This window comes from Chrysemys picta, unplaced genomic scaffold, assembly GCF_011386835.1.
Source record: "Chrysemys picta bellii isolate R12L10 unplaced genomic scaffold, ASM1138683v2 scaf244, whole genome shotgun sequence".
Lineage (NCBI taxonomy): Eukaryota > Metazoa > Chordata > Testudines > Emydidae > Chrysemys > Chrysemys picta.
This window is the reverse complement of record NW_027052951.1, coordinates 13289-83134: the sequence shown is the minus strand read 5'-3', so window position 1 is coordinate 83134 and position 69846 is coordinate 13289. Positions and strand designations below refer to the sequence as shown.

At 52.6% G+C, this 69846-nt stretch overlaps 3 protein-coding genes and 2 long non-coding RNA genes across 5 annotated transcripts in view; all 5 read right to left on the bottom strand.

The window, feature by feature from the left end:
- LOC135978405 (uncharacterized) overlaps positions 1-8774 on the bottom strand; it is an 11103-nt gene extending 2329 nt beyond the window's left edge. Inside the window, exons 1-2 of the mRNA XM_065579348.1 lie at positions 4618-8774; positions 1-2991 (exon numbers count right to left, since the gene is read on the bottom strand). The exon at positions 1-2991 is cut by the window's left edge and continues 2329 nt beyond it. Of these exons, the coding sequence (XP_065435420.1) occupies positions 1-2991; positions 4618-8436 (6810 nt within the window). The 5' untranslated portion in view covers positions 8437-8774. The remainder of the gene's footprint in view (positions 2992-4617) is intronic.
- Positions 8775-32260: 23486 nt separating this feature from the next.
- LOC135978403 (uncharacterized) lies at positions 32261-35937 on the bottom strand. Its single transcript, XR_010595799.1, has 4 exons — positions 35854-35937; positions 32912-32968; positions 32502-32588; positions 32261-32382 (listed from the first exon to the last, which is right to left on the bottom strand). It is a non-coding gene; the product is annotated as an uncharacterized LOC135978403 (long non-coding RNA).
- A 1056-nt stretch (positions 35938-36993) lies between these two features.
- On the bottom strand, positions 36994-38369 carry LOC135978404 (RING finger protein 112-like). Its single transcript, XM_065579347.1, has 2 exons — positions 37546-38369; positions 36994-37251 (listed from the first exon to the last, which is right to left on the bottom strand). The coding sequence occupies exons 1-2, from the start codon at positions 37792-37794 to the stop codon at positions 36994-36996; spliced, it is 507 nt and encodes a 168-aa protein (XP_065435419.1). The 5' UTR covers positions 37795-38369.
- Positions 38370-45299: 6930 nt separating this feature from the next.
- On the bottom strand, positions 45300-47387 carry LOC135978406 (uncharacterized). The gene is made up of 3 exons (XR_010595801.1): positions 46325-47387; positions 45678-45849; positions 45300-45524 (listed from the first exon to the last, which is right to left on the bottom strand). It is a non-coding gene; the product is annotated as an uncharacterized LOC135978406 (long non-coding RNA).
- Positions 47388-49004: 1617 nt separating this feature from the next.
- On the bottom strand, positions 49005-51084 carry LOC135978407 (formin-2-like). The gene is made up of 3 exons (XM_065579349.1): positions 50995-51084; positions 50696-50848; positions 49005-49781 (listed from the first exon to the last, which is right to left on the bottom strand). The coding sequence occupies exons 2-3, from the start codon at positions 50783-50785 to the stop codon at positions 49293-49295; spliced, it is 579 nt and encodes a 192-aa protein (XP_065435421.1). The 5' UTR covers positions 50786-50848; positions 50995-51084; the 3' UTR covers positions 49005-49292.
- Positions 51085-69846: the final 18762 nt, after the last annotated feature.

The window sequence follows — 69846 nt, the reverse complement described above, 5'->3', positions numbered from 1 at the left end:
GTGTGCAAACTTTGGAACAAATCGTCTGTAATAGCTCATGAAACCTAGAGCCTGCCGCACTTGCTTGGCATTCTTGGGGACCGGCCAATTTTCCAGCGCCCTGGTCTTCTCTTCATCTACCTGGATTCCATCCTTTGAAATCACATGGCCCAAGAATTTGACTTTTTCACGTAGGAGGCAGCACTTACTTGGCTTCAGCTTCAATCCATGTTCCTTCAATCGTGTGAAAACCAAGTCCAATTTTTCCATATGACTCTCAAAATCCTTGGAAAACACAATAACATCGTCCAGGTATATCAGCAAAGTGTCTAAGATATAGTCTCCTAACACCCCCTCCATTAGTCTCTGGAACGTAGCAGGTGCATTACACAAGCCGAATGGCATACGTGTCCATTCAAACAGCCCAAACGGAGTCGTCACTGCTGTCTTTTCCCGGTCTCGTTCTTCCACTGCAACCTGGAAATAACCAGAAGTTAAATCGAGGGTTGAAAACACTCTTGCACTTCCTAATGCATCCAGTGACTCTTCCACCCGGGGTAGCGGGTAGGCGTCCTTGTGCGTTACCTCATTCAGTTTCCTGTAGTCACAGCAAAATCGCACCCCACCATCTTTTTTTATTACAATCACTGCGGGTGATGCCCACGGACTGTGGCTTTCTTTAAGGACACCTTGAGTCACTAGGTCCAGAATGTGTTTTTTTACCTCCTGGAACACTCGTGGTGAGATCCGCCGGTGTCTCTGTTTTATCGGGACAGCATCTCCAGTGGCTATTTGGTGTGTCACTGTGGTGGTGTAACCAAAGTCCCGCTCATCCCTGGAAAAGACCTCTTGATGTTTCTCCAGTAGCGCCCGCAAACGGCCAACCTGTGTAGGGGTTAGCTGTTGGAGGTCCACTTGGACTGGAATGGGTAGCTCTCCATCAGGTGCCGCTTGCGATGTGGTAACCTGTGTGCCTTTTTTTACTTCTATCACCCGCAGCTCATCCCCATTTTCTTCCAAGGCCACCCCCAATGGGGGCACCACTCCTTCAGGACGGTGTACCTCTGCCACTCTGGTTCGGGGGTACAATTTTATGGCCTTCTTACTTGAGTTTAACAGCCTGACTGGCACTTTTCCTTTGCTGGCATTAGCAAGTACATTTGCAACCAGGAGCCCATTAGGGAGACTGGCCCCAGGTGTTGGCTCGACAAGCACTCTGTATCCGTCAAAGTCGCTTGGCACCCGGCAGCGCCCATCAATAATCTTCTCACTCCAGGGAGGTATAACCACCTTCTGTCTCCCTGCCACCTTAACATAGCCAATTTGTCCCGTTGGACCCGGGAAACGTCCATGTCTCTCCACTTGGGCTAGTACCCGCTTCAGTGTAGCGTCCTTCCTAGGCTGCCCGTGACGGTTCATCTCCAGGGTTCCTTCTCCTACCAACAGTAATTCTTTCAGCTCTCTTATAATATTCATCCCGAGAATTCCCGGTACTCTGTTCTCCATTAAAGTCTTTCCTGAAGCTGTGTCCTTTAGGATAAAAATGCATTTCCCAGGGATTGTTCGACCCATGTACCCTACATCAGCTTCAAGACACCCCACCACAGGGATGGCAAGTCCATTAGCTGCCGTTAGCTGTACAAATCGGGTATTATGCATGGTCAGATCTCTCTCTTTTAAGTAGTTTCGGAAATATGATTCAGAAATAGTGGTGACTTCTGAGCCAGTGTCTATCAAACAGCGGGTTCTCACCCCTGCTATGGTTATATCCACTGTCAAGCAGTCCCCGAAAGCTCGGCCACAGAAGTCGTTGAATACACTAACATCATCAGGGTCCTTTTCCTTGCTGCTGACACACTGCCCTTTTCCTAGGGACAGCCGTAGAAACCCTTCAGTCCCCACTTGGCCTTCTGATGGTTGGCTGCTTGCTCCCGGTGCCTTTTGAATTTCAGGCGCCTGGGACTCCAGTCTCCTTCTCAGTGTACAATCTCGGCTAGTATGTCCTGGCCTTTCGCAAGTATAACAAATGTATCTTCCCAGCTCGTCCTTCAGTGGAGATCTTCGGGATCCTGGGGCCCTTGGATATCTTGGCATATTAGTGGGAGGTTTTCCTTTCATCACCTCAGTCATCACTTTCAGCATCTCCCCCTGCTGGACCGCCAGTTTTTGGACAGCTTCACTCAAGCTTTCCAATGTTAGCTGTGTTTGGGGCAGGGCCTTTTCCCCAGCAGCTGCATTCACAAGGCCGCCACTTCGTGTACGGGGGTTAGTCTTTGCTGTCTCTGCCACAGGAACTTCCTCTTCTTCTGACCACATAATAGCAGCCTGCATGAGTTCATGGAACTTCTTACTGGGCTCTTCCTTAAACCTCCTTTTCATTTCACGGCGGAGGGAATCATCCTGGAGCCCCAGCACTAACTGCTCTTTCAGAACCGTATCTGGGTCTGGAACTCGCTGAGGGTCTCGCCGCTCCACTCTGCTCATTTTCTCCTGGAGGTCATATGCATATGCCCGGATAGTTTCACCGGGCTCCTGCTTTCTCTCAAAGAACTCCTTTAGTCGGGTTCCAATAGGTACCTTGTCCCCATACACTTCTAGGAGGAGTTCAAATATCTTTTCCACATTTTTTTTGTCTGCCACTGCCATGAACTTTACTGTGGCCTTGGCCTGGCCCTTGAGGTGCTCCTCTATGAAGTCCACATGATCTTCTTCAGGTACTCTTAGCACACGCAGAGCCGCCTTCACAGACTTGACCCACTCCTCTACTGTAATGTCTCCTGGTCTAGTCGGGAAGCCACCAAACTCCGTGACCTTCCGCTCCCGTGGGACATAAATAGTAGGGGGTTTCTTAGCTTCTGCTGTCTGTTGCTCTATTACTGCCTTGGCCAGCGATAAGGCTTCTCTCTGTTCAGTTCTAGCTTGCTGTAATGCCTCCGCTTGGTCTGATAATCTGCGCTGAAGTTTAGCAAACTGGGTTCGTAGTTCTTCAATTCCAGCCATGGTAGGGTGCTCAACTAGGCCCGGACCATGCTACTAGAACTTAACCAGAAAACCAATGGGATGGACCCTGTGGATAGGATCCTGTTCGTGACGCCAATTATGTAAGCGGGGGAATGGTCCCGCTATTGTGGGGAAATTTCCTGACTTCTGCACTACCCCGGTGAGGTGGGCAAGCGAAAGGATCTGAGTCCCCGCTCCCACTTCCTTTACCCAGAGGCCTCCCTGCCCTTGAGGGCTCCCCTTCCACTCTCCTGTCTGGCTGAGTCCTCGTAACCCCAACAAGGCTGGGCCCAGGATTCCTGGGGGGTTCGACCCCCAACCCTGCTGTGGTCACCTAGGACAGGGGCTAGGGTGTCCCCACTCCGGGGTACTCTCGTTACACTGGGCACCTCCCTGACCCACTGATTATTCCATACAATTTAAAGCAAATACAAGTTGTTTAATTAACAATTAATCTAAAGAAAAGAACAAGGAAAAATGGGAAAGGTTAAAGGAAAACACATCACCCTGCTCTGTGGCAGGGAACATCACAACCAGTGTCTCTGGAATGTCAGGGCAGGTCACAGTCTGCTTCTTGTAGGTCCCAGGCCTCCTTCTCAGGCCCAGGCCGTGCTGCAGAGACGCTGCGGGTTGGACACTTGCAATGGTGGTGGCCACACACCTCCGGGCTTTGAGTGGTGGGACCCTTCTTCCCAGCGTCAGCCCCCCGTAGGGTTAAGGTCCCCCTCCCGGTCTTGCCTGCAAGGGCCCTTGTCTGGGGGTGTCTTTCTGTGCTGGGCCCTTTGACCAGGTTCCCCCTTGGCTGGCCCCACTTGCTCACCACACCTGGCTCTGCGGCTGCAGCTCTGCTCCCAGCACAGGATCTGCTCTCCCTGGGCTGCGTCTCTGGCTCTGTGGCTGCAGCTCCACTCCCAGCACAGGATCTACTCTCCCTGGGCTGCGTCTCTGGCTCTGCGGCTGCACCTCTGCTCCCAGCACAGGATCTGCTCTCCCCGGGCTGCGTCTCTGGCTCTGTGGCTGCAGCTCCACTCCCAGCACAGGATCTGCTCTCCCTGGGCTGCGTCTCTGGCTCTGCGGCTGCACCTCTGCTCCCAGCACAGGATCTGCTCTCCCTGGGCTGCGTCTCTGGCTCTGGATCTGGCACGGTTCTGCTCTCCAGCTCAGCTTGGGCCCCTGCTCTCTCCTTAGCTCGGCCCCACTCAGTCTGACTCAGGCCATTCCAGTTCACACGGAGGACGGGACCCCCTCTGGCCTCCTGACTCCCTGATTAGCCTGCCCGCCCTGTCAATCAGGCTGATCTGGAGCATTGGCCTCTCCCCATGGTTCCTGGGGACTGTCAGTCTCAGGCTCCTGATTTGCCCTCGACCCTTCCCCTTTTAGTGCTGGGAGCTAGCCAACCAAAACACCCCCACTGAATGTTAATAAGGGGGCAACAGTCCCCTTACATTCCCCCTTGCTAAAATACTGCCACATCCACAATATTCACACCGGTACATCCGGGCCCCATGGTAACAACATAACCCATGTCATTGTATATCAACAACCCATTAACAATTATCAAAAGAACATTTAACATATTTAACATTCCACATCTACTTCTTAATACCATACATAACAATATTCATTAAAACACTACATAGAACCAATAACATAATTATCTCTAAGTCTAACAGGAAGTACACCCTTATTAGCCCTCTGGGACCTTCTTAAGACTGGTGGTTCGTTACCCATATTTTCTATTTCCCTATCCTCGGGTAATACTGGGTCAGTTTGAAGGATCTGGCCATTCTCGTTAGGGTTTGGGTTTGCCCCACTCGGTCCCTCTCTATATTCGGTTTGTGGGACTAGAACCATTTCCCAATTGGTTTCAGCCTCCTCGGGGCGTACTGATCTACGCCTCCTATGGTCCCTGTCTGGACTAAGAGTGCAATGTTTCAACTGGTCCCTATGTACTACTCTCTCAGGACCTCCTCGTTCAGGCCGGATGGTGTAAACTGGTAGCTCAGGATTGTTGTGAGCGACTACAATGTGGGGATTTGACTCCCATTTGTCCTGTATTTTATTACGCCCCCGGTGTCTATGGTTACGAACTAGTACACAGTCACCAGGCCTGATGAGAGCCCCACTGGACTTGCGATCATAAGTCCTTTTCCTACTCCGGGCTGTGTCTTTAGTTGTATTGAGAGCAACGTCACAGGCTATCTTCAGCCTGTCATGGTGACCTTTGACCCAGTCATCCAAATTGGTCACCTCATCCTCCTCAGGGCCCTCTCTGTCCAGAATATCCAATGGCAACCTGGGATCCCTCCCAAACATGAGATAAAAAGGAGCGTAACCTGTCGACGAATGGACATGGCTGTTATAGGCCAACACCAGCTCAGGAAGATGTTCCTGCCAGGCTCGCTTCTTTTCTGGCGGGAGCGTTCTTAGCATGTCATGCATTGTCCGGTTAAATCTCTCGCACTGAGCATTTCCTTGCGGGTGATAGGGTGTTGTTCGGCTTTTGGCTATGCCATACAATTTACACAATTCAGATATCACCTCTGATTCAAAATTCCTCCCCTGATCCGAGTGTAACCGTGCCGGACAACCATAGTACACAAACCAGTGTTTTATGAGGGCTTCAGCCGTTGTCCGCGCTGTCTGGTTTCTAGTTGGAACTGCAACAGTGAATCGGGTGAACATGTCCGTGAGAACCAGTATGTTCTCATACCCCTCTGAAGATCTCTCTAGCCGTGTGTAATCCATCGCTAGGACCTCCATTGGGGCAGTCACATTAGTACAGGTCAAAGGGGCTCGGTTGGGAGGAAACACATCCTTGGCTAAGGCACACCGTTTGCACTGACGGATCCACACTTGCACGTCGCTACCCATCGTGGGCCAGTAATAGTTTCTCCTCATTACCTCCAGAGTGCTCCTGTCTCCAAAATGCCCCCCATGATCATGCCTGGCTTCATAAACTTGACGGCGGAGTGACACAGGCACCACTAACTGCCACACTTCTTCACCATCTCGGGGATGATATGTTACCCGGAACAGCACTCCACGATGTAATCTAAGTCGTTCCCACTGTCTGGCTAGCTTCTTAGACTGGGGGTATCTGGCCCCAAATCTCCGGTCTGGCCTCGTTTGGCTCATGACTGCCACTAAGACAGGTCCAACATCACCTTCTCGTTGCAGAGTTTGAATCTCCTCCCATGAGTACCCCGAGATTATTGCGCTCTCTCCTCTTACCAGGTTTTGTACTGCATCCTTTACCGTCACTTCGTCCTCGGGCTTTGGATTCTCTAGCCACAAACACGTACGCACAACATCTGCAGGAATGACTAGGAAGTCTTTCTCCAGATCCTCGCCCTCTTCTGACTCCTCCTCCAGAGGCAATCTAGACAGGGTGTCAGCATTGATGTTCTGCCTTCCAGGTTTATACTGTACTTCAAAAGTGAACTCAGCGAGTTGGGCCACCCAGCGGTGTTCAATTGCACCTAAGTTAGCCGTTGCCAGGTATCGGAGTGGATTGTGGTCTGAGATTACCGTGAATTTAGAGTACACTAAATAATCCTTAAATTTTTCAGTGATAGCCCACTTCAAGGCCAACAGTTCTAGTTTAAAAGCACTGTAGTTTTTGTCATTTCTTTCTGACCTCCTCAGCCCTCGGCTCGCATATGCGATCACACGCTCGGCCCCCTCTTGCTTCTGGCTGAGCACCGCACCTAGGCCGTGCAGGCTCCCGTCTGTTGTCACTATAAATGGCAGGCTAAAGTCAGGATATGCAAGCACAGGTGGTGACATCAGCCGATGTCTTAATTTGTCAAAAGCTGTCTGACAGGCATCATCCCACACAAAACATTGATCCCTTCCCTTCCTTTGGGCAGGCTGGCCCACTAGTCCATATAGTGGTGCAGCAATGTGTGCAAACTTTGGAACAAATCGTCTGTAATAGCTCATGAAACCTAGAGCCTGCCGCACTTGCTTGGCATTCTTGGGGACCGGCCAATTTTCCAGCGCCCTGGTCTTCTCTTCATCTACCTGGATTCCATCCTTTGAAATCACATGGCCCAAGAATTTGACTTTTTCACGTAGGAGGCAGCACTTACTTGGCTTCAGCTTCAATCCATGTTCCTTCAATCGTGTGAAAACCAAGTCCAATTTTTCCATATGACTCTCAAAATCCTTGGAAAACACAATAACATCGTCCAGGTATATCAGCAAAGTGTCTAAGATATAGTCTCCTAACACCCCCTCCATTAGTCTCTGGAACGTAGCAGGTGCATTACACAAGCCGAATGGCATACGTGTCCATTCAAACAGCCCAAACGGAGTCGTCACTGCTGTCTTTTCCCGGTCTCGTTCTTCCACTGCAACCTGGAAATAACCAGAAGTTAAATCGAGGGTTGAAAACACTCTTGCACTTCCTAATGCATCCAGTGACTCTTCCACCCGGGGTAGCGGGTAGGCATCCTTGTGCGTTACCTCATTCAGTTTCCTGTAGTCACAGCAAAATCGCACCCCACCATCTTTTTTTATTACAATCACTGCGGGTGATGCCCACGGACTGTGGCTTTCTTTAAGGATACCTTGAGTCACTAGGTCCAGAATGTGTTTTTTTACCTCCTGGAACACTCGTGGTGAGATCCGCCGGTGTCTCTGTTTTATCGGGACAGCATCTCCAGTGGCTATTTGGTGTGTCACTGTGGTGGTGTAACCAAAGTCCCGCTCATCCCTGGAAAAGACCTCTTGATGTTTCTCCAGTAGCGCCCGCAAACGGCCAACCTGTGTAGGGGTTAGCTGTTGGAGGTCCACTTGGACTGGAATGGGTAGCTCTCCATCAGGTGCCGCTTGCGATGTGGTAACCTGTGTGCCTTTTTTTACTTCTATCACCCGCAGCTCATCCCCATTTTCTTCCAAGGCCACCCCCAATGGGGGCACCACTCCTTCAGGACGGTGTACCTCTGCCACTCTGGTTCGGGGGTACAATTTTATGGCCTTCTTACTTGAGTTTAACAGCCTGACTGGCACTTTTCCTTTGCTGGCATTAGCAAGTACATTTGCAACCAGGAGCCCATTAGGGAGACTGGCCCCAGGTGTTGGCTCGACAAGCACTCTGTATCCGTCAAAGTCGCTTGGCACCCGGCAGCGCCCATCAATAATCTTCTCACTCCAGGGAGGTATAACCACCTTCTGTCTCCCTGCCACCTTAACATAGCCAATTTGTCCCGTTGGACCCGGGAAACGTCCATGTCTCTCCACTTGGGCTAGTACCCGCTTCAGTGTAGCGTCCTTCCTAGGCTGCCCGTGACGGTTCATCTCCAGGGTTCCTTCTCCTACCAACAGTAATTCTTTCAGCTCTCTTATAATATTCATCCCGAGAATTCCCGGTACTCTGTTCTCCATTAAAGTCTTTCCTGAAGCTGTGTCCTTTAGGATAAAAATGCATTTCCCAGGGATTGTTCGACCCATGTGTGACAATGCGGTTCTGGCGGAACCCAACTGAGAGTGCCAACTCAGGACAAATTGCTCAAATAGGGCAGTTACAGCCCAAGGCTGGGGTTTTTTCCACCTCTAAGGCAAACCACCAGCCAGACTAAGAGGACTCCAGTCTCACCCCACTGGCTAACTGCAAGTCTCACAAGCAATCTCCTTAGATACTCCAGTTTCCCAGTATTACCACCAGTACCACTCGTTATGGGGACAAATGGTTATGAAAACCAATACCCCAGTAAAAGAAAAAGGTTCTCCTGATCCCAAAGGACCAAGCCCCAGACCCAGGTCAATATACAAATCAGATCTTACCCACAAATCACGCTGTTGCCAATCCTTTAGAATCTAAAATCTAAAGGTTTATTCATAAAAGGAAAAAGATAGAGATGAGAGTTAGAATTGGTTAAATGGAATCAATTACATACAGTAATGGCAAAGTTCTTGGTTCAGGCTTGCAGCAGCGATGGAATAAACTGCAGGTTCAAATCAAGTCTCTGGAATACATCCCCCGCTGGGATGGGTCCTCAGTCCTTTGTTCAAAGCTTCAGCTTGTAGCAAAGTTCCTCCAGAGGTAAGAAGCAGGATTGAAGACCAGATGGAGATCAGGCATCAGCCTTATATAGTCTTTTCCAGGTGTAAGATCACCTCTTTGTTCTTACTGTGGAAGATTACAGCAACATGGAGTCTGGAGTCACATGGGCCAGTCCCTGCATACTTTGCTGAGGTACAAGGCGTATCTGCCTTCTCTCAATGGGTCCATTGTATAGCTGATGGTCCTTAATGGGCCATCAAGCAGGCTAGGCAGAGCTAATCTCAGCTTGTCTGGGATGTCATCCAGAAGCATAGCATAAGTTTGCCATACAGACAGTATAGAGCCAATATTCATAACTTCAACTACAAAACTGATACACACATCTAGACAGCATAATCATAACCAGTAAACCATAACCTTGTCCTAGACACCCCATTTGACCCCCTTTATACAAGATTTGGGTGCCACTACAGGACCTTGGTTGCAACAATGATCTATACGGTCCCAGTTTATGTCAATAACATCACACCCCCAACGCAAAATTGATGCAGGAAGGGATGACACAAACATCACTGACTGCATCCCAAGAGCTCCCCATCCTGGGTTCTGTCTCACTACAGCTAGTATTGGGTTAGAAGCCATACCAGTGTATAACAGAAATGGTTCATCAAAGTCATGTTCAATAACATGATTGAACCTCTTTACAAACTCAAGGTAACACTTAGTTAGAACAATAGTGGATTGGATCTGCTCTGGCAGCATGGTTCCTGTATGTGCCATGTGATCTTGCCAAGAGCTAAAGAAAACTGCTACTTTATCCATACAAGCTCGGGCCAATGTTTGGAACCCAATTAACATCGAATAAATGCAGATATTAATGTTCTTCATAGTCCAGGAATCTTGGCATTTAGCCATGAAAGCAATATGGTAGTGTGCCTCAGTCTTCCTTTTCATACAGCACATTAGGTCTGGAATGTCCTCTCCCCTGTGAAAAGTTCCCATATTGTTTATATGCATTGCCTGTGAAACCCCAGTGTAACAAGGCCTTTTAACATAACGTGTGTTTTCATGTATTCCTTTTAACATGTTCAATGAATTCTCCAAAAGATTAGGCACATTGTATATTTTTACCGTTTGTGGCAATAGCAACACATTAATTACAAAATTTAGCAATAACAACAAGTTCATTGCAAGTGTCCATCTACAGTCATGTTTGTCATGCCACCCCTTTGGCTCAATACCATTGGAGTTTGGGCATTTTAGGGTTAACCTGTGGCTTCCCTTTGCAAAATTCAGTTTTCTCTTTCCTCCTTGTCCTGCAGGATCAAACCCTGATTTCTCTTGCTTAACAGAATTCACTGGCTGATGGGGTGGGCCCTCTGTGCTAACAGCTATTAGCAAGTCCTTCCTTTCCCAGCCAGGCAAGTAATTTGCACTACCCCAGACCAGAGCCAGTCCACCAGTTTTCATATTCGTAACTGCTATCATCTCCAAGGCTGGACTCTGTCTTAAAGAGATACCACACAAATCCAAAAAGTCTGCGGGTGAGAGTTTGCTTCCTCTCCCCCGCATCCTCAAGCATTTAGCCATAAAACTGCTCTGCTCTGACACATCAGTAACCAAATCTGTCCTCAAACCCTGAAGCACAAACTGCTCATTTAAAGAATCAGAAAGGAGACATTCCTGTTCCAACACCATTGTCTCCCCAACAAGTTGGCCCCACACAGCCACTTGGTTATAGGGATGCCTCAATCCCTTAACAACTTTTACTTCCTCTGAGACCTTCTCAAAGCTACCCACACTGGATCTTTTACAAGGAAAGTTAGTGGATCCCTTCACAACAGACAATTTTTGGCTGCTAGGAACTGAAACTTCCTTGATTAAATCACTCTCACACCCTTCAATTGCAGGGAACTGCTTGCACCGAGTACCATGAGGATTCCTTTCTCCAGGAGCTTTTCTAAGCAGCAATTCACCCCTCACAGAAATTCTGCCCTTACCCTCTTCACCTAGGGCTTGCTCTAAAGGCACACTTTCCTGAGCAACAACAGACTCTGTCTGGGTCTTACTTACATTCAGGATCACCTTTGGCCCATCAGGCAGATCTCTACACAATCCCCTTTCAGGCGAACCCATAGACTTCCTAGATAAAAGGTTAGAAATACTTCCCTTCTCTTTGCCACACACAAGCTTAGGAATTTTTTCCTTTTTGCTACAAGTTGTTAAACTGTCCGTAGGTAACACAACCAAATTACCTTTCTGCTCTCCTTGTGCCCTGGCTAGGGTATCACCCTGATCAGACAGAGTTGTTACACCCTTCTCCAACCACACATGAGCAACAGGCAAAATACAAGCACCAGAACTGTTTGGTCTCTGGGATTTTGCTAAGCCACTAACTGGATGCAACCTAGTTACGGGGCCATTCTCCCCAGCAGATGCAAACTTAGGACCATTCCCTTCCTGGGCTTTGGTTGAATCCAGAACCAACTCTGAGACAACTAAATTACTCTCAACCATCACAGGCCGAAAGGCACCTTCTGTCTGCTCCACAGACAAAAAAGAGTTGGAGACGCATTTTCCTTTACTAGACATACTGTTTGGGATTTCATTTCCCTTGTCCCAGCACACCGGGCTGTTCACAGACAACTGCTTGGAGACTGGGGTAGCTTCCTCCATAGGCAAGTCAACACCCCTGACAGACACAGGCACATTTCCTTCATTGTCACTGTTCTTCGCACAGGAAACAGATAAGGTATAGGGGCACTCATCTTCCACTCTCCTTGCCTTCCCAAACTGCTGACTAGATAAAGCCATCAGCTCACAAGACTGCCTAGGCTCATCCAAAATCTCCTTGTTCTCCTCTCCCTTCGCTTGATCTAATTCCAGATTTACTTCTGAGACATTAGATAGACATTCAGAAACTTCATTCACAGCCAAACAGCTACTTTCCAAAGACAAACTTTTGGAGAAACCCTCCATAGGCACAACCTTAGGATCAATCCTCTCTTGTGCCTGGTTTGTATTAACTTGACTGACCATAGCTTTAATATCATTTCCAATCATAATATCCTTAGGGATTATGTCTTTTACTCCCACAACCATGGTGCCCTCCAATCCCTACCATTTCAGGTGGATTTTAGCCAAAGGCACCCTGACAAAATACTTAGATAAGGCTACAACAGTTACATCTTCGCCTGGCAAATAATCTTCCTTCCTGACAAGACTTGCTTTAACCAGAGTAATATCTGCTGCGGTGTCCCTCCATGCCATACACCTCACTCCATTCACTTCTGCACTGCTAATAAACTCTGCATTATTTCCCCCATATTTAGCTTTAATGTGAGTTTTAAGGTCAAATCCTTCAGAGACAACAGAAACAGCATTTGCACACAGGGCACCAATGCTGGGCTCTGTGTGGCTTGCCTGTGAGTTTACAACAACAGGGTTAGCATTGGCCGTGGCATTTGGGGTTGCTGGTTTTGGGCTGCCCTTCAGTGTCGGGCAGTCTGGTCTCATGTGGCCCAGCATACCACAGCGATAGCATGTAACCTGCTGGGGATGCGAGTTCCTACCCTCCGGGCCCCCTTGAACTCCTTTAGAAGAGTCAGGTTTATTTTTAAATCCTTCCCTCCTCTTGAACTGGGGAGACTGGTGATCAGTTTTCCCCGGGGTTTTACACCCTTCTCGAGCCCTGTTTTGGGTATGGGCATCGGCAATCTCTGCTGCCCGTAGGACTGACTCAGGGTCCCTGTCACACACAGCTGCTCTCACATTGTCAGGCACAATGTCTAAGAACTGTTCCAAAGTTATTAAATCCAGCAGTTTTTCAAAACTCCCATGAACCTTGGCTCCCATAACCCACTTTTTAACAAAACCCATCAGCTTATGAGCACATTCTACAAAAGTACAATCCTTAGGCATTTTAAACTCTCTAAACTTAACTCTGTAAGATTCAGGAGTAACCTTGAATCGCCTTAACACAGAATCCTTAAACCGCTCATAATTTAACGCTTCTTGTTCCCCCAAGTCATTAAACACCTCCCTGGCTTTTCCAGTCAGTCTGGTTAGCAGGACAGGCATTCGCTGACCCTCAGGGATCTGGTACAGATTGCAGAGGCGTTCAAAGGTAGACAAAAACTCCTCTATATCCTCAGTATCATTGTAAATGGGACACATCCTTTCCCAGTTTTTCTCATGGCGGGGGGGAAGTGGAGTACCAGGTGGGGATGACTTTCTCCGCTCTTCCATTACTTGGAGCTGAAGTCTGGCCGTCTCCTGTTCCATCTTGTGAGTCTCCTGTTCCATCCTGTGAGTCTCCTGCTCAGCAGCGAGCAGCTCTAGACGCCCCTTACGGGCTCTCTCTTCAGCCTCCTTCTTTCTTTGATCAGCCTCTTTCTCTCTCTCAGCAGCCTCTTTCTCTCTCTCAGCAGCCTCTTTCTCTCTCTCTCTTTCTAACTCTGCTATTTTGTGCTTCTCCAGCAATCGAAGATCTGCCAGCTTCTGTTCATGCTCAAATTGCAGTTGACTTGTCACCCTTTGCATCCTAATTTTTTCTGCATCTTCTGCAGCCTCAGGTAAGGGCTGTGCTCTTGCCCCCTGATCACTGGCTATTAGCAGATTTCTCAATTCTTCCTTTGTAGCTTTCTTTCTAAAGCTTATCCTCTTTTCTGAACACAAATTTTCCAGGGCTTTTTTCCCAAGTCCCTCATATGCTCTTTGCTCAGCCATTGCAGCAGCTCTTTAACCAACAAAACTCTCAATCCCAAAATTCAAATTTGGATAGCGTGGGGTTCTGACCCAAAGCTTAATTGACCTGGTTCTGTGGATCCAAGCACGACTACGCCACTGTGACAATGCGGTTCTGGCGGAACCCAACTGAGAGTGCCAACTCAGGACAAATTGCTCAAATAGGGCAGTTACAGCCCAAGGCTGGGGTTTTTTCCACCTCTAAGGCAAACCACCAGCCAGACTAAGAGGACTCCAGTCTCACCCCACTGGCTAACTGCAAGTCTCACAAGCAATCTCCTTAGATACTCCAGTTTCCCAGTATTACCACCAGTACCACTCGTTATGGGGACAAATGGTTATGAAAACCAATACCCCAGTAAAAGAAAAAGGTTCTCCTGATCCCAAAGGACCAAGCCCCAGACCCAGGTCAATATACAAATCAGATCTTACCCACAAATCACGCTGTTGCCAATCCTTTAGAATCTAAAATCTAAAGGTTTATTCATAAAAGGAAAAAGATAGAGATGAGAGTTAGAATTGGTTAAATGGAATCAATTACATACAGTAATGGCAAAGTTCTTGGTTCAGGCTTGCAGCAGCGATGGAATAAACTGCAGGTTCAAATCAAGTCTCTGGAATACATCCCCCGCTGGGATGGGTCCTCAGTCCTTTGTTCAAAGCTTCAGCTTGTAGCAAAGTTCCTCCAGAGGTAAGAAGCAGGATTGAAGACCAGATGGAGATCAGGCATCAGCCTTATATAGTCTTTTCCAGGTGTAAGATCACCTCTTTGTTCTTACTGTGGAAGATTACAGCAACATGGAGTCTGGAGTCACATGGGCCAGTCCCTGCATACTTTGCTGAGGTACAAGGCGTATCTGCCTTCTCTCAATGGGTCCATTGTATAGCTGATGGTCCTTAATGGGCCATCAAGCAGGCTAGGCAGAGCTAATCTCAGCTTGTCTGGGATGTCATCCAGAAGCATAGCATAAGTTTGCCATACAGACAGTATAGAGCCAATATTCATAACTTCAACTACAAAACTGATACACACATCTAGACAGCATAATCATAACCAGTAAACCATAACCTTGTCCTAGACACCCCATTTGACCCCCTTTATACAAGATTTGGGTGCCACTACAGGACCTTGGTTGCAACAATGATCTATACGGTCCCAGTTTATGTCAATAACATCACACCATGTACCCTACATCAGCTTCAAGACACCCCACCACAGGGATGGCAAGTCCATTAGCTGCCGTTAGCTGTACAAATCGGGTATTATGCATGGTCAGATCTCTCTCTTTTAAGTAGTTTCGGAAATATGATTCAGAAATAGTGGTGACTTCTGAGCCAGTGTCTATCAAACAGCGGGTTCTCACCCCTGCTATGGTTATATCCACTGTCAAGCAGTCCCCGAAAGCTCGGCCACAGAAGTCGTTGAATACACTAACATCATCAGGGTCCTTTTCCTTGCTGCTGACACACTGCCCTTTTCCTAGGGACAGCCGTAGAAACCCTTCAGTCCCCACTTGGCCTTCTGATGGTTGGCTGCTTGCTCCCGGTGCCTTTTGAATTTCAGGCGCCTGGGACTCCAGTCTCCTTCTCAGTGTACAATCTCGGCTAGTATGTCCTGGCCTTTCGCAAGTATAACAAATGTATCTTCCCAGCTCGTCCTTCAGTGGAGATCTTCGGGATCCTGGGGCCCTTGGATATCTTGGCATATTAGTGGGAGGTTTTCCTTTCATCACCTCAGTCATCACTTTCAGCATCTCCCCCTGCTGGACCGCCAGTTTTTGGACAGCTTCACTCAAGCTTTCCAATGTTAGCTGTGTTTGGGGCAGGGCCTTTTCCCCAGCAGCTGCATTCACAAGGCCGCCACTTCGTGTACGGGGGTTAGTCTTTGCTGTCTCTGCCACAGGAACTTCCTCTTCTTCTGACCACATAATAGCAGCCTGCATGAGTTCATGGAACTTCTTACTGGGCTCTTCCTTAAACCTCCTTTTCATTTCACGGCGGAGGGAATCATCCTGGAGCCCCAGCACTAACTGCTCTTTCAGAACCGTATCTGGGTCTGGAACTCGCTGAGGGTCTCGCCGCTCCACTCTGCTCATTTTCTCCTGGAGGTCATATGCATATGCCCGGATAGTTTCACCGGGCTCCTGCTTTCTCTCAAAGAACTCCTTTAGTCGGGTTCCAATAGGTACCTTGTCCCCATACACTTCTAGGAGGAGTTCAAATATCTTTTCCACATTTTTTTTGTCTGCCACTGCCATGAACTTTACTGTGGCCTTGGCCTGGCCCTTGAGGTGCTCCTCTATGAAGTCCACATGATCTTCTTCAGGTACTCTTAGCACACGCAGAGCCGCCTTCACAGACTTGACCCACTCCTCTACTGTAATGTCTCCTGGTCTAGTCGGGAAGCCACCAAACTCCGTGACCTTCCGCTCCCGTGGGACATAAATAGTAGGGGGTTTCTTAGCTTCTGCTGTCTGTTGCTCTATTACTGCCTTGGCCAGCGATAAGGCTTCTCTCTGTTCAGTTCTAGCTTGCTGTAATGCCTCCGCTTGGTCTGATAATCTGCGCTGAAGTTTAGCAAACTTAGTTCGTAGTTCTTCAATTCCAGCCATGGTAGGGTGCTCAACTAGGCCCGGACCTTGCTACTAGAACTTAACCAGAAAACCAATGGGATGGACCCTGTGGATAGGATCCTGTTCGTGACGCCAATTATGTAAGCGGGGGAATGGTCCCGCTATTGTGGGGAAATTTCCTGACTTCTGCACTACCCCGGTGAGGTGGGCAAGCGAAAGGATCTGAGTCCCCGCTCCCACTTCCTTTACCCAGAGGCCTCCCTGCCCTTGAGGGCTCCCCTTCCACTCTCCTGTCTGGCTGAGTCCTCGTAACCCCAACAAGGCTGGGCCCAGGATTCCTGGGGGGCTCGACCCCCAACCCTGCTGTGGTCACCTAGGACAGGGGCTAGGGTGTCCCCACTCCGGGGTACTCTCTTTACACTGGGCACCTCCCTGACCCACTGATTATTCCATACAATTTAAAGCAAATACAAGTTGTTTAATTAACAATTAATCTAAAGAAAAGAACAAGGAAAAATGGGAAAGGTTAAAGGAAAACACATCACCCTGCTCTGTGGCAGGGAACATCACAAACAATGTCTCTGGAATGTCAGGGCAGGTCACAGTCTGCTTCTTGTAGGTCCCAGGCCTCCTTCTCAGGCCCAGGCCGTGCTGCAGAGACGCTGCGGGTTGGACACTTGCAATGGTGGTGGCCACACACCTCCGGGCTTTGAGTGGTGGGACCCTTCTTCCCAGCGTCAGCCCCCCGTAGGGTTAAGGTCCCCCTCCCGGTCTTGCCTGCAAGGGCCCTTGTCTGGGGGTGTCTTTCTGTGCTGGGCCCTTTGACCAGGTTCCCCCTTGGCTGGCCCCACTTGCTCACCACACCTGGCTCTGCGGCTGCAGCTCTGCTCCCAGCACAGGATCTGCTCTCCCTGGGCTGCGTCTCTGGCTCTGTGGCTGCAGCTCCACTCCCAGCACAGGATCTGCTCTCCCTGGGCTGCGTCTCTGGCTCTGTGGCTGCAGCTCCACTCCCAGCACAGGATCTACTCTCCCTGGGCTGCGTCTCTGGCTCTGCGGCTGCACCTCTGCTCCCAGCACAGGATCTGCTCTCCCCGGGCTGCGTCTCTGGCTCTGTGGCTGCAGCTCCACTCCCAGCACAGGATCTGCTCTCCCTGGGCTGCGTCTCTGGCTCTGCGGCTGCACCTCTGCTCCCAGCACAGGATCTGTTCTCCCTGGGCTGCGTCTCTGGCTCTGGATCTGGCACGGTTCTGCTCTCCAGCTCAGCTTGGGCCCCTGCTCTCTCCTTAGCTCGGCCCCACTCAGTCTGACTCAGGCCATTCCAGTTCACACGGAGGACGGGACCCCCTCTGGCCTCCTGACTCCCTGATTAGCCTGCCCGCCCTGTCAATCAGGCTGATCTGGAGCATTGGCCTCTCCCCATGGTTCCTGGGGACTGTCAGTCTCAGGCTCCTGATTTGCCCTCGACCCTTCCCCTTTTAGTGCTGGGAGCTAGCCAACCAAAACACCCCCACTGAATGTTAATAAGGGGGCAACAGTCCCCTTACACAAGTCCTCCCTTTCCCAGCCAGGCAAGTAATTTGCACTACCCCAGACCACAGCCAGTCCACCAGTTTTCACATCCTTAACTGCTATCATTTCCAAGGCTGGACTCTGCCTTAAAGAGATACCACACAAATCCAAAGAGTCTGCGGGTGAGACTTTGCTCGCTCTCCCCCGCATCCTCAAGCATTCAGCCATAAAACTGCTCTGCTCTGACACATCAGTAACCAAATCTGTCCTCAAACCCTGAAGCACAAACTGCTCATTTAAAGAATCAGAAAGGAGACATTCCTGTTCCAACACCATTGTCTCCCCAACAGGTTGGCCCCACACAGGCACTTGGTTATAGGGCTGCCTCAATTCCTTAACAACTTTTACTTCCTCTGAGACCTTCTCAAAGCTACCCACACTGGATCTTTTAAAAGGAAAGTCAGTGGATCCATTCACAACAGACAATTTTTGGCTGCTAGGAACTGAAACTTCCTTGATTAAATCACTCTCACACCCTTCAGTTGCAGGGAACTGCTTGCACCGAATACCATGAGGATTCCTTTCTCCAGGAGCTTTTCTAAGCAGCAATTCACCCCTCACAGAAATTCTGCCCTTACCCTCTTCACCTAGGGCTTGCTCTAAAGGAACACTTTCCTGAGCAACAACAGACTCTGTCTGGGTCTTACTTACATTCAGGATCACCTTTGGCCCATCAGGCAGATCTCTACACAATCCCCTTTCAGGCGAACCCATAGACTTCCTTGATAAAAGGTTAGAAATATTTCCCTTCTCTTTGCCACACACAAGCTTAGGAATTTTTTCCTTTTTGCTACAAGTTGTTAAACTGTCCGTAGGTACCACAACCAAATTACCTTTCTGCTCTCCTTGTGCCCTGGCTAGGGTATCACCCTGATCAGACAGAGTTGTTACACCCTTCTCCAACCACACATGAGCAACAGGCCAAATACAAGCACCAGAATTGTCTGGTCTCTGGGATTTTGCTAAGACACTAACTGGATGCAACCTAGTTACGGTGCCATTCTCCCCAGCAGATGCAAACTTAGGACCATTCCCTTCCTGGGCTTTAGTTAAATCCAGAACCAACTCTGAGACAACTAAATTACTCTCAACCATCACAGGCCGAAAGGCACCTTCTGTCTGCTCCACAGACAAAAAAGAGTTGGCGACGCATTTTCCTTTACTAGACATACAGTTTGGGATTTCATTTCCCTTGTCCCAGCACACCCGGCTGTTCACAGACAACTGCTTGGAGACTGGGGTAGCTTCCTCCATAGGCAAGTCAATACCCCTGACAGACACAGGCACATTTCCTTCACTGTCACTATTCTTCGCACAGGAAACAGATAAGGTATAGGGACACTCATCTTCCACTCTCCTTGCCTTCCCAAACTGCTGACTAGATAAAGCCATCAGCTCACAAGACTGCCTAGGCTCATCCAAAATCTCCTTGTTCTCCTCTCCCTTCGCTTGATCTAATTCCAGGTTTACTTCTGAGACATTAGATAGACATTCAGAAACTTCATTCACAGCCAAACAGCTACTTTCCAAAGACAAACTTTTGGAGAAACCCTCCATAGGCATAACCTTAGGATCAATCCTCTCTTGTGCCTGGTTTGTATTAACTTGACTGACCATAGCTTTAATATCATTTCCAATCATAATATCCTTAGGGATTATGTCTTTTACTCCCACAACCATGGTGCCCTCCAATCCCTTCCATTTCAGGTGGATTTTAGCCAAAGGCACCCCGACAAAATACTTGGATAAGGCTACAACAGTTACATCTTCACCTGGCAAATAATCTTCCTTCCTGACAAGACTTGCTTTAACCAGAGTAATATCTGCTGCGGTGTCCCTCCATGCCATACACCTCACTCCATTCACTTCGGCACTGCTAATAAACTCTGCGTTATTTCCCCCATATTTAGCTTTAATGTGAGTTTTAAGGTCAAATTCTTCAGAGACCACAGAAACAGCATTTGCACACAGGGCACCAATGCTGGGCTCTGTGTGGCTTGCCTGTGAGTTTACAACAACAGGGTTAGCATTGGCTGTGGCATTTGGGGTTGCTGGTTTTGGGCTGCCCTTCAGTGTCGGGCAGTCTGGTCTCATGTGGCCCAGCATACCACAGCGATAGCATGTAACCTGTTCCGTCCTGGGATGTGAGTTCCTACCCTCTGGGCCCCCTTGAACTCTTTTAGAAGAGTCAGGTTTATTTTTAAATCCTTCCCTCCTCTTGAACTGGGGAGAATGGTGATCAGTTTTCCCCGGGGTTTTACACCCTTCTCGAGCCCTGTTTTGGGTATGGGCATCCGCAATCTCTGCTGCCCGTAGGACTGACTCAGGGTCCCTGTCACACACAGCTGCTCTCACATTGTCAGGCACAATGTCTAAGAACTGTTCCAAAGTTATTAAATCCAGCAGTTTTTCAAAACTCCCATGCGCCTTAGCTCCCATAACCCACTATGTCACAGGAGTGATCCTTAATTTCTGAGCCGCTAGCGCGGACAGGGCATCCTCCCTGTGTGTGTAATTAAAAAATGGGTGGGGAACAGTCTAAGCATTCCCTCTCACCCCCTAAGGGTACCCCAGCTTATTTCATGTACGTACATTATGGTCCGAAAACCTGCAGGTATTTAGAGAATTGAAATCTTTACACGCGTGCAAATCCATCTAAACAATGGCCACTAGAAGGTACCTTCAATTTAAATAAACTTACATATCTCAGAAAAACCCTGGCTTCGCCAAAAGCCTCTGATACTCAGTGGGAGCAATTTGTCTATTGGTAAAAGAAAGCGACAAAGAGACTCCATGAGTCTCGGGTGCGGAGTCTAAAAGTGATATATTAAATATCACTAAGGCTAAAAAGGCATTGCAGTAAAATCTAGCAAGTTCAAAAATTCAGAATTTCCTAAATAACCAGCTAATGGCCATTCAAAATGATCTTGAGCATCAGGCTTGGCCCACTGCCCTTACAGACACATCAGAAGTACCATCTAATCTGTGGCCATAAAAACATACTTGGAGACTTTCTGGGTGAAAGTGCGGACGTTCTCAGTGCTCCTTCCAAGCATATGAACCGGTTAGGGGGGTGTGGGCTCCCACATACCGAATCCTGCCGGGTCCATGAAAAAAATGCATGTGGAATTGGGTAATTCACCAAAACATCTAAAAAATTTAACTACCTGGTATGCCCAATCAATTTTTAGTCAGTGCTCCTAAAATTACACCTGACATTTAAATAAAGTTAGAAAGTCAATGGACATTTTGGCTGTTAAAACCCCCACAGCTTCAGTGTATACGTAAACTAAAACCAAAAAAAGTTGTCACTGTTCATAATTACGTTTGCTAAAAAAATAAAAAACAAAAAACTACCCTAACAAAACATTTACTTTTCCAAGCTAATAATAACTGTGTGTATATTAATGCCACCACATTGCACGACATATATTTTAATCTCACTACCACTGCAGCAATCATATTATCTACTGGCCTGCAAATAAAGTTTTGCAAATAGCCCTTAAGTTCCAAAGACCCTTTAATTAAACTAGTTTAATACCAAAATCAATTTCAAAATTTGCTTTCACTGTTACCAAAGGTTCAAAAAATCTCTAAAGTACAGAAGCAAATTCACATGCTTCAAAATATATATCAAGTTAAAAAGTATGTCTTTCATACAGCTTATAAAATGTCCACCTTATATACTAAATATAATATATTATGTTTTATAACTAAAAATGTACAACAACCCCATCATATTCTCACTATAAAAATGTTATTGCTTGCATTGTTGTTAGCTAGTGTAAAAGTATGTTATTATTATTGTAGAAAACATAATAATAATAATACCTTTCATGTCCATGCTCATCATGCATTATCATTACATCCAATCAAACCCTCTAAGATTAAAGCATCCAATGTAAAATCTAAATTCCAAAACTTAATGCAAATAAAAATTGAAAAATATTGGTTGTACTAGTAGTACAAAAGTGGGGGTTGTGGAAGCAGAGAAAAAACTGACAGGAAGGGGATTGCAAAGCATGACAGTTTGTTAGCAAGAGTCAGGCTAACTGTAACCCTAATAACGCGAGATTTGTAGACGCGAGGATTGTGTGAGGCGAGTGGGAAAGAACTGTGTGAGAAGTTGTTGCGATCTTGTGTAGATAATGTGTAGAAAATATTGTATGTAGACTAGAGTCAAAACAAGTGAGAAAAATAAGATATCAAGATGGCCTATGTATAAACGAAATGCAGCTGTTGCTTATTATTGTTTGTAATGAAAGGTATAAAGGTTTGCTGTAACTGTTTACCACTAGAGAGACCTGTTTAGCTCTCTCCCTCTACGCAATTGTTAGAGAAAATAAAGTATCTGACTTGCTGTACCCAAACAAAAAGTGAGAACTCTGTTATTCTCCAACACTATCTATCTATCTATCTATCTATCTATCTATCTATCTATCTATCTATCTATCTATCTATCTATCTATCTATCTATCTATCGCCACACACCCCATCTATCTATCTATCTATCCCCACACGCCCCATCTATCTATCTATCAATCTACCTATCTATCCCCTTGAATACAGAGGTTCCCAGTGCTGAGGGCTGGGACAGACCCTTTACCCGAGTGAGGTGTGATGGTTCCTTCCCGCTGTGTGTCCCTCCACAGAAGGGGCTCCTGATCTGAACACCCTGCCCTGCTCTCCCGCTCATCCCCCTGACCTAGGGTGTTGGTGCCTGTCTTGCTCGAGGCCACCTACCATCCAAACTGGGGCCCACCCAGCTGCCGAACCCTCCCCCGCATCAGGCCAAAGCCCCCAGCCAGAACCCCAATGGCCACTGCTTCCTCCAGCTCCACTACAACTACACTCGCCCTGATGCCTACTCCGATAGCCGCACCCACCACTGCCAGGAACCACCCCCCGACCCATGGCCAGGCCCAACCACTCGGCCTTCTTCACATTAAAGCGCTGCACATGGGCTGTCAGGAACTCGTCCATCTGCTTGTCCAGCTCCTCCTTCAGCTCCTCCAGGGCCGCCTGTTTCTGGGGGTCCTCACCCCGCAGCTCCGCCCGGCAGCGCTCCAGCAGCTCCTGGCGTTTCCCCTCCAGGCATCGCTGCATTTCCGCAGGCTTCACACTCAGGCAGCGGCGCATGCTCTGGTGGCTACGGTCCTGTGGGGAGCGGGAGAGATTGGCCATTAGGGACGGGTTCTAGTGTTTCCCAGCCACAGGGGGCACCACCATGTCATGCACCCACAGCCCCTTCAATTCCGACCCACCACAGCCCCGTGCTATCCCATCCTTGCCCCTCCGCCCCCCCAGCTCTGCCGGTGACCCTCACTCCCGACCCGCAGCCCTTCTGTGATCACCAGCAGCTGCACAAATTGTTCATATTTCCTCCTGGAGGCTTCTACTGCTTTTCTCTTTTCCTCCTCCATCATCGCTGCCATCTGTGGTGGGATGGGAAAAAGGGTGGGGGATGGGGATGGAACCATCTCTGAACTGGGAACCCCTCTCCCCCCACTCACCATTTCCACATTCCTCCAGGGCTCTGCTCGCTACTGTCATCTCCCCACTGCCCCCTGACCCCCCACATTCCCCCAGAGCCAGGGACAGCCCCCTAATGATTCATAGATTCATAGATTCTAGGACTGGAAGGGACCTCGAGAGGTCATCGAGTCCAGTCCCCTGCCCGCATGGCAGGACCAAATACTGTCTAGACCATCCCTGATAGACATTTATCTAACCTACTGTGACAATGCGGTTCTGGCGGAACCCAACTGAGAGTGCCAACTCAGGACAAATTGCTCAAACAGGGCAGTTACAGCCCAAGGCTGGGGTTTTTTCCACCTTTAAGGCAAACCAAACCAGCCAGACTAGGACTTCGGTCTCACCCCACTGGCTAACCGCAAGTCTCACAAGCAATCTCCTTAGACACCCCAGTTTCCCAGTAATACCACTAGTGCCACTTGTTATGGGGACAAATGGTTATGAAAACCAATACCCCAGTAAAAGAAAAAGGTTCTCCTGATCCCAAAGGACCAAGCCCCAGACCCAGGTCAATATACAAATCAGATCTTACCCACAAATCACGCTGTTGCCAATCCTTTAGAATCTAAAATCTAAAGGTTTATTCATAAAAGGAAAAAGATAGAGATGAGAGTTAGAATTGGTTAAATGGAATCAATTACATACAGTAATGGCACAGTTCTTGGTTCAGGCTTGCAGCAGCGATGGAATAAACTGCAGGTTCAAATCAAGGCTCTGGAATACATCCCCCGCTGGGATGGGTCCTCAGTCCTTTGTTCAAAGCTTCAGCTTGTAGCAAAGTTCCTCCAGAGGTGTGAAGCAGGATTGAAGACCAGATGGAGATGAGGCATCAGCCTTATATAGTCTATTCCAGGAGTAAGAACACCTCTTTGTTACCTCCTTACAGCCAAATGGAGTCTGGAGTCACATGGGCCAGTTCCTGCATACTTCGCTGAGTTACAAGGCGTATCTGCCTTCTCTCAATGGATCCATTGTACAGCTGATGGTCCTTAATGGGCCATCAAGCAGGCTAGGCAGAGCTAATCTCAGCTTGTCTGGGATGTCACCCAGAAGCACAGCATAAGTTTGCCATACAGACAGTATAGAGCCAATATTCATAACTTTAACTACAAAACTGATACACACATATAGACAGCATAATCATAACCAGTAAACCATAACCTTGTCCCAGACACCCCATTTGACCCCCTTCATACAAGATTTGGGTGCCACTACAGGACCTTGGTTGCAACAATGATCTAGACGATCCCAGTTTATGTCAATAACGTCACACCCCCAACGCAAAATTGATGCAGGAAGGGATGACACAAACATCACTGACTGCGTCCCAAGAGCTCCCCATCCTGGGTTCTGTCTCACTACAGCTAGTATTGGGTTAGAAGCCATACCAGTGTATAACAGAAATGGTTTATCAAAATCATGTTCAACCACATGAGTGAACCTCTTTACAACCTCAAGGTAAAACTTAGTTAGAACAATAGTGGATTGGATCTGCTCTGGCAGCATGGTTCCTGTATGTCTCATGTGATCTTGCCAAGAGCTAAAGAAAACAGCTACTTTATCCATACCAGCTCGGGCAAATGTTTGGAACCCCATTAACATCGAATAAATGCAGATATTAATGTTCTTCATAGTACAGGAATCTTGGCATTTAGCCATGAAAGCAATATGGTAGTGTGCCTCCGTCTTCCTTTTCATACAGCACATTAGGTCTGGAATGTCCTTTTCCCTGTGAAAAGTTCCCTTATTGTTTATAGGCATTACCTGTGAAACACCAGTGTAACAAGGCCTTTTAACATAACGTGTGTTCTCATGTATTCTTTTTAACATGTTCAAGGGATTCTCCAAAAGATTAGACACATTGTACATTTTTACAGTTTGTGGCAATAGCAACACATTCATTACAAAATTTAGCAATAACAACAAGTTCATTGCAAGTGTCCATCTACATCATGTTTGTCATGCCACCCCTTTGGCTCAATACCATTGGAGTTTGGGCATTTTAGGGTTAACCTGTGGCTTCCCTTTGCAAAATTCAGTGTTCTCTTTCCTCCTTGTCCTGCAGGATCAAACCCTGATTTCTCTTGCTCAACAGAATTCACTGGCTGATGGGGTGGGCCCTCTTTGCTAACAGCTATTAGCAAGTCCTTCCTTTCCCAGCCAGGCAAGTAATTTGCACTACCCCAGACCAGAGCCAGTCCACCAGTTTTCATATTCGTACCTGTTATCATTTTCAAGGCTGGACTCTGTCTTAAAGAGATACTACACAAATCCAAAGAGTCTGCGGGTGAGAGTTTGCTTGCTCTCCCCTGCATCCTCAAGCATTTAGCCATAAAACTGCTCTGCTCTGACACATCAGTAACCAAATCTGTCCTCAAACCCTGAAGCACAAACTGCTCATTTAAAGAATCAGAAAGGAGACATTCCTGTTCCAACACCATTGTCTCCCCAACAAGTTGGCCACACACAACCACTTGGTTATAGGGATGCCTCAATTCCTTAACAACTTTTACTTCCTCTGAGACCTTCTCAAAGCTACCCACACTGGATCTTTTACAAGGAAAGTTAGTGGATCCATTCACAACAGACACTTTTTGGCTGCTAGGAACTGAAACTTCCTTGATTAAATCACTTTCACACCCTTCAGTTGCAGGGAACTGCTTGCCCAGATTACCATGAGGATTCCTTTCTCCAGGAGCTTTTCTAAGCAGCAATTCACCCCTCACAGAAATTCTGCCCTTACCCTCTTCACCTAGGGCTTGCTCTAAAGGAACACTTTCCTGAGCAACAACAGACTCTGTCTGGGTTTTACTCGCATTCAGGATCACCTTTGGCCCATCAGGCAGATCTCTACACAATCCCCTTTCAGGCGAACCCATAGACTTCCTAGATAAAAGGTTAGAAATACTTCCCTTCTCTTTGCCACACACCAGCTTAGGAATTTTTTCCTTTTTGCTACAAGTTGTTAAACTGTCCGTAGGTACCACAACCAAATTACCTTTCTGCTCTCCTTGTGCCCTGGCTAGGGTATCACCCTGATCAGACAGAGTTGTTACACCCTTCTCCAACCACACATGAGCAACAGGCAAAATACAAGCACCAGAATTGTTTGATCTCTGGGATTTTGCTAAGACACTAACTGGATGCAACCTAGTTACGGTGCCATTCTCCCCAGCAGATGCAAACTTAGGACCATTCCCTTCCTGGGCTTTAGTTGAATCCAGAACCAACTCTGAGACAACTGCACTATTCTCAACCATCACAGGCTGAAAGGCACCTTCTGTCTGCCCCACAGACAAAGAAGAGTTGGAGACGCATTTTCCTTTACTAGACATACGGTTTGGGATTTCATTTCCCTTGTCCCAGCACACCGGGCTGTTCACAGACAACTGCTTGGAGACTGGGGTAGCTTCCTCCATAGGCAAGTCAATACACCTGACAGACAAAGGCACATTTCCTTCACTGTCACTATTCTTCGCACAGGAAACAGATAAGGTATAGGGACACTCATCTTCCACTCTCCTTGCCTTCCCAAACTGCTGACTAGATAAAGCCATCAGCTCACAAGACTGCCTAGGCTTATCCAAAATCTTCTTGTTCTCCTCTCCCTTCGCTTGATCTAATTCCAGATTTACTTCTGAGACATTAGATAGACATTCAGAAACTTCATTCACAGCCAAACAGCTACTTTCCAAAGACAAACCTTTGGAGAAACCCTCCATAGGCACAACCTTAGGATCAATCCTCTCCTGTGCCTGGTTTGTATTAACTTGACTGACCATAGCTTTAATATCATTTCCAATCATAATATCCTTAGGGATTATGTCTTTTACTCCCACAACCATGGTGCCCTCCAATCCCTTCCATTTCAGGTGGATTGTAGCCAAAGGCACCCTGACAAAATACTTAGATAAGGCTACAACAGTTACATCTTCACCTGGCAAATAATCTTCCTTCCTGACAAGACTTGCTTTAACCAGAGTAATATCTGCTGCGGTGTCCCTCCATGCCATACACCTCACTCCATTCACTTCTGCACTGCTAATAAACTCTGCGTTATTTCCCCCATATTTAGCTTTAACGTGAGTTTTAAGGTTGAATTCTTCCGAGACCACAGAAACAGCATTTGCACACAGGGCACCAATGCTGGGCTCTGTGTGGCTTGCCTGTGAGTTTACAACAACAGGGTTAGCATTGGCCCTGGCATTTGGGGTTGCTGGTTTTGGGCTGCCCTTCAGTGTCGGGCAGTCTGGTTTCATGTGGCCCAGCATACCACAGTGATAGCATGTAACCTGCTGGGGATGTGAGTTCCTACCCTCGGGGCTCCCTTGAACTCCTTTAGAAGAGTCAGGTTTATTTTTAAATCCTTCCCTCCTCTTGAACTGGGGAGAATGGTGATTAGTTTTCCCCGGGGTTTTACACCCTTCTCGAGCCCTGTTTTGGGTATGGGCATCCGCAATCTCTGCTGCCCGTAGGACTGACTCAGGGTCCCTGTCACACACAGCTGCTCTCACATTGTCAGGCACAATGTCTAAGAACTGTTCCAAAGTTATTAAATCCAGCAGTTTTTCAAAACTCCCATGCGCCTTAGCTCCCATAACCCACTTTTTAACAAAACCCATCAGCTTATGAGCACATTCTACAAAAGTACAATCCTTAGACATTTTAAACTCTCTAAACTTAACTCTGTAAGATTCAGGAGTAACCTTGAACCGCCTTAACACAGAATCCTTAAACCGCTCATAATCTAAGGCTTCTTGTTCCCCCAAGTCATTAAACACCTCCCTGGCTTTTCCAGTCAGTCTGGTCAGCAGGACAGGCATTCGCTGACCCTCAGGGATCTGGTACAGATTGCAGAGGCGTTCAAAGGTAGACAAAAACTCCTCTATATCCTCAGTATCATTGTAAATGGGACACATCCTTTCCCAGTTTTTCTCATGGCGGGGGGGAAGTGGAGTACCAGGTGGGGATGACTTTCTCCGCTCTTCCATTACTTGGAGCTGAAGTCTGGCCGTCTCCTGTTCAGCAGCGAGCAGCTCTAGACGTCCCTTACGAGCTCTCTCTTCTCTCTCATCAGCCTCCTTCTTTCTTTGATCAGCTTCTTTCTCTCTCTCAGCAGCCTCTTTCTCTCTCTCAGCAGCCTCTTTCTCTAATTCTGCTATTTTTTGCTTCTCCAGCAATCGAAGATCTGCTAGCTTCTGTTCATGCTCAAATTGCAGTTTACTTGTCACCCTTTGCATCCTAATTTTTTCTGCCTCTTCTGCAGCCTCAGGTAAGGGCTGTGCTCTTCCCCCTGATCACTGGCTATTAACAGATTTCTCAGTTCTTGATTTGTAGCTTTCTTTCTAAAGCATATCCTCTTTTCTGAACACAAATTTTCCAGGGCTTTTTTGCCAAGTCCCTCATATGCTCTTTGCTCAGCCATTGCAGCAGCTCTTTAACCAACAAACTCTCAATCCCAAAATTCAAATTTGGACAGCGTGGGGTTCTGACCCAAAGCTTGATTGACCTGGTTCTGTGGATCCAAGCACGACTACGCCACTGTGACAATGCGGTTCTGGCGGAACCCAACTGAGAGTGCCAACAGTTTATGTCAATAACGTCACACCTACTCTTAAATATCTCCAGAGATGGAGATTCCACAACCTCCCTAGGCAATTTATTCCAGTGATTAACCACCCTAACAGTTAGGAACTTTTTCCTAATGTCCAACCTAGACCTCCCTTGCTGCAGTTTAAACCCATTGCTTCTGGTTCTATCCTTAGAGGCTAAGGTGAACAAGTTTTCTCCCTCCTCCTTATGACAGCCTTTTAAATACCTGAAAACTGCTATCATGTCCCCTCTCAGTCTTCTCTTTTCCAAACTAAACAAACCCAATTCTTTCAGCCTTCCTTCATAGGTCATGTTCTCAAGACCTTTAATCATTCTTGTTGCTCTTCTCTGGACCCGCTCCAATTTCTCCACATCTATTTTAAAATGCGGTGCCCAGAACTGGACACAATACTCCAGCTGAGGCCTAACCAGAGCAGAGTAGAGCGGAAGAATGACTTCTCGTGTCTTGCTCACAACACACCTGTTAATACATCCCAGAATCATGTTTGCTTTTTTTGCAACAGCATCACACTGTTGACTCATATTTAGCTTGTGGTCCACTATAAGCCCTAGATCCCTTTCTGCCGTACTCCTTCCTAGACAGTCTCTTCCCATTCTGTATGTGTGAAACTGATTTTTCCTTCCTAGGTGGAGCACTTTGCATTTGTCTTTGTTAAACTTCATCCTGTTTACCTCAGCCCATTTCTCCAATTTGTCCAGATCATTTTGAATTATGACCCTGTCCTCCAAAGCAGTTGCAATCCCTCCCAGTTTGGTATCATCCGCAAACTTAATAAGCGTACTTTCTATGCCAATATCTAAGTCGTTGATGAAGATATTGAACAGCGCCGGTCCCAAAACAGACCCCCTGCGGTACCCCACTCGTTATGCCTTTCCAGCAGGATTGGGAACCATTAATAACAACTCTCTGAGTACGGTTATCCAGCCAGTTATGCACCCACCTTATAGTAGCCCCATCTAAATTGTATTTGCCTAGTTTATCGATAAGAATATCATGCGAGACTGTATCAAATGCCTTACTAAAGTCTAGGTATACCACATCCACAGCTTCACCCTTATCCACAAGGCTCGTTATCCTATCAAAGAAAGTTATCAGATTGGTTTGGCATGATTTGTTCTTCACAAATCCATGCTGGCTGTTCCCTATCACCTTACCACCTTCCAAGTGTTTGCAGATGATTTCCTTAATTACTTGCTCCATTATCTTCCCTGGCACAGAAGTTAAACTAACTGGTCTGTAGTTTCCTGGGTTGTTTTTATTTCCCTTTTTATAGATGGGCACTATATTTGCCCTTTTCCAGTCTTCTGGAATCTCTCCCGTCTCCCATGATTTTCCAAAGATAATAGCTAGAGGCTCAGATACCTCCTCTATTAGCTCCTTGAGTATTCTAGGATGCATTTCATCAGGCCCTGGTGACTTGCAGGCATCTAACTTTTCTAAGTGATTTTTAACTTGTTCTTTGTTTATTTTATCTGCTAAACCTACCCCCTTCCCATTAGCATTCACTATGTTAGGCATTCCTTCAGACTTCTCGGTGAAGACCGAAACAAAGAAGTCATTAAGCATCTCTGCCATTTCCAAGTTTCCTGTTACTGTTTCTCCCTCTTCACTAAGCAGTGGGCCTACCCTGTCTTTGGTTTTCCTCTTGCTTCTAATGTATTGATAAAAAGTCTTCTTGTTTCCCTTTATTCCCGTAGCTAGTTTGAGCTCATTTTGTGCCTTTGCCTTTCTAATCTTGCCCCTGCAAGTTGTTTGTGTGTTGTTTGCCTATATTCATCCTTTGTAATCTGTCCTAGTTTCCATTTTTTATATGACTCCTTTTTATTTTTTAGATCATGCAAGATCTCGTGGTTAAGCCAAGGTGGTCTTTTGCCACATTTTCTATCTTTCCTAACCAGCGGAATAGCTTGCTTTTGGGCCCTTAATAGTGTCCCTTTGAAAAACTGCCAACTCTCCTCAGTTGTTTTTCCCCTCAGTCTTGATTCCCATGGGACCTTACCTATCAGCTCTCTGAGCTTACCAAAATCTGCCTTCCTGAAATCCATTGTCTCTATTTTGCTGTTCTCCCTTCTACCCTTCCTTAGAATTGCAAACTCTATGATTTCATGATCACTTTCACCCAGGTTGCCTTCTACTTTCAAATTCTCAACGAGTTCCTCCCTATTTGTTAAAATCAAGTCTAGAACAGCTTCCCCCCAGTAGCTTTTTCAACCTTCTGGAATAAAAAGTTGTCTCCAATGCAGTCCAAGAATTTGTTGGATAGTCTGTGCCCCGCTGTGTTATTTTCCCAACATATATCCGGATAGTTGAAGTCCCCCAACATCACAGCAAGGGCCACATTAGCATCACCCCTGTGGAGGGGGCTGGTTCTCCGGCTGGGTCTCTGGGGGTTCCCTTATCTCTCAGGGGCTGGGGTCAGGGAGCCCCAATCAGGACATTTTGCAGGGGCTGTCGTGGTGCCCCCTCCTGGCCTACTGCAACTGGCTAATGGCAGGAGGATCTGGGGTGAGAATAAACTGAAACTGTTGGTTTGGGATTTGGGGGTGTTCTAACCTCCCTAACCTCTTAGGATTGTTTTAAAATCAGTGGGGAAATGAGAGGAAATGCCCCCAAATTGTCCCCTCTACACACGCACTGAATCAGGGGAGGAGAAAATATTTAAAACAAACATAAAGTATGAAAATCAATTTTTCTTCCACTTGTTGAAAATGAAAACCAAAAAAACTTGTGACCGAGGGATGCAGGGGGTGGCTCGGAGCACAGGATCTACGCCCATGTTATTTATCTACTGAGGTCGATGGGATCTGGGCTGGATTCTGATCTCGGTGACCCGGCTGTAAATCAGTCAACCTCTGTGTCCTTTTGTAATCTCGCAAAATTACCTGTTGTAAGTTTGTTTTTATCTATCCCCAAACATCCTCATATCTATCTATCCCCTGCATACAGAGGTTCCCAGTGCTGACGGCTGGGACAGACCCTTACCCAGAGTGAGGTGTGATGGTTTCTTCCCACTATCTGCCTCCCGCAGCAGGGGCTCCAAATCTGAACCCCCTGCCCTCCTCTCCAGCTCATTCCCCTGACCTGGGGTGTTGGTGCCTGTCTTGTTCTGGGCCATCTTCTGTCCAAACCAGGCCCACGGCCAGTGCCCAACCCCCCCAATCAGGCCAAAGACCCCGGCCCCAATCCCAATGGCCACTGCTTCCTGAGAGGGGAGAAGATGAGGGTCTCTTACCAGCTGGCGTCCCTGCCCTGCTCCTGGTGAACTGAGTGCCAGGGTGGGGCAATAGATAGCACCGGGTGCCGCTCGCCCTCAGGGCTTCCAACACCAGGGGCTGCTCAGCAGAGACCTCCAGGTCCTGCGGGAGTCAAAGCAACATTTGTGGCCGTCAGCAGGGAATCAGACCCGCTGTGGAAACATTCAGCTCCGCCCCAAAGTTTGCTGTTTCCATGAACACACGTGGTATCTGATCATTACCTGTGTGATTTCTCCAAGATACTCCTGCCCCGCGTCCGCGCCGTAGGCTCCAGAGAGCTGCCAATCTCGCACCAACAGGTCCAGGCGCTGCAACAGAGAGCACAGGAGAAGGGTCACACTGGGGCTGGGGGCACAGAGAGGAGACCAGAGCTGGAAGCTGTTGTCCAACCCAGCCACGGACACTGAGACCCTGGACATGACGTGGGCGTGGAGGGAGAACAATGGACTGGCTGTTTCTTTGTCCAGCATCTGACACAATGGGGTCTGGGTCTAGGACGGGGGCTCTGAGGTGCTCTGGCAATAGAGACAGTAAATAGGAATAGTAAGAATCAGGTGGGATAACAGGACTGGTGGGGGGTGGAACAAGCATTATATCCTCATATGGGGGGTGATGGGAAACAAGGATCCACCTGGATTGGGGCCAGATTGCAGGTCCCTCCAACCTCCTTCGCAACCTGAATAAACATCTGAGATGCAGAAAGAGAAAGAGAAAGAGAGAGAGAGAGAGAGCGAGCAACATTTTTCCATCTTGAACAAACCATCCCCGCACATGTGACCAATCAAGATTGGCAATGCAAAATAAATGAGTGAAATAAATGCCACTGAAACTAAAGGGATCCCAGACAACATTCAGTGGAAACTGATCATTGAAGAGAGAAAAATTGACAAAATGAAGAGAGAAAACATCATTTCAAACAACAATAACTCAACACCAGTAATCAAAGATATAAAAGCAATAACTGAATTCAGAAAACCCAATAGTGGTTCTAGAAAAGCAGTCACAGAAGACACAGAAAGCCAAAAATCAAACTCATCAAGCCAACAATTGGAGACCAAAAAGAAATAATGAAAAGAAGAAAACTAGTCATTGGAATCAGAAAACCAATGATTGAAACCAGAAAAGCAGTGAAATAAATCACACAATCACTTAACAAAATCAACACACTAATAATTAATGCCAGAAACCAATGGTCAAAAATAGAAAACCAGCATTTATCAAAGTCAGAAAAACAGTAATCAAAGCAACTTATGGGGAATTAACGTCTGAAAGCCAACAATAAAAAATAAGTATTTGAAATAAGAAAACCAGTAGTCAAAGAGTCAAAACCAGCAATGCAAGTCAGAAAACCAGATATCAAAGTCAAAATACTGTACCCCAAAGTGAAAGACAGAAAACCAGTAATCAATATCAGAAAAGCAATAACTGAATGCAGAAGTCCAATCATCAAAGCCAGAAAAGTAGTCATGAAAATCAGAAAACCAATAGCCAAAACAGAAAACCAATAATTGAAGTATGAAAACCAGATCAAGGTCACAAAACCAAGTCAAAGTTAGAAAATGAATAGTCAAAGACAGAAACCAATAGTATAAAGAAGCAATAAGTGAACAGCAGAAATGAAAAAAAAGTTTAAACACTCCAAATATATCAAGAAAAATTAAAAGCCGGTAATCAGTAGAGAGACACTAATAAATGAAGCTCTGTAAACAAACACTGAAATCTTGTAACCAATAAACAAAAAGCAGAAAACCAATAATGAACCGCTCCCCTCAAACCAGTGAGATCAAAATCTGACAATCAAAGAATGAAACCCAATAAATGAAATGGGAGTGGTGATAACTAAAGCCACAAAACTGACAAGCATGGACCAAAACACAATGAACGAGAACTGAAAACCAAAGGCTGAAAATCATAGATCGAAACCTGAGAAACAATGAGTGGAACCCAAAAACGTGCAGAGAGAAACCCAAGAAATGCTAACATTTGGCTGTTCTTTGATAGTGGAAATTGGCATGAAAACATTCTGATTTTGTCAGCTTTCCATTTTTCAACAAAACTTTTATTTTCCATCTCCCCACATGGTCACTATGAAATCAACTGACAACTAATGGTGGGTACGAAATAACAAACAGCTAATAGCCAGTAGTGACTCACAAATAATCAATAACTGGCAGCTATTAATGAATATAAAATAACCAATTATACAAGTTAGTTAATTGGCTAAGTGAAGTAAAAGGCCTAAAAGACAACCGGATGGCATTTCTCTTTGTCTGTATCGTGATCACTTTTTGAGACCACATCTGATCAATTCCCAAATTTCAGGGGACACGCTGGGCAACAGTTGAGAGAACGCTACTGACTTGGGGGCGGGGGAAATTGGAAAACGGGAAAGCCCAATTTCCATTTAGATCTGGTGAGTAGCATCAGCAGCCAATGAGCCAATCACTCTGGGGAAGGAAGGTAGCAGGGACTTCTGGGTGCTGAGCAGGGAGAATGGGGGGCACATAGACCCCTGGCACGGGGGGAGGGGGAATGAAGCACACACAGAGGTGGGGCTGGGGGATGGGACATAGGTTTAGGGTTAGGGCTGGTTGGGAAGATTCCAATGGAACATTTTTCCCATCACAAACCCTTAACTAACGCAGAGCGATGCATGGTGCCCAGGGCTGGCTCCTGCCCATCCAGACTCAGTGTCTGGGTGCAGGGCATGTGCAGGTGGCTCCTGCCCCATATGGGGCACAGGCAGAGAGCAGGGCTGGGTGCCACAGGTATATTGGAGCGCAAGCCCAAGAAGGCCGAGGTACGGTTGGGCGGGCATTTCCCTTAACTCTGCTGGCCCTGGTTTGGCTGAGCACGACATTCTGGCTGGGCATGTTCTGTGAGAAATGCTGATTTCTGGGGGCATCTGTATCTGGGCTACCCCTTGCTCCATGGTGGCACGGTGCCAGGGCCACTGAGAGGGCGGGGAAGGGCGATCAGCAAGGGCGGATCGGCTAAACAGGGCCGACGAGAAGGGGGGAAACCTGGGCTCCAGACCCCGTTCCGGACCGCTGGGTCCTGGGCCCCCTTTCGGACCGCCAGGTCCCGGTAATTTGTACCGGTTCCCCCCCTCATCAGCCCTGGTTCCACCCACCTCAGCTCTGGGTCACCAAAGCTACCACAAGGCTACCTGACCCTCCCGGAGACCTGAGTCTGCAGGAGCATTTCAGATCACTTAGGGGAGTGAACCGGGACACAAAAGTCTCTTCTCCACCAGCCCCCCAGCAGGTCCAGCACTCAGCAGTGAGAACCAGAGCTAATCGGTTAATGACAAATAGCCACCAGGTCATGATAAAGAACCAGAAATATGACAGTCACTAATATTTGATTAATTACTGCTCACGTATTACTGTTCAGACTCATTGCTCGAATCCCAGCCTGGGGCAAGATCTCTGGGACTTTCTAAACATCAATAACAGCCTCTAGACTGCCCCCCTCCAATCCCTACATCACCCAGGATCTTGGGTCCCCCCACAGAGACCTGGCTGGCAGGTCCGTGTCAGTAGAGCTGTGTGTATCCTCTGCCCCACCCACCTCCAAATAATCTGCCTCCGCCTGCTTAAACGTACTGGAAATGTTAAAGATCTGGAAAATAATAATAAGAAAAGGTGAGCCCCCCTGCCAACCCCACACCTCACCCCACCGCAGCACAGCCCCCCTGCTGGCCCCCTCACCCCGCTCCCCACAGCACGGCACCCCCTGCAGAGCCCTCAGTCCCATCCCCCGCAGCACAGCTCCCCCACCCAGTAGGAGCTGAGCAATATGCCCAACACAGAGAGCTTGATGCTGGTCTCCATGCGGCGCTGCAGGTCCAGGGAGTCTGTAGGGAACTACAGGGCTGGGACCTTATCCCCATCTGCCCATTTCTTTCCCCCCCTCCTCCAGTCCCTCCCGTCCCCCTGCCCCTGCACAGGACTTTACCCCCTCCAGACTCCCCCATTCCCCCCCCCCCCCCACTATTCCAGTCCCCTGCTCCCCTTAGAATCTTCCCCCCACATCACCCTCATTCCCCTCCCCTACTGCCGCATCCCCCATTCCCCTGCCGGCTTCCCTGCCCCACTCACCCTCCTCCCCTGGGCTTGGACCCAGAGGGGCTGGTCCCACATCCACACGCCCCTCGTCACGGTCGCTGTCCCATTGCGACACTCAACCCCCCCCCAGGGCCTCGTCGTCTCAGCCCATCCATGACGCATCCACAGCCTCCTGTAGGGGGTGACCAGGGCAAGGTCAGAAGGGAACGGGGATTGGGTCTGGCATTTTCAGGGGGCAGGGTGGTGGGACACTGGGGGAGGAGGTGGAATTCTAAGGGTCTGGGGGTGGGGTTACAGCTGGAGGATGGGACCAGTGGTACATGGGGAGGGGCCATGGCTGGAGGGTGGGGCCTGTGCTGCAGGGGGAGGGGCCCTGATTGAAGGGTGGGGTCTGTGGTGCAGGGGGAGGGGCCACGACCAGAGGGTGGGGCCTGTGGTGCACGGGGAGGGGCCATGGCTGCAGGGTGGGGCCTCAGTTGCTCTGCCCTGGGCCTGGTACAGCGGGAGGGCCCTGCCTGGGGAGAGGGGACCTTTGCTGTAAGGGGCATGGCCAGTCGTGGAGGGGGAGGGGGCCCTTGCCGAGGTGGGTGGGGTTTGTGTTGCAAGGGGCAGGGCCCTGGCTGGGGTGGGTGGGGTCTCTGGTTCAGGCCATGGGGCTATAGCTGGGGCTCCTGTCCCCACTCACCGGGCTCTGGAGCCGGCGCAGCTGGAAGTTCATCAGGAAGGATTTTCCCCGGCGCTGCTCCCTGATGATGGACACCAGGCAGACGGGGGCGTCCCCCACCCCACCCTGCTCCAGGCAGAGGCTCAGGGCCTCCTCGTACAGGATCAGGCTGCCTTTGTCATCCAGACGAACCAGCTGCACCGGGCGCCCCGGCTCTGGCTGAGCCCCCGGCCCCTGCTGCAGGGACAGAGCAGGGTCAGAGCTCGGACCCCATCCCAGAGCCAGCCAATCCCTGCTTCTGGATGAGAGCCCCGTGCCCCATTCCCATCCCCTGAACCAACTAGTCCCTGCCCCTCAGATCAGATCCTCTTGAGCCATTTCCACCCCTCGTGAGCCATCCAGTCCCCTGCCCTCCAAATCAGAGGTTGCGCCCCCTAGAGAGGAAAGGCCCCGTGTCCCATTCCCCACCCCCTGATCCAGCCAGTCCCCGCCCTGCGCCCCTTTCCCCTGATTCAGCCTGTCTGGTCTCACCAGCTCCATCTCTTCCCGCAGGGGCTCTGTGATTTTCTTCACCAGGGCTCTCAGCCACGTGTCTGGGGTCATCCTGTCCCTGGAGCAGGGAGTCCGGCACTCGGGGCACTGGTAGCCCTGGGCCGAGACCCCGCGCCAGTGAGCCACGAGGCAGCCCTGGCAGAAGTTGTGGCTGCACTCGATGGAGACGGGGTCGTCCAAGACATCCAGGCAGATGGAGCAGGTGACGTCCTCCCGGAGTTGATCCATCTCTCTAGACCCACTGAGTGGGGGAAACCTACTGGGTCAGGACCTGGCACCCGGAGCAGTAGGGCTCTGCTGGAGGACGGCTGATCTCTAGCCCAGGTGTGCCCCTTCCTGGCAGCAGAGTCTGGGGAGGAGCGAGAGAACATGGGAATATTTCTGTGAACAAGCTGTGTGACTCAGTTTACCTGCCCACTTTGTGTCCCTGTCCACCGGGCAGCACCAGAGCGAGAAGACGGATTCCAAGAAGTCATGGCGGAGATTGGTAGATTCCCAGGCCAGGAGGGACCAAGGCTGAGCTCCTGGATAACAGACCAGAGAACTGCCCCCAGTTAATTCCTGTTTGAACGAGAGCAGATCTCTTAGAAACACATCCCACCTCGAGGGAGAATCCACCGCACTCCTTGGTACATTGTTCCCATGGTTAATTCCCCTCCCTGGTAAACACGGATATCTTCTTTCCAGGCTGAATGTGTCCAGCTTCAACTTCCAGCCATGTGGTCACGTTAGAGCTTTCTCTGCTAGCCTGAAGAGCCCATTATTAAATATTTGATCCCCGCGTAGGTGCTTCTAGACTGGAGCAAGTCACCCTGGGAGGAGGGAGCTTCTCTTTGGAAAGCTAAATAGCTTGAGCTCCTGGGGTCTATCACTCCAGGCCACGTTTTATAATCCTTTAACCATTTGCGTGGCCCCCCTCTGCCCCCTCTCCAATATATTCACATCCTTCTTGGACTGCTCCGGAACTGGACACAGGACCCCAGCAGCGGTCGCACCAGCGCCAAATCCAGAGGTAAACTGACCTCTCTGCTCCTATGCGCGATTCCCCTGTTTGGGCATCCTTAGCGCCTTTGACCACAGTGTCGCACGGGGGCTCACGTCCAGCTGATTATCCCCCATGGCCCCCTGCACTCTGTCAGCGTCTCTGCGTCCCTGGAGAGACACCCACTCCCCCACCCCCCACCGGGCTGGGAGCATGGCCGACGCTCTTTGGCTGTATCACAGCACGTGTTGTTGGCTTGTGCCCAGCCTACCCTAGCGCTGGGGCTGTTGGTGACACTGGACTTTTCTCTGCTGCCTACGGCCTGGCAGACGCCATGTGCCAGGGGTTAATCACTGGCAGTGCCACGCCCAGCAGGGGCACAAGCCTCTGAGAGGAGTTGGATCTCAGTCAGACTCGCTGCCGAGGGCAGCTGGGGAGACACAAGGGCTCCTGGAGCCCGAGTCCGGGAGGCACCGAGCTCGGCCTTAGGAAAGGCCACGCTCAGGGCCTAACAAGGAAATAGCTTCCTTCTCATCATGCAGTGAGCTGGGTGCTGACTGGCCGAGCTTTCCTCCAGCTGGCGTGAGAGCAAATTCACCCTCTCACCCCCACAGAGCCCTGGGCATTGGGTGGGGGAAACTGAGGCACAGAAAGGGGATAGAACATGCCCTGGCCCAACCCCACTCCCCTAACGCTGGGCTCTAGTCCTGGAGCACAAAAGTCTCCTCTTTTTCTGCTGGAGACTCCCCAGTTTCCCACCCTGGGATCCCTCCCAGCCACCGATGGGCCCCAAAGGGGACCGGCTCTATCTGTCCTACCATCAGTGATGTCTCCTGAGCAAGCACCAGGGCCAGCCCAATTCGTTTTTTCATCCTAAGTGGACACTCCCTCCCCCCCCATCAAGATAGAAAATGGGAATTTTGTTTCCCTCCCTCTTTGGACGAAATCTATCAGCCAGCCCCCTAAAAAAGAGGGGTTCTATATATTTGCTTGCTGGTCTTTGTGGCAAGGGCTGGAAAAGCGTCTCCAAAGACCGGCAAGCAAATATATAGAACCCCTCGTTTTTGTGTGTGTGTGTGTGTGGGGGGGTGAACATCTGAGGGGCCGGCTCTCCTTCCATAGATTAGCTTGTGCCTGTAAATGTCCCGATCGCGGCTAACGCAAAACAAGCCACTGTTCTAGGGGATTCCACAGGCCCAAGGGTTTGCCCGGGTTTTAGCTGGTTGAACTGGTCAGAGTTTGACAGTGTTTCAAATCACGCCATGAGCCAGACCTAGCGTTGGGGGTAGATTAGCCGCTGTCTGAGCCTATCTTTCTGCTGGACAGAGGGCAAGGTCCGAACTGACCCTGTCCCACCCCGCCACCCCCAGCTGCAGGGAATTTCCGCCCCACAGAGAGCCAGGACTTATCATGTGACTTGGCAATGCCCTAGCACAGTTAGGGAGGGTGAAACATGGGGAACAAGCAGGGACGATCCTGCCCCATGGGTGGGGAATAGACTGCGGGGGTACAATCCTGCAACCTGGGGGAATAGAGCAGAGGTAGGGTTACCATTCGTCCGGATTTACCCGGACATGTCCTCCTTTTTGTGCTAAAAATAGCGTCCGGGGGGAATTTGTAAATAACTCAAAATGTCCGGGATTTCCCCCCTCCCCCGGCAGAGCAGAGCGAGCAGCTGGGAGGGCTGCAGGAAAGTCCCGGGCTGGACTCCGGAGCAGCTGTAGAGGAGCCGGATCCGCCCTGCATTCTGAGCCGGCAGCTCTCCCCTGCAGCCCGGTCCAGCAGCACTGTGCAGGGCCAGGGACCGGGTTTTGTTGTGCTGGGGAGCGCAGACACGTGTCCGGCTCGCACAGAGCCCAACACCCTGTTCTGAGCAGCAGGGTAAGGGGGCCAGGGGGCAGGAGAAGGGGCAGGGAGGTTCTGGAGGGGGCAGTCAAGAAACGGGGGGGGGCTTTTTGGGGGTAGTGGAGAAAGTTTTGGGCAGTCAGGGTACAGGTAGGGGGTAGGGTCCTGGGGGGCAGTTGGGGGGGGTCTTAGGAGGGGGCAGTTAGGGGACAAGGTACAGGGAGTCTTAGGTAGGGGGTGGGGTTCTGGAGGGCAGTTAGGAGCAGGGGTCCCAGGAGCGGCAGTCAGGGGACAAGGAGCGGAGGGGGGTGGGGGGCTGGGAGTTCTGGGGGGGAGCTGTCAGGGGGCAGGAGTGGGGAGAGGGATCGGAGCAGTCAGGGGACAGGGAGCAGAGGGGTTTAGATAGGTTGGGAGTTCTGGGGGGGGCTGTCAGGGGGTGGGGAGTGGTTGGATGGGGCGTGGGAGTCCCAGGGGTCTGTCTGGGGGTGGGGGTGTGGATAAGGGTTGGGGCAGTCAGGGGACAAGAGGCAGGGAGGCTTAGATAGGGAGTGGAGTCCTGGGGGGCAGTTAGGGGCAGGGGTCCCAGGAGGGGGCAGTCAGGGGACAAGGAACGGGGGGAGGGTTGGGGGTTCTGGGGGGGCGGGAAGTGGGAGGGGCAGGGGCGGGGCTAGGGCGGGGCTCCTCACGTCCTCTTTTTTGCTTGCTGAAATATGGTAACCCTAAGCAGAGGGGACGATCCTGCCCCTTGGCGGGGGAGGGGGGAGGGGGATAGAGTGGGGGGGACAATCCTGCTCCTTGGGGGGGGGGATGGGCTAGATTGGGGCAAACACCCTCCACACGACCTCAGCCTCTTGCTCTTAGCCGGCCAAATCTCCGCTTCTCTCTGTGCAGGCAAAATTTTGTCTGAGAAACAAAAGCGTAACTCCCTGTGTCTTATCCTTCCAGCAGCCTAGCTGGCGGGGATTTGAAGGTGGGTGGGGCGGCCCTGCTCTCACATTGTAGTGCGAGGGGGTGGGAGGCAGAGTGCGTGTGGGAGGGGAGCACAGAGAGGCCCGGAGAGATGGGGCCAGGCTGGAAAAGCAAGTGACAGAAACTGGAGGGTGCAGAGAATCTTCATTCCCCAGATCCCCCCACGGGCTCTTTGGAGCAGCAGGGTCTGGAAGTGCACGTGCTTTAAAAGGCACTGAAAGTGCCAGGAACTGTGATCAACTTGGGGGGCCGGACAGCTTGGCCAGAGATACACCCCCCTAGTGAATTTCTGGATGTGACCACTGCCTCTCCATCCAGAAATGACATCCCAACTGCCTCTTCTTAGAAATGAGGCATTTCTTAGAACTGAAAACAAAAACCCTTAGCAAATATTGAACTCTTTCCACTGCTGGGTAATGGTCACCTGGGGCTGAGATGCAGTCACCTCTGGGGTGGAACAGCTGAGGAACAGCAGCACAGCAACACTATATGGGGATGGCTCGCCCAGCGCTGAGATGCAGCTGTCTCTGGGGTGGCTTCTTCAGATAACATGATCTTATGAATGGGTCCTTTTGTCTTTGGAACTCACTGCCACATGAGCCCTGCTATGTATCCTGGAGCTCTTTGCTGAGGCTTTTTACTGCTTTTTACTCCTGTTTGATGGTCTCCTGTCTGGTATTTCCCAGGTTTTGGTTCTTTAGATTAAGGGTGAACCACTCAATAAGACTCATAGACGTTAAGGTCAGAAGGTCATCTAGTCTGACCTCCTGTACATTGAAGGCCACAGAACCTCACCACCCACTGCTGTAATAGACCCCAAACCTCTGGCTGAGTTACTGAAGTCCTCCCGTCGTGGTTTAAAGACTTCAAGTTACAGAGAATCTACCATTGACACTAGTTTAAACCTGCAAGTGACCTGTGCCACGTGCTGCAGAGGAAGGCGACCCCTCCCCTCAGGTCTCTGCCAATCTGACCTGGGAGAAATTCCTTCCTAGTCCCAAATATGGCGATCAGTTAGACCCTGAGCTTGTGGGGGAGACCCAGCAGCCAGACACTTGAGAAAGAATTCTCTGTAGTAACTCAGAGCCCTCCCCATCTAGTGTCCCATCACCGCCTGTTGGAGATTTTTGCTGCTAGCAGTTACAGATCGGCTACATGCCATGGTGGGCAGTCTGGTCATCCCATCCCCTCCATAAACTTATCAAGCTCAGTCTTGAAGCCAGTTAGGTTTTTTGCCCTCACTGCTCCTCTTAGAAGGCTGTTCCAGAAAAAACTAACGTCTGCCCCAGTCTGTAGTGGGCCTCACACAACAGCTATCGGGGGGGTGGGGGGCGGGGGGGGCGCGAGCTGGCCTCAGTCCATCTCAATGTGGTGCTAACTCTTAACCCTACTAATGGCAAGCCACTTCTCAACACCCCACATCTTCACTTTGGATCTCAGGCTGGGAGGCAGGAAGGCAGTGATCAGACAATGAAAAGTTACACAGCCAGCTGTGAATGCTGTTGGGTTTTCTCAGAGTGCATCACGGCCGTGACACCCTCCACTCTGCACTGGGTTTGTTTCCTGTCTGACGCGGGTGGAAATCGAAAGAAACATGGGAATGGCTCTTTCTGGGAAAGAAAAGATTTAGCAGATTTTATCTGCTGTCTATGCATGCAGCCAGCATGAAGCCACTCAAAAAGCACTGAGTTGCAGCTGATGCTGGGGTGGGACAGGTGGGTAACAGCTGCAGAGTCGCACTGAAGTTCTCAGTGGGGACCTTGCTGTCACCAAAGGCTGTTCCACGGGAGCATCTCCTTTGGGCTTTTACTGCCATTGGCCATGATCCACTGACACTCTGGAACCCTGTATCCCTCAGTAGCACACAGTATTCGACACTGATATGATTATGAGATGTTTTGTATTATGCATGCCTTGTGAGGTGGTATGTAAAATGTCTGGATCTGTTGAACATTAATAACCTGTTGGATGGGATGTGCTGTCATTGTATGGGAAGTTATGCTTTCTGTACGTTTCTGAAATATGTTGTGAGGTTGGGAGACGCCCACAGCCAGCTTTACAGTAGAAACAAAGGAGGGCCAGAAAGGTGTTGATGGCCCATCAGGAAGAATCCACTCTGAGAGACTCCTTGGAGAGGGCACTTAGTCAGTAGGGTACTGCCTGACCAATGGGCTTGCCTGACCCCCATGACACAGCAACGATCTTTCTAGCAACTGAAAGAGAGTATAAAAGAGGGACAGAGACATCATAGAATGTCAGGGTTGGAAGAGACCTCAGAAGGTCATTTAGTCCAACCCCCTGCTCAAAGCAGGACCAATCCCCAACTAAATCATCCCGGCCAGGGCTTTGTCAGGCCTGACCTTAAAAACCTCTAAGGATGGAGATTCCACCACTTCCCTAGGGAACCCATTCCAGTGCTTCACCACCCTCCTAGTGAAATAGTGTTTCCTAATATCCGAGCCTGACTCTGTGACTGCATTAGTCGCCAAGAGGGGAGTGTTGCAGGAGAGGACACAGAACATGTCTACAAATAACTTTTTCTGGACTGCTGAGGTGGGGGGAGAGGCCAGATTCCATCTGGCGCTGTAGGACTCTGAGGACGCTCTGGGATCGGGAGCGAAGTCTCTGGAGCCTCGGGAGGTGCAGGTTTGGAGACATGTGGTTCCTACCTAGTCCAAAGTAACCTGCCGTGCTCCCCCACCAGAGCCATGTTAACAGGCAACACTGCCTCTGTCTTTCCTTGGCCACATGTATCGTGTCCTTTATCTGGTGGCTAGTCCAGAAAAGGAGGACAAGCGCTCACTACTGCTGCCACCTGAGGGAGTTGCAATAGCCCCAGAATCTGGGACTTCAAGCCCCTAGACTGACCTCTTAACTTTATAGACACCCCCCTCGCCCATACACAGCTATTTTAAAGTTTAGCCTGATAGTAAAGAGACCCCTTTTCAACCCTTCACCACACAAGAGAAAGCCGGCAGCATTTGTCATTAACTATTTATTTCTTCTCTCCTGGCTCCCAAACTGCTTCTCCTCCCGACTGCCGCCAGCCACCTTCGAGTTCTCCCTCTTCTCTCCCCGGCTCTGCTCACTGGATTGCAGCAGCTCAGCGGATGGTCCAGCTTTACTCTTTCACTTCCATTCTTCTTCCCTTCTTTGGGTGGCTGCATTTGCCATTGAGCAGGCTGATGGAAATATCTGAGTGTCTGTCTAGGCCAGGGGTCTCCAACACGCGGCCTGCGGGGCTATTTCTCTAGGACAATCCATCAGCTCCCATCTGGTGTTCAGCTCCAGGATGGATGGGGAGCCCTAGCCGGAGCATAGAAAGACAGGGGGGTGTTCTTTGGTGGAAACTGCTGGAGCTTCAGCCTCTGCTCCCACCTCCACCCCCACGCTAAGGGCTTCAAAAGTGGTGCCTGACCCCAGGTAAACAAAGTAGCCGAGCTGAGGCCAGAGTGGGACTGATCCTAAGAAAAGAGCAGATTTCTCTTCTGCTCTAGGGAGATTCCCCTAGGAAAAGCAGCTGGGGTGGGGCGATACAAGCACTACCCCTCAGCCCATGAATAGCGGGCAACTGGGACTTTGGGAGCCAAGGGACTGGTGTATCTTCCTGGAGATCAGAAAGGGGCAATGGAGAAGTTGTACCAAAGTCAATGTCATGGCTGGGTCAAGGGCAGCCAGACCTACTGGTCAGAGCCAGAGTCCACACTCACATGACAGGAGTGGAGAGTCAGCCAGGTCAGGATACTGGAAGATGAGCAGCAAAAGACAAACTTGCGATCACCACCACAACTCAGATGCCAGGAAATCAAGCCAGGGGAGCGGCAGCAGAACCAGGCAGCGCACAGTCCAGAACCGGGAGGAGGCCTGGTGTTCAGTCAGCTTCGTGTTCCTGCTGCTGTCTTACGTAGGGCCAGGGGGCTAGTGAGCTTTCCTGGGACTCCTCCAATAGGACCTCAGGAGTGGAGCCTCAAACTGGGGCTGAACTTCATGGGTCCGAGGTAAGCAATTTTCAGCAGGCTTCCAGGTGGAGGGTTGGAGTGTGGCTGCTCCCATGAACCCTGCAGACCCGGGTTGGAGACCCCTGGGGCGTGACAGTGAGTGATCTCTCCCTGCTCAAACCTCCTGCAGCAGGAAACAGTCTCCAGGATCCTGGACACTGCCTCTGAGAATAAAATGAGGATATCATGATGAGAAATAGTGCTCTGTACCAGGGCTGGGATCCAGGGACAGGGAAAGCTCCCAGACAGGCTATGCATCGGGGATGCCATTTCTCCCCCAAGAGACCCACACGCCCCAAGAAGTAAATGGCTCTTACCTCCATGAGGGACTGGGGTCTTCCATCTAAGCCTCTTTGAGAGCCGGCATTGCTGGGACGAGGTGACCTGTCCCCACTGCTCCCTGACGTGGCTCAGCTACAGGAAGCGCCCGTCTGGGAGGCTGTGCCAGATCCCAGGGCCTGAAAGACAGCTGGAAGGAGGCTCCTATTCCTGTGACACCCAGAGACCCCATAGAAGGGCCAAGGGGAGAATAAAGGGCAGAAGGTGAAGCTAGCCCTGAGCCTCTGTCCCACCCCCACCTCCTCAAAAGTGGAGCTTTCCGAGCCCCAGTGGGGCTGTGGCCCTGACACAAGGGCTTTTCTGCACCATATGGGGCAGGGAGAGCTCTGCCTGGGCGCAGCGGGAATGAGCGGGGGTAGACCAAGGATAGGGAGGAGGGGAGTGGGTGCAAGGGAAAGAGGTCCTGCCCCATATGAAGGAATTTGGGGGGCAGAGGGAAGAACCCTGCTCCACAGAGAGGGGAGAGAGTTTCTGTGAGTGCCAGGAGGCTCCATTTCCCCTTCTCACTCTCCCAATCAGAGGAAGAGGGCCACTCCAGCTGGCCCAGTCTGGTCCTGACCAGAGTCTGCAGGGTAGCAGTGGGCCCACAATAGGGCTGGGCGGTTTTGACAGGGTTGGGACTCACCAGCATGGCGCCTCCCGCTGGTCGCTCTGGGAATGAGCTCAGTCCATGGGGAACGCCCTCTGCTGGCAGCGTCCCATCCGTCTCTTGTCCTCCCTTGGCATCTGGAGCCGCGTTGCTCACCGCTTGACACTGCCTCCAGCAGTGCCCACTAGTCCATCCTCACCCCATTCCAGGGGCAGGGGTTAGCAACAGGCCTTGCACCTGCCTTGATGGCCAACTGCAACCCCCAAAGTCTAGCCCCTTGTCTCAAGGGCCGGTTACAATTTGTCTCGGCCATCGGATGGCCAGATGCAGTACTGCCCAGCCCGAGATGCTGGTCTCCTGCTCTGGAGACAGACCTTCCCCCATGAAATTCTGGGACACACTACCTGCTGCTCTCCTGGGCAGCCATTATATAGGGCCTAGCCTAGCCCTGATTGGCTGGCTCTAATCTCGGCCCTGATTGGCTCTCAGTAGGCCCTTCCCTGATTGGAAGACGGCTTGCACAGCCATTCTGGCCTACTCTAGTTCCCTCTCACATGGGGGTGGGGCAGCCGTCCCACCACAAACCCTCCCCCTTAAAAAATGCTCACGGGGGAGGGGAGGAAAGGGGTCCCTATAACCCCAGCTTCCTTCGTAGTGGGGCCTGCAGGGCATCCCTTTCCTCTCACAGGCCCGCCAAAGTCTGGAGTCAGCAGCTTCCCAGCTGTAGGGTCTGGGTTCGCACTGTTGAACGCCCTGGTCCTACGTGGGTTCCTACTTCTGTTTGGGTTCCCACATGGGCCCTCCTGGCTCCTATGTGGGTTCCCTCATTTCGGTGGGGCCTCTCTGCCCCAGCCCCTTTCTCTCTAGGGGCCTCCGTCTTCACCACCTCTTCTCTGTGGCTAGTCTCTGACCGAGCCCTTGTCTCAGACACTCCCCCTTTCTGCCTCAGGGGGCAGTGCCTCTTTAGATGTCCCCGTTGGTGGCAGTGGAAGCACTTTCTGGGTCTTCCCCCTGCCACATCCCTACTCCTGCTTGTTTGGGCCCTAGCCCTTCCTTCTGGGCTGGCCTGGGCCTTGGGAGTCCTGTAGGGGCACTCTCTCTTCAGGTGCCCTAGCTCCCCACAGACCCAACAAGCTGGGGGCCCCCCTGTTACTCTCACAGGGGGTGCCTTTTCTAGGTGGGGTCTCTCTGCCCCATCCCAGGAGGGACACTCCCTCCTTTAGTGTCCCTGTCACCTACAGGCGAAACAGTTCAGCGTTCCTGGCCTCTCGCCCTCGGTGACGGATCTCTTGTTTGGTCTGGGTGCCGACCTCCCCAGCAGCCAGAACAACTCCCTCTGCTGTTCGGCAAGCCGAGCCACCCAGGCCCTCCAATAGAAGTCTCTTTTCTCCACCATTTTGGACTCTCCATGTGGCACAATCTGCCTAGTCCGCTTGATGGTGTCCTTCTTCAGGCCACTTCCCTCCAGCAGTGCCCCCTAATCCATCCTCATCTCCTTCCGGCGGGGAGGAGGAAGCAGGTTAGCAACAGTCCTTGCACATGCCTCAGCGGCCAACCAAAACCCCCAAAGTCTAGCCCCTTGTCTCAAGTGAGGTTGCAGTTTGACTCAGCCACCACATGGCCAGGTGCAGTACAAGAGGGAACTGGGGGACCCAGGCCCACCAACTATCCTGGGTCCAAACCCAGGGATCCTCTAGTGGCAGTCTCCCTGCTCTCCCTTTGTCCAACTGTCCCTGGGCCACTTCTCCTCTTGGCCCTCTAGGCCCTTTCTATCAGGGCCCGCAGTCTGGCAGGTCTTGGGCCGGAGCTGTAGTATGCTCCCTTCAGCCTGCCCAGCACTGCTCTTTTGGAGATGCTGGTCTACTGCTCTGAAGACAGACCTTCTCCCATCAAGGTCTGGGGGATACTGCCTGCTGCTCGCCTGGGCAGCCTTTATATAGGGCCTAGCTTAGTCCTGATTGGCTGGCTCTAATCTCGGCCCTGATTGGCTCTCAGTTGGCCCTTCTCTGATTGGCTACCAGCCTCTGCAGCCGCTCTGGCCTACTCTAGCGCCCTCTTGCATGGGGGTGGAGCAGCCGCCCCACCTCAGCGATCAGCTGTCGCAACCAGGCTGTGGCCTGGGCTGCGGGGCTGGCTCCAGGCACCAGCGGAGGAAGCACATGCCTGGGGCGGCATTCCGTCCATTCTTGGGGCAGCACAGGCCGGGCGACTTTTTTGTTTTTTGCACTTCAGCAGTTCGGGTGGCGGCAGTCCGAGCTTTGTTGTTGTTGGTTTTTTTTCTGCTTCGGCAGTTCGGGTGGCAGCAGTCCAAGTGGTTGGGAGTTTTTTGGTTTTCTTTTTGCTCACTTTGGCAGTCCGAGCGCTGTTGTATTTTTTTTTTTTTTTTGCTTGGGGCAGCAAAAATGGTAGAGCCGGCGCTGCTGGGCTGAGGTCGCTCAAGTGGTCAGCCCCTCAACACACTGTATCGGGGGTGGCTCAGGCCTGGGCGGGGCCCAAGCACCCCACAAACAACCAGACTTCAAGGGCGGGCCCTGGCCTGGGTGGGGACCCGGTGGCCAGCCAACAAACAGTTCCTGTCCTGGCCTAGAGCCCCCTTGCACCGTGTAGGGGGTCAGCCACCCGGGGTGGAGTGGCAGGGGGACGCGGTCCCACCCTCCTCCCCCGCGTCCCAGCCCAAGGTGCTGGCAGGGGCAGGATTGGTTGCCCCTGCGTCGGCGGGGATCCAGCCGCAACACGCCGACTGAGCCGCGCCGGGCTCTGCAGCCAGCAGCTCCCGGGCTGCCCCTGGGCTACTTCCTGCCTCCCCGGGGTTTGGTATCTGCGGCCTCCAGGCCTCTTCCGGCTCCTTGGGGTAAACCGCAGCGGGTACTCCGGGCCAGTCCTCGTCCATGTCTGGGGTTAGGGGACTCTGGAGAACAGGCCAAGTGTCCTCCTCTGTTGCGGGCTGTCCCCCAACTGTGGTGAAGGGCCGGCCTTTTATATTTCCGACCCCACGCCCCGGTCCTTATGGCGAGGGGGGCGGGGCGATATAGGCTCCGCCCTCCAAGGGGCGTGTAGGGCAGCCCTCGCTCTCCCGCTCGGAGGGAGGCCGCTCAGTTGCAACAGCGTCTACCAGAGGCCCCGGTGGCCAGCCAACAGGCGAGGGGGGTGGGGCGATATAGGCTCTGCCGTCCAAGGGGCGTGTAGAGGGGCCCTCGCTCTCCTGCTCGGAGGGAGGCCGCTCAGTTGCAACAGCGTCTACCAGAGGCCTCGGTGGCCAGCCAACAGGCAAGGTGGGTGGGGTGATATAGGCTCTGCCCTCCAAGGGGCGTGTAGAGGGGCCCTCGCTCTCCTGCTCGGAGGGAGGCCACTCAGTCTCACTACACTCCCCGTTTAGAGGGAGTAGGAGTTGCTGGTGGCCTTGGAGGCAGAATTCCTGCAGCGCCTCCGGCACTTGGCGCAAGTGCCGGATGATGTGAAGTTGATTCATTATGTTGGCCGTGACGACCTCCTGCTGCAAGGGAACGAGGACCTGTCAGAGACTCAGATGCCCCCGTGGAATCAGGGGGAATTAAGGGCACCTGGGACCAGCAGCAATTCCACCCAGCACCCGCGCACCTCTGAGGGATGAAGTCCCCCTCCTGACCCCCAGAATGGAGTCTTGTTTTCCTTTTAAGGGACCTCCAGTGCCAACAACCTCCTTGTAGGGGAGCTCCTGCCACCTCCCAGCCAGTGCCCCTGACAGCTGTTCCACCTCCAATCCACAGCTCAAGTTCTCTGACCCCTCTCCTCCACCCCCACCCAGGTTGGGCAGGGAGGGGGCTCTAGCGGGGCGGAGGGATTCTGGCAGCAGTGAAGTGGGATGTGGGCAGCTTGAGACCTTTCCCCAAGTCATCCCAGCCACTGAGGCTGAAGCCGCAGGATGGCAGCCCTGGTGAATGGGGCAGATCAGCAGCCCCTGCTGACTGAATCCTCCCGTTCTCTCTAGAGCGAGTCCAGCCCTGCCGGCAGCAGGACGAGCTTCCCCCGCCCATGTGCCTCAGAACTGCCCGCTCAGTCGCCATCACCCTTCAGTCCTTGGCCTCCCAGGCTGCCAGTGATGGGAACAACTCTGGGTGGTGGCACGGGTGACAGGAGAGGCACGCAGAGGGCACGTAGAGGACTCTGCTGCCCTTCCCAAGAACAGAAGTCCGTGCTGAGGCAATGCTTGTCAATCATTAGCCTTGCTAACGAGCTGGGCTGGAGCTGCTCCGGGAACAAGCTGGCTCCCTCCTGCTCATGGAGGTGAATTCATCTCCCTTCCCAGGAGCACCTGCTCTCACTCTCATTCCCCACCGGTCGCCTTGCTGCCAGGCCGGCGAATGGCCAGAGGATGGGAATGAGGCCTGGGCCCCGCCCCAATCTCCTGAGTCTAATGCAGCTGCTCACCTTGCTCCCCATCAGCTGCTCGGCTTGCCCCAGGAGGGAGTAAGTGAGGAGCAGCCCAGCCTGGCTGACACGCAGCTGGGGGTCGTGCATGGCCAGCACTGTTGTCTGCAGGAAGAAGCTTCTCTGCCCCTCCGAGAACAATTTGGCAAAAACCTGAAACCAACCAGATGTGAGGCTTCAGCAGATTGCCCTGAACCAGGCTCCAAATCCTGGCCTAGAACGGCAACTCTGTTGCGTGGCTCCAGGAGGCAGTCACCTGCCCTGCAGAGCTGTGCCATGCCCTGGCAGAGCGTCCTTACCTCCCCCACCCTGGCTGTGTTCTTATAGCCGAGGAGCCTGTTGTCCTGGTGCCAGTCCCAGCACCAAAGGTATTCGACCTCATGGATGTTCAGGTCTGGGAAAGAGAGAGACACATACACATTGGTCATTCTGGTTGCAGGGCTTGTGTCCTTCCAATCCCATATGTGGCTGCACAGTGGGCAGAGCCCAACAGAACTGCGGGGGTAGTGGAGAACACAGAAAGAGATAGAGAGAGACTGATCCGCCAGCCGGGGTCACTCGGAGAGAAATTGGCTGGGGTCCCAGTCTCACTCGTCTAGCCGGGTTCCTTACCCCTCTGGCGCAGCAGGAGCTGGTAGAGCCGGTAAACCCCCTCCCTGGCCTGCTGGCTGATGTCCTCGTCTGGGTCACCTACGAACAGAGCCAGCTGTGCCACGTGGTGGCCCATCCTGGGGAATTCGGCTGAGTTCTAATGGAAGGGAGAGGGAGAGGGGACTCCATCAGCATTTTCCTGTCAGCTCCCAGTCCCCGCCTGGGCCAGGACTCTCCTTCCCCTCAACCCCTCTGCAGGAGATGCTAGAGGACAGGAGCTAGAGCTGGATCCTTAGTTATCTCTGCCCGCAAGGGAGCCCGGAGAACAGGGATGTGGGCAGGGCCCTCCAGGAGGATTTGCTTCCCCAGCTGCTCCAGGATGACAAGAAGGCAAGAACCTGGAGCATGGTCTCCTTACAAGCGAGAGTCGCCACTTAACCAGGACAAGAAGAACTTGTCTCAAGCCAGGCTCATTCTCTGCTCTGACTCTGCCTCCCCAAGAGGAACACTCCTAGCCCACAGCCCCTGCAGCAGCAGATCCTCCAGCCCGTTGGATCCAGCCCACCTACGCCTGGAGTCAGGAAGCTGGGCTCAGAGGCCACTTACGTCAAAGTCAGGGAGGGAGATGACGGACGTGAGCAGGGCTGCGCTGCTCCTGATGGCCCTGGCTCTCTCTCGTGGCACCCTGGACACGGTCCAGTAGTTAATGTGCTGTGGGGAAAGGAGGCAGCTCAGGATTGATGAGGGGGTGCATGTGTAGTGCTAATGGCCCCCCCCATCCCAAGGGGGCTGAGACATTGCATGCGGTGAGGGTGGAATATCAGATTCATTGACTGCAGAGCTTTAGAAGGGGACTCTTGCCCCCAGGACGATGCTTGTATCCTGCAGGTCACAACTTGTCATTGTCTCTCTAGATTGGGACAATGCTCAGTGTTGGGGCTGGTCCCATCCTCCCTGAACACCTGATTCCTGAACAGCTCCCCAGGAAGGAGACAGACCCCTCCCCCCTCCCTGGCTCTCAAGTCCTTGGCTGGGTGAAGGGACTGAGTGTGAGCACAATCCCCCCAGGAATCTCGGGGCCCGTCAGAGACAAGGGCTGATTCTCTGGGGCCCTCCTGTTTCTCCAGGAATGAGGCTGTGGCTCTTCTCTGAGGACCATCTTCTGGATCTCCCAGGAGGGGTTCAGACTCTCACTCCTCAAGCCAGCCGGGGGCCCTGTGGTCAGTGCTCAACACAAGCAGGCAGAGCTCTGGCTTGAAGTCCCAGCTCCTTCCTCTGTCCTTCAAGGAGGAAAGGCCTGACCCTGCATTGCACTGACTGCTCTGACCAAGGATGGCCACTGGGGGCCCAGCTAGGAGGACAGACTGGAAAATGGATCTAAGAGTTAAGGTAAAATTGCCCCCACCCTCTCACCAGACTCACCTGCAAGATGTAGTGGAGCTTGTCCGTGTCTGGGGTCTTTGCCAGCAGGTTCCCCAGCATGGCGTCCAGGAGGTCTGGTATGACCCTATGCAGATCCTGCAAAGCAAGGGAGAGCCATGGGTCAGAGTTAGGGAAAGTGGGGCTATACCTGCCACAGGATGGGAAGAGGGGTCTCTGGGAAGCACTGGTGAGACCCCCAAACACATTTCCTGGCCTCTCTCATTCACATCCCACTGCAGGCAATTAGCAAGGATTCGGGCAGGATAACAGCTGGCTGATCTACCTGGACTTGGTTGATGTCCGTCTGCGTGCCCAGGGTGAAGACGGCGTGCAGAGTGGCTCGGAGGAGGTGGGTCTCCAGCTCCGGCTCCAGGGCAGGTGTTATGGTGCTGGCAAGAGAGAGGAGCCGGTATTAGACTGTGCAGTGCGGGGGTGGGACTGGCACCAACACGGACGTGAAACTGCAGGGAAATAGGCAGAGGCTGGCGAGAATGGCAACTGAGGCACTGAGCCAGGGAATGATAAGGCCAAGGTTTCCCAGACCGACAGTGGCAGGGCAGGAATGGCGCCTGTTCCCTGGACCCTGCTGCCTCTCCTGTATCTGATCCTGGGAGTCAGCCTCTCCCCAAAGCCATTGCAATGTGACTGGAGTGAAAAGAAAAGAGCAGCCAGGAGAGGGAGTGACCCTTCCTGCCACCTCTGCCAGAGGAGTCCCCCTTGAGGGGTGAGCTGGGAGTGGGAGGGGCAGTGACTCCCAGCCATGGGCCTGAGCAGCACCGGGGTTAGGAGAACCGGGCGGGAGGGTCTCGGTACCTGAGGTTGGCCACAGCAATGAGGGAGTTGGCCAGGACGGCGTCAGGTGGAGAGTTAGGAGGAATCTCCTCAATGAGCTCCTGTGAGACGCAAAGGAGACAAAGGAGCGGGTGAGATTCGGGCCTCACTGACACTCCCCAAGGAGGAGATTACACAGCCAGCAGGATCCCCCCAGCTGCCTCCCGCTCCTCCGATTCCTGCCCACTAGTTCTCCCGTCTCCTCTCCCCAATCTTCAGCCCCAGCAATCCCTGCCCTCAGCTGCCCTCCAGCACCAGCCATCCCCCAACCCTCGGCCCGGGGAGACCCCTGCCCCTCCCATGTCTCTGTCCACCCTCCAGCTCCCGGGCGCCGTGTCTTACTCACCACAATCCTCTCCACCACAGCCGCCTTCGAGCAGTGTGGCTCCATTGTGTAGTCCCCTCTCTGCTGGGCAGCGAGGCACGCGGGGTAGATGGCGTGCAGGAACTCGAGCTGCTGCGCCTCGTCCTGCGCCCACCAGGAGTGGGGTTAGGGGAGAGAGAGCCAGTTAGCCAGGGACCTCCCTGCCCCAGCCACACCAGCTGCAGGATATAGGCCTGAATGGGGGATAGTGGGGACCTGCCTATTGTTCAAATCACCCACGACTCCTCCACAATCAGAGTCAGGAACTGGGACAGTGCCTGTGGGGGGAGGAGACCCCGGCTGGTGTGTGACAAACACCCCCATCTTGGGGGTCCCAGATCATGAAGGAGAAAGGTCCCCATTAGAGCCAAGACCTTCTGCAGGGGGTCGGGATGCTGGGAAGGAGCAGGAGAATCTCAGTTCCAGCACAGCTGGGGAACGTTTGTACCTTTTCTCGGGCATGGAGCTGCTCTCGGATGTTCATGAGAGCAGCCTCCTCTGTTACCAAGTCTACCCGGTCTTCTTTCTCCTCGTCGTCCTCGGAGTCCCTGGCGGACGCTGCACCAGGGAGAGAAGGGGACAAGGTGACTGCTGCTGCCACTCGGGGGAAGGACAGGGGCATGGTGGGACAATGTGTCCCCTTCCCACCTCCGGGACATAAGGCAGATTGGGCCCCACACTCCCCCCTCTCAGTGATGGCATCAGCCCCCAACTCCTTCAGGAGCCCATAGCAAAGAGATCCTCCCCACTGTCCTGGACTCCCTTGGAGGTGCCTCCCCCCAGCCCCGCCCAATGGAGCACCAAGGACCAAAGTGGCAGCATCTAGTGTCCGTGGAGTTCACATGGCTCAGGCCAGACACCTGGGCTGGAGACCCGCCCCCATAGCACTGCTTGAGGGCCTGGGCCCAGGGTGTTCACAGCCCCCTCCTCACCCCTCCCCGAGCCCAGCCTGGATCCTCACCTAGAACAAAGCAGAAGCGTCCGTCGGCCACGCTGCTAGCCGAGTCGCAGGCGCTGCTGCTGTCGGATGGGGAGCGGCCCGAGCTGCTGGGGCTGGCAGAGGGATCCTCCACCTCCTGCCCTGAGGAGGCTGGAAGGTCCTCACTGACCGGGCAGGGCGATGGCCCCTGTTGGAAGTTGGGGCTGGGCGCCTGGGGCCGCTGCTGCCCACACAACAACAAGCCCCAGAGCCACCCTGCCCGGTTCCGCCCCTGGGCTGGGTCCTGCCTGCCCAGCCGCAGCCTGGCCCAGCTCCATTTTGGCCTGGGAGGTGATGCTCCCACCTCGGCGCCTGTGCCGGGAGTGGGTTTCCTCCGCCAGAAGGCTGGGCGCTTCCACCTCCTGGCGCGGCCGGAAGCTTCTTCCCCTCCAGCGGGGACGGAGAGGCCGCTTCGCTCCTGGGGAAGATGTTGTCTGCTTCCCTCAGGCTCTGGGGCCACCTGCACAGCCTTCTTCCCGAACATCCTCAGGAGCCTGGCCATCCTGAAACCCAGTGGGAAGCAGGCATGAGTCTGGGGTCAAGGCAGCCTCTCACTAACCAGCCTGTTTGGTCCCTCCCCATCCCTGCCCCAGCCAGAGCAGCTCCTGCTCCCCCCACAGGGGTGCAGGGAGGGCAAGCTACCCGCACTGGCAGGAGTTCATTGTATGATCTGCTCCCCCTCAACGCTCCCCCTCGTCATCGCTGGGGCTGCAAGAACTGGGGAGTCTCGTCCTTTTCGAACACTGGGGTCAGTCACAAAGACACTGGTCACTTTGGACAAGCAGCTCCCTCCTGCCACCCCAGACCACACTCACACCCCCCCACCCTCCGCCCAGGCTAGAGAAGGAACAGAACCCAGGCAGGGCAGGCTTTAGGCCGATTTGCCCGATTCCCCAGAATTGGGCCCCGTGCATAAGAGGGCCTCTCGCACTCACCCCAGCGGCATTCGTCTTCGGGGGCCCCGCTCCCCTGGCCAGAGCGCCGGCCGGAGCGCGGCAGCCCCGCGGCCCCACTCTCCCGGCTGGAGCTCCGGCGGAGCGTGGCAGCCCCGTGGCCCCGCGACCCAGGCCGGAGCGCGGCAGCCCTGTGACCCCCGTGACCCCGGCTGGAGCTCCGGCGGAGCACGGCAGCTCCGCGAGCCCGGCTGGAGCTCCGGCCAGAACATGGCTGCCCCATGGCCCTGCGACCCTGGCTGCAGCTCCGGCCAGCCCCGTGGCCCCGCAGCCCCAGCCGGACCGCAACAGCCCTGCAGCTCCACGACCCCGGCCAGACCGCCGGCCGGACCGCGGCAAGCCCCGTGGCGCTGCATTCCTGGCCAGAGCGCCGTCCAGAGTGTGGCAGCCCCGCGGGGCCACCTCCCCCAGCCAACAATCCGAAGTGCCGCCCCAGGAATCGGGCCCCGCACTTGCTAAACCCGGCCCTGAACCCAGGAGTCTGGACTTCTCCTGGGAAACCATTCCCCACTTCAAAGTCCCTAGGCATAGCAAGGCCAGGGCCCCCTCGGTTCCCATTGATTTCCATGCTCAGCAGCTCACTGGGTCTGGCCCAGCTCACAGACTCTCAGCCTGGGGAACAGTCTCCCACAAGGGAAGGGCTGGGAGCCCCATTGCTGGGACCTTGCCAAACACACTGGAGACGGCTCTGGAGAAGCCCTTTCCCGGTCTGAGAGCGAGGGGGTCCTGGGGGCTGTTTGCAAATCCAATCTCCTTTGGGAGAGATTCTCTCCCCCTCTTTCTGCCTCTCCCCAGACAGACAGGGGACGCCCCCGAGGAACCCTAATGCCACTCACTTGCTCTGGTGACGGAGAGATGGTTGGAGGATGTTCAGGGTCGTCCCTCGCCCTTCTCCTCACTCTCCAAGCCCAAGGCAGGCTGGAGAGGGTGGTGGTGAGCTGAGGAGGTCCCTGCCCAGGAAGCAGGCAGGGTGATGGCACGGGGCGATCGGCTGGCTGTGAAAACAAGAGTCTGTCTTATTGCCAAGGGACAGAGAAACTCGGCCAGCAGCAGGGGGTGCAGAACACCGCCCTAGTGCAGGGGTGACAGCGCCTCTGGGATCCCGACATCCCTGCACTTTACACACCTTCCTGGAGCCTCCCAACCCCCCTGGGCTGTCGGGACTGCGACCCCAACCCCACTGATGAGAACCAGGCCTGGGAGGGGAAGCTACTGGCACAGGGTCACACCAAGTGTCAGAAGAATGGATGGGACCCAGCAGGCCTTCTTTCCAGGCCCCTTCGCTAACCACTGCTGCACACTCCCTCCCACAGCTGGCAATTACAACCAGGCCCCCATGTCCACTCCCCCGGCTTTGAGAGGGAGTGTGCTCCGCTGGAGTGACTGGACCAGGGGACTGAGAACCAGGACTCCAGAGTTCCATTGCTGGGTTTCCTGTTGGTTCCACTGCTGGTTGTTTTCCTTTTCCTGTGGGACTTTGGGCAAGTTGCTCCCCCGTCTCTGGCTCTGTCCCCAGCAGTCAAACGGGGATTTCATACTTTCCCACTATTGGAAAGTGCTGGGAGAATTGCTCGGCCAAGAACCACGCCGGCCCCGGCCCCCGGTGCAGCATCGCGCTGGCCCCCGGCCAAGCACCGCGCCAGCCCCCGGCACGGCTCCCTGCCGAGCACCGCGCCAGGCCCCAGCCAAGTGTCCACACCGCCGGCCCAGCACCGCGCCGGCCCCCCGGCCCCGCGCCCCCGGCACGGCCCCCGGCGCAGCACCGCACTGGCCCCCGGCCGTGCACCGCGCCAGCCCCCGGCACGGCTCCCTGCCGAGCACCGCGCCAGCCCCCAGCCAAGTGTCCACACCGCTGGCCCAGCACCGCGCCGGCCCCTGGCCGAGCACCGTGCCGGCCCACGGCCCGGCCCACGGCCCAGCACCGCGCCGGCACCGGCCCCCGGACAAGTGCCTGCGCACCCGGCCCCAGCTCCGGCCGAACACCACGCCGGCCCCCCGGCCAAGTGCCCCCGCCCCCGGCCGAGCACCGCACCGGTCCCCCGGCCAGCACCGCACCGGCCCCCGGCCGAGCACCGCGCCAGCCCCCGGCACGGCTCCCGGCCGAGCACCACACCGGCCCCCGGCATGGCTCCCGGCCGAGCACCGCGCCAGCCCCCAGCCAAGTGTCTGCACCGTCGGCCCAGCACCGCGCCGGGCGCCGGCCCCCGGCCCCGCGCCCCCGGCACGGCCCCCAGCCCAGCACCGCGCCGGCACCGGCCCAGCACCGCACCGGCCCCTGGCCAAGTGCCCGCGCCCCCGGCCCGGCTCCCGGCCGAGCACCGTGCTGGCCCCCAGCCAAGTGCCCGAACCGCCGGCATAGCTCCGCGCCGGCCCCCGGCCGAGCACCGCGCCGGCCCCCGCCCGGCTCGCAGCCGAGCACCGCGCTGGCCCCCAGCCAAGTGCTCGCACCGCCGGCCCAGCTCCGCGCCGGCCCCCGGCCGAGCACTGCGCCGGCCCCCGGCCCGGCCCCCGGTGCAGCACCGCGCCGTCCCCTGTCCAGCACCATGCCGGCCCCGGCCCCTGGCTGAGCACCACACCGGCTACTGGCCCGGCCCCCGGACCAGCACCGCGCCGGCCTCCGGCCCCCGGCCGAGCACCACGCCAGCCTCCGGCCAAGTGCCCGCACCGCCGGCCCAGCACCGCGCCGGCCCCCGGCCAAGTGCCCGCACCGCCAGCCCAGCACTGCGCCGGCCCCCGGCCGAGCACTGCGCCGGCTTCTGGCCCGGCACCCGGCCCAGCACCGCACTGGCCCCCGGCCGAGCACCGCACCGGCCCCGGCCCCCGGCTGAGCACCGCGCCGGCCCCCGGCCCAGCACTGCGCCGGCCCCGGGCCCCGGCCCAGCACCACCCCCGGCCCCGGCCCTCATCCGAGCACCGCGCCAGCCCCCGGCCAAGTGCCCGTACCGCTGGCCCAGCACCGCGCCAGCCCCCGGCCCCGCGCCCCCGGCCCCAGCCCCTGCCGAGCACCGCGCCTAGACAGCAAGGCGGTGGCAGAGCCAGAAAGAGAAGCCACCAGTCCTGACTCCTGTTCTAATGGACAATAAACCGCCCAGAAGCACGGCAGAGGGGAAAGTAAACCAGTCCCGGTCCGGTACAGCGGAGCGGCAAGAGCCAGTACGCCATGCCGGACTGGACCGGCTTCCGCGGCGGAGATTTAAAGGGCCCAGGGCTCCAGCTGCTGTGGGGAGCCCTGGGCCCTTTAAAGCGCCGCTGGAGCTCCGGCAGCCGGTCTCCCGCGGTGATTTAAAGGGCCCAGAGCTCCGCGGTGGCTGGAGCCCCGGGCCCTTTAATTCGCCCTTGAACCCCGCAGCTCCCAGCCGCCTCTGCAACTGGTAGCTCCGGGGTGATTTAAAGGCCCTGGGGCTCCCAGCCACAGCCGGAGCCCCTGGGCCTTTAAATCTTGAAAGGCCCCGCCTCTTCCGGTTGAGGCTACACCCCCGCTCAGGACTCCGGCGTAATGGTAAATCCTTTAAGTTCCTTTCACCCCTGGGCAGGGATAGAGCCCTGGAATCAAGATGGTGGGGAAATTTCATTGAAACCGTTTCTGTCAGAAAATCCCATTCAGACTAAACCAGTTTGTTTCTTGAACTCATAACAAGTGGGATGAAAGTTCTTTGCAAAAAGATTTTCTTGCAAAACAAAAGCATCTCCTGTTTGTCACAGTGTGTTAAATTGTCTCCTCGCACACCAAGAGGAGACACTTAGATCTCGAAAATTAGATAAGATGCTTCAGTCTGAGCTAAGTAGTTGCTGCTCTTATCAATTTCAAAATAAAAAAATACAAATAAAATCAACTATTTCAGCTATTCTATTATGTCACACTCTGATCTGAGTAAATGTGATAGGACACCTCATATTATGCACTCCTCCTAGTGACACTCTCCAATGGATCTCCATCCTCCACCCACTGTGAGGTAAGTAGGAGCGGATCATTATTATCCCTACTTGAAAGAGGGAGAAGCTAAGGTTGAGAAAGGAGAATTGACTTGTCTTAGGTCACACAGCCAGTCAGTGGCAGAGTTGGGAATAGGACCCAAGAGCCCTGATTTTCAAACTAACCATCGGATCTTGAATTTGCGTGCAGGAGGTCAGCGCCTGACAGGGAAGGCCAAGCTTCAGAGCAGAGCGTGGGCCCCGCCCGCTGGCGCCATGGTAACCCCTGACTAAGGCGCCACTTTTGGAAAATGTGCTGAGGGGAAGTGGCTGCTTCCCCTGCACCGCCCTTAGCTACGCTACTGGTGGGGATCACTGCCGGGGCACTATTTCAGCCCCACATTTTCGGGTGGACCTCCCACCGTGGGAGCTGCAGAGCACTCCCCCGCGACACACAAACACACACACCCTGGTGTTGGGGAGGGGAACAGGGGAAAGGACAAAAGAAGCAAGAGAAGAAAAGAAAGGAGGGAGGGCTGGAGGAAAAGGTGAAACAAAAAGGACAAACCCCAATGTCCCCAGTGATTCTAAGGGACAAAATCCCAGGTGCGGAATAAAATTCTGCCTCCTTAGGCTCGTGTTTTCCATGCCTAGAATTCAACTCTCACCCGATGGATCAGACTGAACAGGTTTCAAACCTCGAGGAGGCTCTTACCTTCTACACAGGGACGTCTGCTTTCTAGTACAAATCACTAAAAGGGAAGGAGAAAACTCAACAGAGGTTCCTCCTGCCGCTCACGTGCGTGAACTCGAATGTTCTCTCAGTCCTCAAAGAGAGACCTCGAGACAGAGACTTGCTGAAGCAAAGCCACAGGAGTCTCTGAGGTTTCCCGGGCCACTCGCCTCTGTCCTGCCTGGCTGATGTCAGCATCTCTCTGTGAGGTCACCACCTTTGACCAATAGTCTGAGGTCCTGCAAAAGGCCTTTGTGATGTCACTGCCACGCCCCTCCCTTGCTGTGCTAATGTCCTGCCCCTGGCCAGGCACCTGGGAGCTTTGAGCTACTCCCTGTGGATCACCCCACTCAAGGCGTGTTCATTCTAGGAAGCAAGCCGACTAGACAGTAAAACCTCAGACGCTGCTCCCAATGCTACACTCAGTTTTTCAGAAATTAGTAGACTTGATGGCCAGAAGAGACCATTAGAGCATGTAATCTGACCCCCTGCATGTCACAGGCCTCCTGTATGACACCATAGCTACTTTGGGGGCAAACACATTCCAGAAAGGCATCTAGTCTTCATTAAATGACAGCAAGAGAGGGCGAATTCACCACTTTCCTTGGTAGCTTGTTCCTGTGGTGAATCATTCTCACTGTTGCAGGGGGTGCAGCAGGGGCTGGCTGCAGGCAGCGGGTGCGGGGCTGGCTGCAGGCAGGGGCTGGCTGGAGACGGGCTGGTGGGGGCAGGGGGTGCGGGGCTGGAGGCAGGGCAGGGGGTGCAGCAGGGGCTGGCTGCAGGTAGGGCAGGGGCCCCCCTGCTTCTACCACCTTGGCCCTTTAAATAGCTGCCGGAGCCCTGGGGAAGCTGCGGGGCTCTCGCGGCTATTTAGAGGACCGAGGCAGCAGAGGTAGCTGGAGCCCCGGCACTTTAAATAGCCCCCGGAGCCCCCTGCTACCCCAGGGCTCTGGTCCAACCACTAGACCCCCCCCATAAGCGCCACAGCTCCCCCTTCTCCTCCACTGGGTACATAAAACTACAAGTCCCAGAATCTCTTGCTTCCCCCGTCCCATCTCCTGAAGGGGCAGCCAATGGGCCGGAGCCGTTTGCTGATTGGCAGGTGCGCGGGCCAGTGGGGGGGAGCCCGTGCCCGGCGCGAGTTGGCAGCTGGCGATGGCCCAATGTACAGGCCCAACCACTCGGCCTTCTTCACTTTAAAGCGCTGCCCGTAGTCCGACAGGAACTCGTCCATCTGCTTGTCCAGCTCCTGCTTCAGCTCCTCCAGGGCCGCCTGTTTCTGGGGGTCCTCGCCCCGCAGCTCCCCCCGGCAGCGCTCCAGCAGCTCCTGGCGTTTCCCCTCCTGGCGTCGCTTCATCTCCAGGGGCTTCACTCTCAGACAGCTGCTCATGCTCTGGTGGCCACGGTCCTGCCGGGAGGGGGGCGAGATCGTCCATGAGGGACGGGAACTAGCATTACCCAGCCACAGGGGGAACTTCTGCCTCACACACCTGTAGCCCCCTCAACTCCAACCTACAGCCCCCTGCTAGCCCAGCCCTGCCCCCCGTCAGTCCTGTCGGTGCCCCTCACTCCCGACCCGCAGCCCCTCTGCACTCACCAGCTGCTGCACAAATTGTTCATATTCCCTCCTGGCAGCTTCTACTGCTTTTCTGTTTGCCTTCTCTCTCATCTCTGCCATCTCCGCCATCTGTGGTGGGAGAGGGAAAAGGGTAGGGGTGGGGATGGGATCCCCTCTGAACTGGGAGCCCCCCTTCCCCCACTCACCACCTTCTCCTAATTCCTCCAGGATCCTGCTTGCTGCTGTCACCCCCCCACTGGTGCCCCACTGGTGCCCCCTTTGTGGTGCCCCCTCCTGGCCCCCTAGTGCAATTGGCCAATGGCGGGTGGACCTGGGCTGAGAATGAACTGAAAACTGTCGGACTGGGATTTGGGCTTTCAGACCTCCCTAACCCCTTTGTATTGTTTTCAAATCAGTGGGGAAATGAGGGGAATCACCCAAAATTGTCCCCTCTACACATACGGACTGTATCAGGGGAGGAGAAAATCTTTAAAACAAACACAAAATATGAAAATCAATTTTTCTCCTACTTGTTGAAAATGGAAGCCAATTAAATTTGTCACTGAGCGATGCAGGGGGTAGCTCGGGGTGCAGGGGCCAGGACCGGGTTATTTATTGACTGATGTCGATGGGGTCAGGGCTGGATTCTGATCTCGGTGACCCCGCTGTAAATCAATCAACCTATGTGTCCTTTTGGACACTCACCTTCTCCCCATTCTTCCCAATACACCACCTCTATCTAATCTTATCTATCTATCTATCCCCACACACCCCCTCTATCTATCGATCTATCTATCTATCCCCACACACCCCCTCTATCTATCTATCCCCACACACCTCATCATCTATCTATCTATCCATCCATCTATCCCCCTACACCCCCTCATATCTATCTATCTATCTATCTATCCCCACACAACCTTCTTATCTATTGTGGAAGCAGAGAAAGAACTGACAGGAAGGGGATTGCACTGCATGACAGTTTGTTAGCAAGAGTTAGGCTAACTGTAACTTTAATAACGTGAGATTTGTAGACGCGAGGATTGTGTGAGGCGAGTGGGAAAGAACTGTGTGAGAAGTTGTTGCGACCTTGTGTAGATAATGTGTAGAAAATATTGTATGTAGACTAGAGTTAAAACAAGTGAGAAAAATAAGATATTAAAATGGCCTATGTATAAACAAAATGCAGCTGTTGCTTATTATTGTTTGTAATGAAAGGTATAAAGGTTTGCTGTAATTGTTTACCTGTAGAGAGACCTGTTTAGCTCTTTCCCTCTATGCAATTGTTAAAGAAAATAAAGTATCTGACTTGCTATACCCAAACAAAAAGTGAGAACTCTGTTATTCTCCGACAATTCTCCGACAATCGCCAGCTGAGCGGCGAACAGCAGAGGCTAACAGCGGGAGTTTGCCTGGGAGCTGTCCGAGAGGAGGTATGCTAAGTGCTGCATTAGGGGGGTGTGTTGGTGGGCCTTGAGTGGGCCTGACTGGTATATAAGGGCAGTCAGCAGCGAACCAGCTGAGCGGCGAACAGCAGAGGCTAACAGCGGGAGTTTGCCTGGGAGCTGTCCAAGAGGAGGTACGCTAAGTGCTGCATTAGGGGGGCTGTGTTGGTGGGCCTCGAGTGGGCCTGACTGGTATATAAGGGCAGTCAGCAGCGAACCAGCTGAGCGGCGAACAGCAGAGGCTAACAGCGGGAGTTTGCCTGGGAGCTGTCCAAGAGGAGGTACGCTAAGTGCTGCATTAGGGGGGCTGTGTTGGTGAGTATCTGAGTGCCTGCTGCTGGGACAGTTGGTCAGTTTGACCGTGTGCTTGATTGCTTGCTTGTTTGTTTGAAAAGTGTGAATTGGGAGTGCTTTGTTCCAGGTGGGCCTTGAGTGGGCCTGACTGGTATATAAGGGCAGTCAGCAGCGAACCTGCTGAGCGGCGAACAGCAGAGGCTAACAGCGGGAGTTTGCCTGGGAGCTGTCCAAGAGGAGGTACGCTAAGTGCTGCATTAGGGGGGCTGTGTTGGTGGGCCTCGAGTGGGCCTGACTGGTATATAAGGGCAGTCAGCAGCGAACCAGCTGAGCGGCGAACAGCAGAGGCTAACAGCGGGAGTTTGCCTGGGAGCTGTCCAAGAGGAGGTACGCTAAGTGCTGCATTAGGGGGGCTGTGTTGGTGAGTATCTGAGTGCCTGCTGCTGGGACAGTTGGTCAGTTTGACCGTGTGCTTGATTGCTTGCTTGTTTGTTTGAAAAGTGTGAATTGGGAGTGCTTTGTTCCAGGTGGGCCTTGAGTGGGCCTGACTGGTATATAAGGGCAGTCAGCAGCGAACCTGCTGAGCGGCGAACAGCAGAGGCTAACAGCGGGAGTTTGCCTGGGAGCTGTCCAAGAGGAGGTACGCTAAGTGCTGCATTAGGGGGGCTGTGTTGGTGGGCCTTGAGTGGGCCTGACTGGTATATAAGGGCAGTCAGCAGCGAACCAGCTGAGCGGCGAACAGCAGAGGCTAACAGCGGGAGTTTGCCTGGGAGCTGTCCAAGAGGAGGTACGCTAAGTGCTGCATTAGGGGGGCTGTGTTGGTGGGCCTTGAGTGGGCCTGACTGGTATATAAGGGCAGTCAGCAGCGAACCAGCTGAGCGGCGAACAGCAGAGGCTAACAGCGGGAGTTTGCCTGGGATTTCGTGTGGGGAGAGCGCACTGAGGCTTCCATCTGCAGGTTTCTCTGAGTAGTTCCCGCAACAGTTGAGGAAGCTCTTAAGAGGACGGTGATATGGAAGGTGAGCGATCAGCTGTTGTAACCTGCACAGGTTGTGCCATGTTTGTCTTTCTTCCACAGGACAGAAGCGACTTTGTCTGTACAAAGTGCAAGCTGGTCTCTATGTTGGAAGAGAAGGTTCGAGGGCTGGAGAAACGAGTGTCGACTCTGTGTTGCATAAGGGAAAATGAAGATTTCCTGGACAGACGTCAGGAGATACTTCTACGGCCACAATGTTCTGAAGATTCAGAGCAGGCGCAGCAGGGACAGAAGGATTGTGAGGAGGTTTGGCAGCATGTGACCTCCAGAAGGAGAAAGAGGAGCGTCCATGCACCAGCAATGGAGATACAGGTGAGCAATCGTTTCCATGTTCTCTCTACAGGTACTAATGCGGAGAGTGGACTAGATGACCCATCTGAGGGAAGGGAGCAGAAGGAGACTCCACCAATTGGAAGGCAAAAGATGCACTGTCCTAGGGATGGGGGTTCCACGACCACCACTCCCAAGAGGAGGAGGAGGGTGGTGGTGGTCGGGGATTCCCTCCTCAGGGGGGACTGAGTCATCTATCTGCCGCCCCGACCGGGAAAACCGAGAGGTCTGCTGCTTGCCAGGAGCTAGGATACACGATGTGACTGAGAGACTGCCGAGACTCATGAAGCCCTCGGATCGCTACCCCTTCCTGCTTCTCCACGTGGGCACCAATGATACTGCCAAGAATGACCTTGAGCGGATCACTGCAGACTACGTGGCTCTGGGAAGAAGGATAAAGGATTTGAGGCACAAGTGGTGTTCTCGTCCATCCTCCCTGTGCAAGGAAAAGGCCGGGGTAGAGACCGTCGAATCGTGGAAGTCAACGAATGGCTACGCAGGTGGTGTCGGAGAGAAGGCTTTGATTCTTCGACCATGGGATGGTGTTCCAAGAAGAAGGAGTGCTAGGCAGAGACGGGCTCCCCCTCTCCACGAAGAGAGGGAAGAGCATCTTCACCAGCAGGCTGGCTAACCTAGTGAGGAGGGCTTTAAACTAGGTTCACCGGGGGAAGGAGACCAAAGCCCTGAGGTAAGTGGGGAAATGGGATCCTGGGAGGAAGCACAAGCAGGAGAGCGCAGGGGAGGACTCCTGTCTCATGCTGAGAAAGAGGGACGATCAAGGAGTTATCTTAAGTGCCTATACACAAATGCAAGAAGCCTGGGAAACAAGCAGGGAGAACTGGAAGTCCTGGCACAGTCAGGGAACTATGATGTGATTGGAATAACAGAGACTTGGTGGGACAACTCACATGACTGGAGTACTGTCATGGATGGATATAAACTGTTCAGGAAGGACAGGCAGGGCAGAAAAGGTGGGGGAGTTGCGTTGTATATAAGAGAGGAGTATGACTGCTCAGAGCTCCGGTATGAAACTACAGAAAAACCTGAGAGTCTCTGGATAAAGTTGAGAAGTGGGAGCAACAAGGGTGATGTCGTGGTTGGAGTCTGCTATAGACCACCAGACCAGGGGGATGAGGTGGATGAGGCTTTCTTCTGGCAACTAGCAGAAGTTGCTAGATCGCAGGCCCTGGTTCTCATGGGAGACTTTAATCACCCTGATATCCGCTGGGAGAGCAATACAGCGGTGCACAGGCAATCCAGGAAATTTTTGGAAAGTGTAGGGGACAATTTCCTGGTGCAAGTGCTGGAGGAACCAACTAGGGGCAAAGCTTTTCTTGACCTGCTGCTCACAAACAGGGAAGAACTAGTAGGGGAAGCAAAAGTGGATGGGAACCTGGGAGGCAGTGACCATGAGATGGTCGAGTTCAGGATCCTGACACAAGGAAGAAAGGAGAGCAGCAGAATACGGACCCTGGACTTCAGAAAAGCAGACTTTGACTCCCTCAGGGAACAGATGGGCAGGATCCCCTGGGAGAATAACATGAAGGGCAAAGGGGTCCAGGGAGAGCTGGCTGTATTTTAAAGAATCCTTATTGAGGTTGCAGGAACAAACCATCCCGATGTGTAGAAAGAATAGTAAATATGGCAGGCGACCAGCTTGGCTAAACAGTGAAATCCTTGCTGATCTTAAACGCAAAAAAGAAGCTTACAAGAAGTGGAAGATTGGACAAATGACCAGGGAGGAGTATAAAAATATTGCTCAGGCGTGCAGGAGTGAAATCAGGAAGGCCAAATCACACTTGGAGTTGCAGTTAGCAAGAGATGTTAAGAGTAACAAGAAGGGTTTCTTCAGGTATGTTAGCAACAAGAAGAAAATCAAGGAAAGTGTGGGCCCCTTACTGAATAAGGGAGGCAACCTAGTGACCGAGGATGTGGAAAAAGCTAATGTACTCAATGATTTTTTTGCCTCTGTCTTCACGCACAAGGTCAGCTCCCAGATTGCTGCACTGGGCAGTACAGCATGGGGAGAAGGTGACCAACCCTCTGTGGAGAAAGAAGTGTTTCGGGACTATTTAGAAAAACTGGACGTGCACAAGTCCATGGGGCCGGATGCGCTGCATCCGAGGGTGCTAAAGGAGTTGGCGGGTGAGATTGCAGAGCCATTAGCCATTATTTTTGAAAACTCATGGCGATCGGGGGAGGTCCCAGATGACTGGAAAAAGGCTAATGTAGTGCCCATCTTTAAAAAAGGGAAGAAGGAGGATCCGGGGAACTACAGGCCAGTCAGCCTCACCTCAGTCCCTGGAAAAATCATGGAGCAGGTCCTCAAGGAATCAATTATGAAACATTTAGAGGAGAGGAAAGTGATCAGGAACAGTCAGCATGGATTCACGAAGGGGAAGTCGTGCCTGACTAACCTAATTGCCTTCTATGATGAGATAACTGGCTCTGTGGATGAGGGGAAAGCAGTGGATGTGTTATTCCTTGACTTTAGCAAAGCTTTTGATACGGTCTCCCACAGTATTCTTGCCGCCAAGTTAAAGAAGTATGGGCTGGATGAATGGACTGTAAGGTGGATAGAAAGCTGGCTAGATCGTCGGGCTCAACGGGTAGTGATCAATGGCTCCATGTCTAGTTGGCAGCCGGTTTCAAGTGGAGTGCCCCAAGGGTCGGTCCTGGGGCCGGTTTTGTTTAATATCTTTATTAATGATCTGGAGGATGGTGTGGACTGCACTCTCAGCAAGTTTGCAGATGACACTAAACTAGGAGGCATGGTAGATACACTAGAGGGTAGGGATCGGATACAGAGGGACCTAGACAAATTAGAGGATTGGGCTGAAAAAAACCTGATGAGGTTCAACAAGGACAAGTGCAGAGTCCTGCACTTAGGACGGAAGAATCCCATGCACTGCTACAGACTAGGGACCGAATGGCTAGGTAGCAGTTCTGCAGAAAAGGACCTAGGGGACACAGTGGACGAGAAGCTAGATATGAGTCAACAGTGTGCTCTTGTTGCCAAGAAGGCTAACGGCATTTTGGGCTGTATAAGTAGGGGCATTGCCAGCAGATCGAGGAACGTGATCGTTCCCCTTTATTCGACATTGGTGAGGCCTCATCTGGAATACTGTGTCCAGTTTTGGGCCCCACACTACAAGAAGGATGTGGAAAAATTGGAAAGAGTCCAGCGGAGGGCAACAAAAATGATTAGGGGTCTGGAGCACATGACTTATGAGGAGAGGCTGAGGGAACTGGGATTGTTTAGTCTCCAGAAAAGAAGAATGAGGGGGGATTTGATAGCAGCCTTCAACTACCTGAAGGGGGGTTCCAAAGAGGATGGAGCTCGGCTGTTCTCAGTGGTGGCAGACGACAGAACAAGGAGCAATGGTCTCAAGTTGCAGTGGGGGAGGTCCAGGTTGGAAATCAGGAAAAACTATTTCACTAGGAGGGTGGTGAAACACTGGAATGCGTTACCTAGGGAGGTGGTGGAGTCTCCTTCCTTGGAGGTTTTTAAGGCCCAGCTTGACAAAGCCCTGGCTGGGATGATTTAGCTGGGAATTGGTCCTGCTTTGAGCAGGGGGTTGGACTAGATGACCTCTTGAGGTCCCTTCCAACTCTGATATTCTATGATTCTATGAATTTGGGGGCTCGTCCGGGATGACAACGCCTGCAGAGGTACCGGCAGCTGCTACGGATCGTTCCCCTTCGAACCCCATGGCGCCACAATAGAGGTAAGAGACCTTTTAAAATCTCTATTGGGGTGTCAAGGAAGGACTGTCCGTGGAGCCGTCTGTCCCTGTTGGGCTCACGCCATCCGAACTTATTGACTGTGCAGCAAGATCTGATGCAGAGCGGTTCTGGGGCATTGTTTTGCCGCCCCCAATAAGGTAGTTGTATGTGGTTCTGGGACCTGTTAGTTTGGCCGCCCCCATATGCATATAAAAAATGCATAGGTATGCACCTGTGCTGAGGGGTTGTTACCGCCTCAAGAGGGGTTGTTACCGCCTCATAGTGTATTGAGTCTGGACATAAGGTACAGATGCATCGTGGTATTTGGAAATAGAGGCCTTGGGGGTGTGTGTGTGTGTGTGTGTGTGTGTGTGTGTGTAAACACCAGTGCGAATTGAGAGTTACCAGAAGATGCCCAGAGTACTCTGCGAAGTCTTTTGGCTCGTGACCAGAACTACTCTAACACAAGCCCGGTAACTAGAGGATCTTTTAGGAGATCTGACTCACGGTGGGCTGACTCGGCCTGGCATCGTCCGGCAAGGAAGCTACCTGGGTCTAGGAGTGTGTGAACCCATCTTCCCTCCCCTTTCCTCTCTGTGTGAGCCACTGACAGTCTGATCATCTCGCTGGATGCAAAGAGAATGAGCGGCGCCGTCTCTCTGAGACTAGCCGACGCTCTTTGCTGAAGGGAGGTGTAGGAGGGTTGTGGTCATCCTCGTTAGCCTCTCCTGTGAGAGTATTCTCTAGGGAGTTGTGACAATGCGGTTCTGGCGGGACCCAACCGAGAGTGCCAACTCAGGACAAATTGCTCAAACAGGGCAGTTACAGCCCAAGGCCGGGGTTCTTCCACCTCTAAGGCAAACCAAACCAGCCAGACTAAAACTTCGGTCTCATCCCACTGGCTAACCGCAAGTCTCACAAGCAATCTCCTTAGACACTCCAGTTTCCCAGTATTACCACCAGTGCCACTCGTTATG

Coding starts and splice junctions, on each gene's coding strand:
- LOC135978404 (XM_065579347.1), bottom strand. CDS start 37,794: ATGGATCAACTCCGGGAGGACGTCACCTGCTCCATCTGCCTGGATGTC. Junction 37,252..37,545: donor TGCGGGAAGAGATGGAGCTG/GTGAGACCAGAC, acceptor CTGTCCCTGCAG/CAGGGGCCGGGGGCTCAGCC.
- LOC135978407 (XM_065579349.1), bottom strand. CDS start 50,785: ATGCACGACCCCCAGCTGCGTGTCAGCCAGGCTGGGCTGCTCCTCACT. Junction 49,782..50,695: donor AGCAGCTGATGGGGAGCAAG/GTGAGCAGCTGC, acceptor GTTCCCTTGCAG/CAGGAGGTCGTCACGGCCAA.